General features: G+C 49.5%; 3 protein-coding genes across 3 annotated transcripts; 1 reads left to right on the top strand and 2 right to left on the bottom strand.

Moving 5' to 3' along the window:
* Window positions 1-8,291: 8,291 nt before the first annotated feature.
* On the bottom strand, window positions 8,292-9,178 carry LOC100275876 (uncharacterized). Its single transcript, NM_001149841.2, has one exon. It carries the CDS (start codon window positions 8,971-8,973, stop codon window positions 8,596-8,598), a length of 378 nt encoding a protein of 125 aa, NP_001143313.2. The 5' UTR covers window positions 8,974-9,178; the 3' UTR covers window positions 8,292-8,595.
* Window positions 9,179-17,491: 8,313 nt separating this feature from the next.
* On the bottom strand, window positions 17,492-24,869 carry LOC100272554 (Protease Do-like 8 chloroplastic). Its single transcript, NM_001365562.1, has 13 exons — window positions 24,634-24,869; window positions 24,051-24,175; window positions 23,819-23,901; window positions 23,625-23,723; window positions 23,341-23,407; window positions 22,120-22,195; window positions 21,968-22,034; window positions 21,303-21,520; window positions 19,794-19,861; window positions 19,055-19,134; window positions 18,148-18,234; window positions 17,968-18,075; window positions 17,492-17,854 (listed from the first exon to the last, which is right to left on the bottom strand). The coding sequence occupies exons 1-13, from the start codon at window positions 24,765-24,767 to the stop codon at window positions 17,726-17,728; spliced, it is 1,341 nt and encodes a 446-aa protein (NP_001352491.1). The 5' UTR covers window positions 24,768-24,869; the 3' UTR covers window positions 17,492-17,725.
* A 180-nt stretch (window positions 24,870-25,049) lies between these two features.
* On the top strand, window positions 25,050-28,968 carry LOC100285160 (ATP-dependent RNA helicase SUV3). Its single transcript, NM_001158054.2, has 2 exons — window positions 25,050-27,256; window positions 28,417-28,968. The coding sequence occupies exons 1-2, from the start codon at window positions 25,131-25,133 to the stop codon at window positions 28,472-28,474; spliced, it is 2,184 nt and encodes a 727-aa protein (NP_001151526.2). The 5' UTR covers window positions 25,050-25,130; the 3' UTR covers window positions 28,475-28,968.
* Window positions 28,969-71,102: the final 42,134 nt, after the last annotated feature.

Below are 71,102 nucleotides of genomic sequence, written 5' to 3' on the forward strand. Positions count from 1 at the left end.
ACAAGTCCATGTGTGAATGATGCACATATGTAGGGGGAGATGTGCTACAACTTGACCCTTTGAGACTAACCTTTGTGTTTAAGTGTACTTGATGTAGTCTCAAAGGTACATTGAAAGGGAAAAAGTGAACTTGGACCATGCAATGACTTCCACTGCACTCCGGTATTTGTGTACTCACCTCCAAGTTCATTCTTATGCTCTTATTGCCTTTTTGCTCTTAATTGACATTTTTGGTGAGGCAATGAGGTTAAAGGGCCAAAAATGATCCTGTTTTGGTGCTTAATGCCAAAGGGGGAGAAATTAAGGCCAAAGCAAACAGATCAGCTACCACTTGTGAATTTTTAAAACAATAGAGTTAGAACTTTTGATTTGTCCAAAATACTCTTATTACAAAATTTGGCCTCTTCTGGGGGAGAATTTTTGATTATGGCAAAAAGGAGGAGTTTTTGGCACTTGATCAATTTTTCCATTGGAATATCTCTCTTTGTGCCTAAACAAGTGTGTTTGACTTAGAAATAGGACAATGAATTTGATTTGCAAAAACAAACCAAGTGGTGGCAAAGAACGATCCAAATATGTCAAATCTTGTCAAAGACAATTTTGTTCTCAATTGCATTGATGTTGCATTTCTTTTGGTTGCTTTTGGATGTGTTGGCATAAATCACCCAAAAGGGGGAGATTGAAAGGGAAATGTGCCCTTGGGCAATTTCTATTATGTTTTGGTGATTAAGTGCCCAACACATTTAATTGAGTTCTTATGTGCTAAATGAAGAGAGAAGTGCAAATCAAAGAGAAGGTATGTTTCTAAACTTAGTACATTGTTTTGAGTACTAACACATATTGTCTTAGTGCTAGAAACAGAGAAAAGAAGAGAAGAAAAGAAATGCAAAAGACTTGGCTTGGTACAGCCAAAGTCCAGCTCGATCTGGCACACCGGACTGTCCGATGGTGTACCGAACAGTGTCCGGTGCGCCAGGCTGAACTCCCGTGAACAGGCCGCTCTCGGGAAAATTTGGCGGCGTACGGCTATAATTCACTGGACTGTCCGGTGGTGCACCAAACTGTCCGGTGAGCCAACGGCCGCCAGCGCAACGGTCGGGCGCACAATCCGCGGGCGAAGCGTGGCCCGCGCCAACGGTCGGCAGGGGGCACCGGACAGTGTCCGGTGCACCAACTGCCACGAATCTGCAACGATGGTCTGTGCCAGAATAGGAAGGAGATCCGCACCGGACCGTCTACAGTGACTGTCCGGTGGTGCACCGGAGTGTCCAGTGCACCACCCGACAGAAGGCAACTTTGGCTTTCCTTGTTGACCTCCAACGGCTCCTAGCTGCCTTGGGGCTATAAAAGGGACCCCTAGGCGCATGGAGGAGACACCCAAGCATTCACTAAGCATTCTAAGTCTCCCACACTCCGTCTCCGCGCACTTGATCGATTGTGTTAGTGATTTGAGCTCCGTTCTAGTTGTGAACTCTTTGTGCTTCATTTTGAGCTCAAGTCTTGGCTTGTGTGCGTGTGTGTGCTGCGGATTTGTGTGTGTTGCTCCCCAACCTTACTCTTGTGCTTTCATTGTGATATTTGTTGTAAGGGCGAGAGACTCCAACTTGTGGAGATTCCTCGCAAATGGGAAAAAGATATAAGGAAGAAAAGCTGTGGTATTCAAGTTGATCATTGGATCACTTGAAAGGGGTTGAGTGCAACCCTCGTCCATTGGGACGCCACAACGTGGAAGTAGGCAAGTGTTACTTGGTCGAACCATGGGATAAAAATCACGTGTCTCTTGTGTACTTTCTCTTTGACTGTCTGTGTTCACAAGAGCTCGTTTCAAGCTACTTAGCCATTCTAACATTAATAACTAAGTTTTGTGGCTATTAGTGTTGAATTTTATAGGATCACCTATTCACCCCCCTCTAGGTGCTCTCAATCAGACCTGACCTCGCGAGGCCCATCACTATGGGCCGAATCACACATGGGCCTTCCCCTGACGGTGGGGACGTGGGAGGGCCGTAGACATCATGCAGGGCCTTCGTCTGCGACACCAGAGCGAAGGGGTCGCACCGATCTCCGTCCGGGTCGCGGCCTCGGCTTGTTCTGGCGTGTTGTGGATGCAGCCTTCGCCAGAGTGATGAGGAGACGAAGGCATAGAGCGAAGGGTAGCGTGTTCGCCTTCGTCCCAACAGAGCGTGAAGATGATCTGATGGCCAAGTATCCCGAACTCTTTGCTGGCCAACCTTGAATCTCGAGGGCGAGATTCTTTTAAGGGGGATAGGTTTGTAATGCCCTGAATTTGGGGTGTATAGTGATTGGTGTCCGTATCGCGTGTAAACAAAAACCTAAGTTGACGTGGGTGTTGCATCATGCCGATGCATATTTATTTGTATGATGTTGTGTCTGATCGCGCATTCATCTCATTTCGGTTTTCGATTTGATTCCGATTAGTGGTCATGCGTGTAGTGGGTTTTCGGCCCGGCCCGGCCCCTGGCGCGCGCCCCTGTCACCCCCACCTCCTCCCATGCACCCCTCCCTCTCTCTATCTCATTTTCTTTTCCTGTGCAGCAGCTTCCTCTCCCTCTCTTCCACCTCCTTGCCCTAGGTGTGATCCGGTGGATGATTATCGCCGATCGTCGGATCCCAAGGTGAGCTTCCCCTCCCCTCTCCGCTCTCCCTCTTTCCCCTTCCCTCCCCCCTGCGTGTGCCCCTCGCCGCCTGGCGGCTCACCCCGGCGCGGCCCCTGCATGGCCCCGGAGCGCCCCCAGCGCGCGCAGCACGTTCGTGTATGCACGCAGTCCCGTTCCCACGCGCACAACCCTAGCACGCGACATTTAAGTTCAATTTGATTAGTTTTAAATTTAGTTTAATTTACGTGCTGCGTTGCGCGCTTTGTCGCACGACGATTTATTTTAAATTTAGATTTATTAGTGTGATACGTCGCATGATTCATTTTAATTTTAGATTATTTAATGTGTTGCTTCGCGCGTTTAGCCGCGCGACGTTTTGTTTTAAATTCAGTTCAAGTGGCGTATACCGTCATGTGCTTTGTCACGCGACGCTTTACTTTATTTTCATATTTAATTTATGTGTTTCGTTGCGCGCTTCGTCGCGCGACGATTCATTTCGTTTAATTTTAGTTTAGTCTAGGTGTTGCGTCGCGTGCTTTGCCGCGCGATGACTCATTTTATTTTCGGCTTAGTTCGAGTGTGGTGTCGCGCACCTCATCGCGCGGCAACTCGTCCCAATTTTCGGTTTAGTTCGCGTGTGCCGTCGTGCGTTTCGCCGCGCGACAACCCCTTTTAAATTTACCTTGAATTATTTATAATAATTAAAGACATAGCGTAACTTTATTTTATGTATAGCGTGATTGTCAAATTAATATGGTTATGTTTAGACAAGTATTTTAATCTATAACTGCTTAACATAATCGCCTTTCGACCGTAGCCTCGACCGTTGTTTTCTCTTTCTCGCTTAGTCGTAGGTGCGAGCTTTGCGCCAAGCGTCTGCTTATTTATTATATTCTACTGTATGGTGTATTGTTCTTTTTTTATTAAAATCGTGGAATGTATGTTTGAACTCGTATAGATAACGGTCAGTTGGTGGAGTTCGAAGGAGTTGCAGGTGAAGACCCTGAGCAACAAATAGTTGGTGAAAGCAAGTGTCCCTTGACCCATCTATGTCCTACTCATTTTATAATTCACTCCCCGCATTTACACAATTTATACCTAAGAATTGACTAGCTTTGTTTATCTTGTCCTTGTTTACCTATGTGGGTTGGGTTATTTTGGTTTAGCTTTATGCTAGAGCTTCACCCTAATCAATGAACATGATAAGATTATTTATGATACACTGTTTTCCCTTTTGATGATGATATTGTGACATTTAAGGGACTCGAGCGGTTTCTCGAGTGCCTCTCCGTAAGAGGAGTGGTTCGTTGGATGACCACCCGGGAAAACAGTGCAACCATGAGGGTGGTATGAAACGTCCTTAGCTGAATAATTAGAGGAACTGGGGTGTAGTTTGCTTCACCGTCGTGCCGTCAATGGGGCTCGGTGTATGCGGCTCGCTCTGCCGAGGGTGGATTGCCCCTTGGGGAGGAGTGTGGTACATTTAGGAAACCTAACGGGCGGCTACAACCTCACTGAACTTTTGGGTAGTCCTTGAAAGGGAAATGTGCCCTTGGACCATTTCTATAAATGTTTTGGTGATTAGATGCCCAACACATATTGTTTTAAGATGATGAGTGCCAAGTATTAAAGAGATGCAAATAAAGAATAAAGGTAAGATCTAGACGCTTAGTCAATTGCTTTATATGCTAAACTCTCTTGTCTAAGTGCCAGGGACTCAGCTAAGTAAAGGCCAAAATAGTCAAAGGAAGACAAACAAAGGATCAAAGAAAAGGTGCTGACTGCGCAGCACCGGACGGTCCGGCGCCGTTCACCGGACAGTCCGGTGCACGGTCTGCAAAAACTCGTCGCTCTCGGGTTTTTCTCTGGCCACGTCAGCTATAAATCATCGGACAGTCCGCGCGAGGCGCCGGACAGTCCGGTGCTCCAACCGTGCAACGGCTACCTGCCACATCGATAAGAGCCAACGGTCATATGGCGCACCGGACGGTCCGGTGACCCATAGAAAAGGAAACCAGCCAATCAGGGGATTCTCTACCGCGACATGGGCTCGTACTGTTCACAGTCCGGTGTGCACCGGACAGTCCGGTGCACCTACAAACAGAAGGCAAGAATTGCCTACCAAATGGAGCTCCAACGGCTTCTAGCTGCCTTGGGGCTATAAAAGGGACCCATAGGCGCATGGAGCACAACACCAAGCCTCCATTGAACATTCTAAGACGCCTAGACTCTGCAAACGCGCATTCGAATCATTGTGTTTGAGATTTGAGCACTTCTTGAGTCGTGAACTCCCTGCGTTGTGTTTGTGTGCTCATCTCTTGACTTGTGTGCGTGTGATTGTTGTGATTCTAGTTCTTGCGTGTGTTTCTTTCTCTCCCTTACTCTTGTGGCTTTTGTTGTGATAAACATTGTAAGGGTGAGAGGCTCCAACTTGTGGAGATTCCTCACAAACGGGAAAAGACTACTAAGGAAGAAAACTGCGGTACTCAAGGTTGATCATTTGATCACTTGAGAGGGATTGAGTGCAATCCTTGACCGAAGGAGGTCACCATAATGTGGAGTAGGCATTGGCCGAACCACGAGATAAAATCACCGTGTTTCGTGTCTCCTTTTAGTGTGATTGGTTTTTCTTCTAGAGTTCTTGCTTAATCACTTATGCTATTGTTCCAAAGTTGAATACTCATCCTAAAGGAACAATCAAGTGAAGAGTTCTCTCTTTAGCAACTTGGTTTTAATCTTACAAACATTTCATAACCAAGTTTGGGTTATTTAGTGTTGAATTTTACAGGATCACCTACTCACCCCCTCTAGGTGCTCTCAGCCCTGCTGTTGCTATATGTGGTTTTGGGTGTTGAGATAAACTTGACACATGATCATTCTTTATTATTACTATTGATTATTTATTGTTCATGATAAGATTACTGTGCTAATTTGAACAAGGAGAACCACCCAGGAAAACAGTGCTACCACAAGGGTGGAATGAGACACCCTTGGTCAATTAATTAGGAAAGCTAGGGAGAGATTACCTTACCTAAAAGGGGAAAGCGAGGAGGCGTCGCTGCGGACACTACAGGAATCCTAACGATTCCCATCGACCAGGTTAATTCCCATCGGCCAGGGAAAAAGCCGACGGGGATAACGTGACGCCGGTCGGCTAACCCTTAACTCCCGTCGGCCAGAGCTCAGGCCGACGAGGATTACCTTAACTCCCGTCGGCCAGAGCGTAGGCCGACGGGGATTACCTTAACTCCCGTCGGCCAGAGCTCAGGCCGACGTGGATTACCTTAACTCCCGTCGGCCAGAGCGTAGGCCGACGGGGATTAGCGTTTTATGAGCAGGGGTGAGCTAATCCCCATCGGTTCACCAGACCGACGGGAGTTGAAGCTTATCCCCGTCGGCTTGTACTTGGCCGACGGGGATTACTTATTTCTGTCAACCGCCGTCTGGAATAAGGTTATCTCCGACACCTGATGGCCATCAGCTTTGGACCAACGGGAGTTAGCGAGTTACCGACGGGAATTAGTTATTCCCGTCGGTTTATAGGTTATTCCTGTCGGTTTTTAGCCGACAGGAATTAACTAGATTCCTGTAGTGAGAGTATAGGGAGGTTCTCGGGTCGGACTGTCTGTTTAGCTTTCCGGACGGGGGATTCCTATGCTTCCTTCTTCCTAAATCCGTAGCGGGGTTTTTTTCGAACTAGTGGAACTTTGGAAAGGCTTCATAGTGCTACCCTGCCTCATCCCCTCAGTAGAGATGAATGGGACTTCAAGACCCCTTGGCAAATGGGTAGCATGGCTTGTGGGTAAAGATGTGCAACCTCTGCAGAGTGTAAAACTGGTATATCAGCCGTGCTCACGGCCATGAGCGGCTCAGACACTCATATGATTAATTTATGAAAGTAAATTTAATTTGTCATTTACATCGCATTGTGGTTTATTATTAATTTTGATCTACTATTACTTTGGGTTGGTATATACTTACATTTAGTAACTGCTAATAAAATTTGACCCACTTATTAAAAGCAATGCTCAGCGCCTTTAACCATTATTTATTGATCAGTCTTACACTTCACATGAGCTCCCATCTTTGGTGAGTTTATGCACATTATTCCCCACAACTTGTTGAGCTATAATCTTTTGTGAGCTCACCCTTGCGATATATAAACCTCCCACAGGTGAAGAGCAGGTAGTTCGGGAGGAGGTCTACAACGAGGAGTACGAGCTTATCTAGGTGGCGTCTCCTAGTCAGCTTTGTAGCGCCAAAGAATAATTATTAGTTCGCTTTATTGTTATCATTTATTTTTGTAAGACACTTACGCTATGTAATACTCCCTCCGTTTCTTTTTATTTGTCGCTGGATAGTGCAATTTTACAATATCCAGCGACAAATAAAAAGAAACGGAGGGAGTAATATTTGTGACATTTATCTCTATGCACTTGGTCATTATATGTGTTGTTTTTCTTCGGCGCACATATGAGACGTACCCAGCTTTATCCCTTAAATTCGGGTGTGATATATGTTCCTCAACAGAATCTATGTGATTAGTTTGATAAGTATGGAAACATAGTTATCTCGCTTGAATTAATCATAAACACCACATCACAATCCCTCTGTTGCTATAAGGAAATATATAATCTCACTTGAATTAATCCTAGAACCATCCGTATCACATGGTTGGGTCGTCTGATCTTCCTAGATGTGGTGCTCAACAAACGGAAACGAGCATGCTGTGCTGCCCCTGCTCCCGGTGGAGAAAACACACGAGAACTCGCGACGACGCGCGCGGTAGCATTGCTTTGCGACCCGCCGCACTCGTTCAGGCACTGAGCCGAGCGTTTCCAGCCCTAAGTGTACATACAGAACAGAAGTATATGTGTATATTTGGGCCGGGTCTGATGGGCCGGCCCGAAGCACGGAAAAAAGCACGGCACGACACAACACGAAATATTTTAGTGCCGGGCCGGCACGGTCCGATATATCGGACCGGGTTTGAGCCGAGGTCGCGGCCCATGGGCGGACACGAGCACAACCCGTTTAAGGCAGGCACGAAATGACCCATATAGAGGCACGAAAAGGCCCATATATTTATTAAAATCACACTTCATTCCATAATTTCATGTACTTGATAAAGAACACAAAGCTATAGATAATATTAGTTACATGTTTTTTGTAGCTTTGAAATAGAGTATGTGATGTAATTTTATTTTTGTTATGAACATTAGATAATAAACTGAACTTACGAACTTTATATAGAGCTGATTATACTCTTTTTCTTTCTAACAAAAATGATTTATAAACGAGGTAGTCATTGCATAGCCCTAGTAACTTAATACAAATATTAAGTTTGTTTTTGATCAAATTTATTTGTCTTATCTTTTATTTGTTTTATTAAATTTGTTTTGAATTTCGGGCTCTGACGTGAATTTTGGGCTTTCGGGCCAAAAATTGAATTTCGGGCCCTAATATTAATTTCGGTCTTTTATAATTTCGGGCCGCCTAAAATAAGCCCTACACGTTTAAGCAATTACGGGTCGAGCCGTGGACCGGCCCGACACGGCCCAAAATTCAAACGTGCCGAGCCGACACGAAATTTCAAAGAATGCGGGCCTTTTGGGCTTGGACCGGGCCGAGCAGCCCGAATGTACATCTATAAACAGAAGTGCGTGGATGTCGGCTTGCAAGGTGCGGCAGCGTGTCCATTCGACCGGCATTCGCCTTTCATTGGCATGCATGCATCTCTGTACAAGTATTTCTGTAGCACAAAACCGACTGCGCCCTACAACACGGTAGGCAGCAGAACTGCGCGCTCAAACGGTCAAACCTCAAAGAGAAGAGAAAAAAAAAGTGGTAACGAAAGAAGAAGAAGAAAAAAAAAATAAAGCGAAGGAGCAGATTAGAGAAATGGAGAGGCGGAGGAAACAAAGCGAGAGAATCGACACTTGACGAGAACTCGCCACGGACGCACACTCGGGATCAGCTAGCACTTGTTGTGGATGGGGTCGGAGCCTCTGCGGACGCGGCGCTTGCTCATCCTATCGGGGTCGAACACGGCCGACGGAGGAGGGGAATACGAGGCGCCGCCGGCAACCGCGGGCGCCTTCCAGCTGGCGGACGCGTCGTCGAGCCTGCTGGCCCTGGCGCTGCTTGCGGCGGCGGCGGCGGCGGCAGCGTCATCGTCGCTCGCCGCCTTCCTTGTTGGCTGCTCGGCTGCCGCCGGTGGCGACGAGGCGCCCCGCCGGTTGCTCGTCTGGTCGGCGAGAGTGGCCGCCGGGACTCTGACGGCAGAGATCTCGGGGGTGCAGCTTAGGAGAGCAGCAAGGACAAGAGCTGGCAGCGTGAGGGCGAGGGCTCTCATTCTCTCCTCCCTCTCTCGCGCTCCCTTGCGACCAACGATGGACGGATGGAGGTGGATGCCGCCGCGCGCTGCCGACGTGACGTGACGTGCCTATCGCACCACGAAGCTTATTATGATTAGCTTTGCGGCAGGGGTAGCGTGCGGGCAGCCGAAGCTTCGACGGCCATGTCTGTTGCCTGTTGGTTTGCAATGCCGGCCGGCTTGCATTGTGCGCCTTTGTTCCGGCGGTAGATATAGGGGGGGCCACCCCCTCTGTCCCTCTCTCTCGTCTAGCACGCATCTGTATCAGAGAGACAGACGGGTGAGGCTGTGAGTGAGATCTCGCGGTGGTCCAAAAGCAAAAGGAGACAAAGAGAGGGGAGGGCCGGAGGGGGCAACACCCAACAAGGCAATACGTCACTTTTTGCATACCTGAGGTGGTGAGCTTGCTATGCCTATGTTACTATGTATCAATGTATGTAGATAAATCCATGGGGTGGCCGGGCGGGCTAGCTTGCGACGTAGTGGTAGTAGGCGCGCGCGCGCGCACACACACATCACTCACTCACTGGGTGACGAAGAACGTGTACGCGAAGAAAAGAAGAGACAAGAGAGTACTAGGGTAGAGTGCGTGCAGTTGTAGTTTTGTGTGCTCGTATTACAGTGGCCTTGTCCACTGCCGAATTTTTTGTATTTTAGCCTCTAAACTGAAGTAAAATCACGTTTAAACCTAAAAAAATTTTAAATACAGTTTTGGACCCTTAGCTCGGCGCCATAGGCCGTGGCGCCGAGCTGCGCCGAGCTGTGACGTGGCCGCAACGGCTAGTTGCGTCTAGGGCTTACCTGGCTCTGACGTGGCGGCGGCGCGGCCTCGTAGCTCGGCGCCACAGATCTTGGCGCCGAGCTACGAATTCCTATAAAAACGCCCGCGCGGCTGGCCGAGAGCAGCTCATTTCGTCCCATTTCCAAACTTCGTCAAAATTTCCTGGATTCAAAGATTTGAGTTGGTTCACTTCGTAGGCCAAGGTATGATTTCCAACTGATTCGTTTTGTATATTGGGTTGTTAGTTAAATAATTTGTATACACCTATTATATTATCATTTCGAATATTAGTTTGTGTAGACTTATTATAAAGCATAATAGGTACAAGTGATAATTATAATCGTTTATTAGATGAAAGACATGTACCGAGAGGCGTTGTGGCAGAAGAGAGGTCGTCCTCGGGAGTTATATCCGGACGTATCTAGTAAGGATGCTCCTGTTCCTCCTGAACTCCCCGTGCCTAACTGTGACTGTGGCAGACTAGCTTGGGTACATCAATCACAACATCCAGACACGGCTGCTCGCTGCTACTACCTTTGTGGCACTTTGGACGTACGTAGCTTATGACTTGTCACTTAACTTTGTTCGCATTCATTTTTTTGTAGATATGTAATAGTGCATCTTTCCATTATTTTAGGGACATCAGAAGTGTTTCTTTTTCCAGTGGATCGATGGTCCTGATAAATTTGACCCTCGATATCTTCTTTTCGTTAATTGGTTGAGTGGAAAGACCAGTCATGAGCGTTTTAAGCGTTGGGTACCTCCTCCCCCGAATCCTCCACCAATGACGGATGCGGAGAAGGAGGTAGCAACAGAAAGACGGATGGACTCACCGCCTCGATGCAATTGTGGAGACCGTGCTGTCATCGACGAAGACTATGACAAGCAGTTCTGTTGTCCGAACATTGATTATGTGAGCCCATTGATACGCTAAATGTATGAACTAGTTTTTATTTACAATAAATTACTAATTTTTTCTCCTGCAGCCATACGGGTGGCGTAAGTGTCGTTTCAGAGAGTGGTTGTATGGTCCTTTGTCCCATTGGCCAGAGCCAGAGGTAAAGGAAAAGAGATACATGGGGTGGGCGGCAGAAGAGGTCAAATTTGATCCAGTACTCTGCAAATGCGGTATTGAAGCTAAGTATGGATTAGTTCCTTCGGAGCTTGGTGTTGGATATTTTTGTGGACATATGGTCGATTACGATGAGGTTGGTATTTTTTTTTTGCACCAGATGTAATGTTATAGCGGTACTTACTATTTTTTTGTAGGAGACGAGGAATGCAGTTGGGAGAGTTACGACGACAAAGGAGAGGTGATGCGCACAATAGAGTCCAAGAGAATAATGGGACAGAAGATGCGTTGTGGATCTCGGCTCGTTGATTCGTACATTAACGATCGCATACGCGACATGCGTAGGGAAGCAAAATCTGCCTTTTATGATAGCCCGAAGCGTGCAGAGTATAGGAGGTTGAAGGCGGCAGATGAGAAGAGAGCACAGGATGCAAGGGAATGGGAAGCGGCTCAAGCCGAGAAACAGATGTTGGATAATCTTGCTGATCGCCTCAAGGGAAGTAAGTGAGATAAATGATATTATAATTATGTTAGTACAATTTATTTATCCTGACTTTGCTAACTTAATTTTCTCATTATATTTGCAGAGATTGGAAGCGGCGTAAACTATTTGGCCGATGAGGCGCATGCGAGATATGTTCAGGATAAAATGGCAACGGTTGAGCTGATGGAGGAGGAGGACGACGACACATCTAGATTGAGTGAGCTTATCGCCCTCGCAGAGGCAGGATTACATGAAGAAGAGGAGGACGACATGTCAAGGTTGAGTGAGCTCATAGCACTAGCTGAGGCAGGATTACGTGCTCAAGAGGAAGAGGATGAGTTTCTGTCACAGGCCGCCGCAGAGGTAGAGGCAGCTTATTACAAGAAGTCTGATGAGGCTGAGGCTGAGGATGAGCTATTCTCCCAAGCTGCAGATGAAGCAGAAGCCAATTATTACAAAAGAACTGGTGACAAGTGTGATGCAGGACAATGCAGCAAGTGGAATGAGGTTGTTGTTGAGGATTGCGCGACGGATGACTCCGAAGATGAGTTACTCATAGATTGTGATTCAGACTGAAGAATTGTAGCCTATTATGTAGTATTTACGTATCAAAAATAATTTAGAACTCTAAAGATGCGTTACTTATTGCTTATTATGTTTTTTACAGTTCACAAATTTTTTTTGCAAGAGTTTCCCTTGTTTTATTAACAACCACAGTTCAAATAATCACATATTATAAGACATATAAGCATTTCAACATATAATACATCACAAAATAACATCGAATATAAAAACATCCACAGAACATAGTTCTTCATATAATGTCCACAAACAAAGTCCAAAATACAAGTTCCCCAACACATAGTCCAAAACACAAAACATAGTTCATATTACAACGTCTCCAGCATAAGTCCAAATCACACAGTCCATATCACAAAAGTATTCATTTCCTCCTAGTCTTACCCTTGCCCTTGGCCCCAAGAGCGTCGATGCCTGGAGTGTAAGGGTCTCGTGGACGCCTTCTACGTGGTGTCAGCTGTGATGGCTGAGTTGTAGGAGCATCCTGCAACTGAGACGGTCCAATCTCCACCTGACCTGCGGCGCCAGCGCCAGCGCCAGCGTCGTCGTCGTCGTCATCGTCGTCGTCGTCGTCCTGGGCCACGTTCTCAAACGTGTCCCGCGTCGATCGCGACGAGCTGAGTCCTGCTGTAGATGGTCCAACTGCACAAATAGGAGGCTGAACGTCCTGCTGCATACGTGGCACAGGCAGCTGCACGTCAACGCCCGCTAGAGACCGGCATCCACACCGAGCCGCTGCTCGACGAAGACGACGTGATACCCTCTGTAATCGAAATGTTAGTTAAAGACATATGTTACAACATACAAATAAACAAGTTTTCTGTTAGACATTGATACTCACTGATAGTAACGATAGCGTAGTAGTATCTGAAGTTCTCTGTGAGATACGCTCGAGTTCAACAACAGATACGAGCATAGAGTTTCCCTATCACAAGTTAAGACATTAGGATGCTGAAAACTAGACATATCCCATTGAATTGAAATCTCTAATTTTAGTAAAGAAATAGTTACCACTCTATCAAGGATTGGAGCAGCCTCAATTTGGGACCCGTGCCGAGCAGCTATGTCGAAAGCTGTGTCTTCGTCGTCTGACGATTCTTGCTCGGCGTAGTCTGCTGCTGTCCACTGTCCCTTCAGCTTGCACCTAGTCACACCAGAATACCAAATCAAATACCTCCGGAAGTTGTAGTTTGTGTGCCCCTGGTCATTCTCATAGTTCAGATCCCCCTGCTGGTTCCATTCATCAATGTAATCACGATGGTGCGTCTCGAAGTCCGTGACCTTCTTCTGTCTCTGTCTGTCGAACCTGCAAAAGTTAGAACCATATATTAGCGACTAACTGATATTTCAATTATTAGTTAGAATAACAAGTGCATGTAGTAACTCACTTATGAAGTTCTATTGAAGTCGAGAATGGCTCCACCGGAAACTCCTGGCGCAATCCGAACTGTCGAGCAACTCTGTGGGGCAAGTGGTACTCAACAGCATAAAAACAGATGAGGGGACACCTCATGAGGTAGAGGTTCTCGTCTATTGAGCACATGCTGCTCAACTGTATGCTGGCGAAATATGGATCAAGATACGGTTGCCAAGTCACCTGCAAAAGTTTTAGAAAGCCCATGTAAGCACGCTGGTGTCGTGTGATAAAAGTAGAAAGGACATGTAAAAAGAAAAAAGGAGACAACTCACCATCGAAGGAGTAAGTGCGTCGAGCTCGTTTGAGTACTCCACGTAAGCACGCTGGTGTCGTGCGAATGGCTCCTCGACCTGGTCCCAGCGGTAAGCAGCCGTGGGCTTAAGCCGATGTCCGGCTACCACGAACCACTCACGAGGAGGAAACTCTCTGGGTCGCCCGACGGGTATGTGTGCCCACATCCACAGCTGTAGTAGGTAGACACATCCACCTAAGCTGGCGGTCCTCGACGAACGACGACAAGCCTCGCAAAGTTGCCTGTACAGGAAGGCCAACACTGCTGAAGCCCAGCTGTAACCTCCGGTCGTATCCCAGTCAGTCAGGCAGGGCAGAAACATCCATGACGCGCTGTCGCCTGTCGCGTCTGGAAAAAGAACTGAACCAAAGAGATGGAGAATCCAAGCTCGACAATGGTATCTAACCGTCTGCTCATCTGCACCAGGTGGACACTGCCCAAAGCTCTGCCTAAGCCAGGTCAGTGGGACTCCGGTGTTGTGGCTACCTCGTAGCTCATCCGGAAGCAGTCTCCCAAGAAAGGCCTCCACCCTCTGCCTCCAACCGCCTGGTGATGCCTGACCGGTCACTGGACGACCCATAATGCTGAGACCAAGAATCTTCTGGCAATCTTCAAGCGTCACAGTCATCTCACCGCAGGGAAGGTGGAAAGTGTGAGTCTCTGGCCGCCACCTATTGGAAGACAAAAGAATACAAAATCATTAGTATGCAAAGTAGATTTGATAATTGTAAATATTAAACAACTAGAGAAGTCTTTACCTGTCGACCAGAGCCGTCAACGCCGCTGGGTTGAAAGTGGGCAGCCCACGGCGGACCTGATACGATAAGACGTCCAAGCCAGCCCTCTGTAGGAGAGGAGTGTACCTCTCATCGTACCTCATCTCCTCCAGAAACCGGTCGTGGGTCCGGACCCGCAGAACGGGCAACACCTAGCAATCAAAAGAATTTTCATTAGTCAAATATAGGTCGCACATATTAATTCGAAAATTTAATTTATGTACAAAATGTTACCTCTCCCTCTGCGGTGAGACGACCCCTGTGGTGCTCGTCGTAGTGAGGGTCCAGCAAGTGGAACTGCGCCATCCTGCAAATTAAGATATCAACATATTAGAATATAAGTTGTGTACAAAGTGTAACAAAAAAATCGACATATTAGAATTTTTTGAACAACCACATCCAAACATGGTGGAACCATCGTCTTCACAATTTTTAAATATATCACCCAATCATCTTCTGAGTTAATGGAGATCAACCGTCGGACAACTGTTCCATATGTAATATGGGACAACAAACCCTGAATTGATATTCTAGGGTCGTTTATGTCGCAACTAATCTCCTCACAAGCTCGAGCCAAAAGCTGGTCAAAAGATGGTCTTTCAACGAACAACATGGTCACGATCTTCATACCATCAAAAGTAACACTCCCATAAGCATCTATCTCCACCCTTCCTCCATGGTATAGTGTTACTAGGCTGTCCATCTATTGCAAAAATGGATTACTAACTCAATAATGGCTACATACTTAAGCCTACTAACTTACTAAGTAATAAATATATATTAACTAATAACTATACAGTAAATATTAAATGAACACATCAAACGAAATTACATAATCTATAAATAATGTACGAAAACTATGTATACCTGAGAACGCGTACGAGTCCAGCTAAGGGGGAAGAAGGTCAAGTCGGACTAACACCTACGTACAAAAAAACCAATTGTCAGTAAAAAATTTGGCAGCACCTCCCCTGTAAAGTGATGTTTATAGAACCTGCGAATAAACGACAACACGATGGTTGCCAACACAGAAAACATGTAATATCAATGCGCTAAACAAAATCCTAACTATATAATCACTAAGAATTTACTAAACACTAAACTAAGAAATTTACTAAACTAAGAATTTAATAAACTAAGAAATTAATCTAAGAAATTTACTAAGAATACACTAAACTATATAATCACTAAGAATTTACTAAACTAAGAAATTAACTAAGAATACACTAAACTATATAATCACTAAGAATTTAGTAAACTAAGAAATTAAAAAAAATAACTGGCGGTGGCCAACCGTAGCGCGCGGTGGCCGACGGACGGCGACTGCGGCGAGCTCCGGACGGCCGAGCTCCGGACGACCGAGCTCCGGACGGCGAGCTCCGGACGGCCGAGCTCCGGACGGACGGCGGCGAGCTCCGGACGGCGGCTGCGGCGGCGAACTCCGGGCGGCCGAGCTCGCGAGCCGGGGCGGCGGCGGCGAAATCCGTTGGCGAGCCGGTGCAGGGAGCTGGGCGGGCGGCCGGCGGCGAGCCGGGACGGCGAACGGGCGGTGCGGTCGGGAACGGCGACGGTGAAGTTTTGCGCAGAGAGAACTGAGAGAAACGCGCAGAGAGAATGGGATTTCGCGGATATTTCCTAGCTCGGCGCCAAGATCTGTGGCGCCGAGCTAGGTGCCACGACGACTGCCACGTCACCGAGCTCGGCGCGATAGGCTATGGCGCCGAGCTAAGGGTCCAAAACTGCATTTAAAATTTTTTTAGATCTAAACGTGATTTTACTTCTGTTTAAGGGCTAAATTACAAAAAATTCGGTGTCCACTGTGGGGCCGGGGGGTTACTGTTGAACGCTGTTTTGGAAGATTCCGCCAGGTGGAAAACAGAGGAGCAGCCAGTAGCTAGCGGCCAGGCTCGGCTACGCTTTGGGTCTTTTCTAGGTTCGAACGCATCGGTCGCAGATCATCCAATCCAAACTGTTTGCTTTCGCCCCCCGCGTACTTTGGAACCTTCTCCCTTAAGCTAGCTAGCGAGCGCCGTTCCCCATGCCGAGAGCTAGCAAGCAGCACGGACGAGGGGAGGGGACACGCCCTCCTGTGCGCGCCGTGCTGGACAAAGAGGACGAGGCGAGCTCATGCTCATGCTGCCTGTGTTGGGTGCTTTTATGATCTTAGTAGTAGTAGTAGTACGTTGCTCCAGTTCCCCGGCTCGTTAAGTTGTTCCAAAGCTATTCGCTTACGGCCTACTCCGTTCAATTCAAAGACCCAAAGCGGAAGCCGACGAATCCCGCGGCGAGAAAAGCCGCAGTGGGGGGTAGGCTCTGCCACTGTTGCCGCGCGCAGGGACATTCCCCTTCCTTCCTCCCCCCTTTCGCCGCTTTCTCTGGCCTGGGTAACTAAAACCCCTGCCTGCTGCTCCGGTTTTAACTTTAAAGCAGTAGTGAATCCACCCTGCCCATCCCCAATCACCACCGTCCATGGCCTGCCGTGGCATGCCATCCTGCCCGTTGCCCTCTGCCTGCGCGCGCTGGCCCAGTCCGGTGGCGCGCCACGTCCAGCCAGATCGCGGCCTGCGGGCTTCGGCCACGGCGCTGGCCCAGTCCGGTTGCAGGCTTCCAGCTGATGCAGAATTGCAGACGAGCGCTTAGAATCGGGGACACCGGAGCGACATTTAGGTAGTGTTTGGTTGAAGAACCAAGTAGAACGGAACCGTTCTGTCCCAGTTTTGTTGTTGTTTGGTTACAAAGTAACTAGAACGGAATGACTCCAATTAGGGAATATTTTCCTCAGATCCGGAACCATTCCGCTCCAAAAAATCAATGGGACGGAGCCGCTCCGTTCCAATCCCGCTCTCACAGCCACGCTCCGTTCCGTTCACTCTGCAACCAAACAAAAAACGGAATCGCTCCGTTCCAGATTACCAAACACAGAACAGAGCGGCTCCGTTCCTAGAATCAGTGATGAAACGGCTCCATTCTACTTGGCTCCTCAACCAAACACTACCTAATTGGCTTTTACCGCGTGCACAGCAATCGCACGATCTTTGTCAGCCGAGAAAAATAGAACTTGAGCCAACACCGCAGATGAACTGACGGGAATGAGATGACAACAGAATCCAACTAACAGGTCAGCTTGTTCTCCAACATCAGGCTGTCTGATCTTAAGGCAACTACAAGCACGAGAAGTGAAGCTCATGATCATGCTCATACACGTGCATGGAAGGGAATGTCCAGAGCGAAAAGGACACTTCAATATTTCCTAGTGAAATGGAATTGTTTCCAATGGGACGACAGTCGTGGACAGCTCGGTATACGTGGGTTCTATTTTCCACAAACTGCTCACATGTCTGCCTCTTCTAAAGGCAGCGTCGCCTCCAGGGTCTCGGAGCCTCGCCGGATCGTCAAGCTCACCTGGTCTCCGACACCGTAGTCATCTAGAACCCTCAGCAGGTCAGATTTGCCTTTAACCTGTTTTCCCCCAAAAACGGTGGCATGAAAGAAACACAGGCAAGGTTTCATAAGACGACTATCTTAAATATGCCCTACACAAAGAAGACTACGTCGGTAAAATAGGAACTCACAGGCTTGCCATCCACAGCGACAACGATGTCACCGAGAACGATGTTACCGGCAAAACCCCTGCTGGTCGGAGCAAGCCCTGCTTTGGCTGCGGCGCTGCCCCCAGGTACCTACGGAGGAGCCAACGTCCGGTAGGAAAGGGAGATGCTAGTGCAAGCGAACATCTGATACATGCAGTTTACCTTGAGTATAAGAGCTCCGTTGCGAACGTTAAGCTGATACGCAATTGGATCTGGAGCGAAGTCCACGTTCAAGCCAGCACGGCGAACCTTTAGGGAAGGAATGTCAGCGTAACTTAGACAGACTAGAATAAAATACAGAACGTAGAAGGATTTATCAGAGTTGACCAAAAAAACAGACATTTAACAAGAAAAGCAACCCGATTTTTCTTTATTCTTGTCGTGCTATAATTTTTGTGAAAAAAAATTCCTTCAACAGACAGCAAAATATATAGTGCAAGTGGAAGTGATTTCGATGGAAGGATAGCTAACTCTAGCTTAGGGTAAACTGAGACCAAAATAACTTCCATGTTCACGGAAAAAGGTTAATATACCACCCAAAGAACCTGATCAGATGAACCTTAACCTCCAACAACAAAGAATTTTCCATACCTTGCATAAGACAAAAAAAAGGAAGAGCGCCATATCTATACAAACAATTGCATGCTTGTTCAGGGCATCTGGCCTACTGTTAGTCTGTTATGCTAACCGTACTTACTAGGGACATCTGGAATAAAAAAAAAAGTCTGAATAAAAGCATCTTAAACCGTTCACAAATTTATGACACCATTGACTTTTTTTCGAAAATTTTGACCACTTGTCTTTTTCAAAATATTTATTAAAAAATGTAAAATTTTAAGTTAAACACAAACTACCTTAAGTGATAAAACAAATCACAAAAAACATGATAACTCATTATTTTTTTTGAATAAGATGTGTGGTCAAAGTTTTTTTTAAAAAAGTCAATGGTGTCATATATTTATGAACGGAGGGAGTAGCATTTTTTTAATAAATATCTCCCAAGGACTTGTTTAGAAAATTTTGGAGTATGAAGTTGGTATTGCAACTGAAAGACATCCATGCGACATACTTTTCCAAACTGGATTAACTGAGGAGCGATTTTAAGTACGGTTGATGATGGGATAGCGAAGCCAACACCAGCGGATGTCCCTGTAACAGCGAAGAAACAGTCCCATCTCAGACTAACTGTTTTTTTGAACGTTCTCAGACTAACTGTTGAAACTACACAAACTTAAGTCGGATATTAGATATGAGGCAATCTGATTTATGCACTACCAGGACAACACGAACAGAATAAAAATAAACTTATGGTCTGCATAGCAGCTGGGATGTGAAGAGTATAGGATCATATATCGATCCATTTTAAAGAGAATAATGACACGTATAAACTCTTGGCCTCTAAGAGACTAGGATGCAAGCCAATGCCAAACTAAAGAAATGGTTTTAAATAAAATACCACCAACTCAGCACTCCATCATATATAGCAAGTCACTGAATGTCATCATAATAACATTCAATACAGTGAACAAAGCAACCTAGAAAATGAATCACAAATATATTTACTTAAACTTTGCAATAAGCTAGTTAAGACCGTAACAACGACAGTTGTGGAATATTGTTACATGTGTACTTTTCACTGATAATGGCCAAATAGCATAGATGTTGAGGTATGTGTAGTAGCTGTTTATTTATGAATAAAAAAACAGAAACATCTGCAGCAACATCTCAGCATTAGGACTACTTTATGGATGTAGATATCGAATCATATGTTTTGCTAGCACAGTTTCGAGAAATGGAATTAATCTTACCTGTCTGTGTGAAAATTGCTGCATTAATACCAATCATATGCCCCTTTGAGTCAAGCAAAGGACCACCACTGCATTGAGGTTCATCAAAAATTCAAAATACATGGTTAGCAAATTGCTTTGCAATACCTTTTTTGGTTGAGGGAATCATAGCGCCTGATATTTAATGAAGACATGACACAGTACAAACGGTTAACGAAGCAAGATCTAATGTATATGAATCACTAGTTGCAATATACTTAAGTAACCGGTTATGAATAGGATAAAGGTCGACTTTGTATAATGAATGCGGTAGGCTAAAGATCAAACACAGAGAAATAGTTAACTGGAAACAAGTTACTAATTAAAGCTTGTTAGGATCCCAACTTGACTATAGTTAGGGCATCAGCGAAAGGGCCTCTAGCGTAATAGTTAAGGCTTCCAAGTAGCACCTCCAGGTCTCGAGTTCGATCCCCCTCGGGGGTGAATTTCGAGCTTGGTTAAAATAAATCACTTCACTGTGCCCTGCCCGCTCCCGGGTTACGTCCTGCGCGCCACCCTCCGGCTGGGCCGTTGCAGAGTGGGCGGTGACGACCCGCTAGTGATGGGGGGCTAGGGTTCAGAGATTTTATTGGCCAGGATCATGTTTCGGTCTCTTCTTAATATAATACTGGGAGGGCGGTCTTTCCCTCCCCGGCCGAGTTTTTTTATAGTCAGGGCATCTGGCTGCCCTCTTTATCAGCCAAAGCAGCTGTGCAGGAACAGTATTCACAGTCTCATTCTTCAACCAGCGGCAGTTGTGCATCGGTAAATAAGTTTCAGCGAGCAAATTGTGATCCCAAGTTCCAGAGTAACATGCTAACCACTGATATAATCATTATGCAAATTGCCATAGCAGAAATCTGTCCCCAAATCCGTGGATCATAATGTCAGATGTTAGTCACTTAAATAAAGTAAGAATTAATAGTCTGCATACTGATGTAAAATCTGGTTCACTATTTTGCACTTTTACAATAGACAAAGGTCTTCACTATTCCACAATGTTTAAAGTGGTATCGAGTACAAACTATATGTGGTACTCCCTTCATCCAAGAATGATAATCATATTTTGATTGAGAATTATTATCCTATGAGATGACATTGATTTTTAACAATTTGATAACATATTGTAATAATGACTTCTCCTTAGCCAAAATATGCTTATTGTTCGTGGTCGGAGGGAGTATACTGATAAGTTAAGTACCAAACTTGAAAATGCTTAGGATTATCTAAGTGCAAAGCTCAGTACAAACTACAAAGAAGCATAAAACTAGCACTGAAGCATTAATGCTAGGTGTTATTTGGAAAAAAGCATTAATGCTAGGTCAGAGGCGGATCCAGAATAGAGAACCACTGATGTCTAATGCTAGGACTAGTTCTAGGTGCCAATAGTATCTTCAAAAGTGAGCTCTGGAACATGAAACCTAAGCTGCAAAATTTCATTCGGATAAGATAATCAATATAATAAAAGCATTTTGAACCATATCTACAAACCTGTTACCAGGGTTAATAGCTGCATCTGTTTGAATTCCGCCTCCAATTGTCACCCCAGCCTGACTTAAAATATCTCGATTTAAACCACTGATAACACCAACTGTTAGAGTATGGTCAAAACCAAAAGGATTTCCAATTGCTAAGCATTGCTGACCAACTCTTAGGGCCGAGGATTGTCCCACATTAATTGGCTTCAAAAGATCAGTAGGAGCATCAACCTATTACATGTCCATGTATTAGGTACTAAAAGAAACTGATTGGCACAAGCTTTCCCAATGCAAATGACAGTGAAAAGTTAATAAACACAACTACTGAACTCAGGTGAATACCAAAAACAGACTTTGATTAAATTGGTTGGCAAACATGAGATAGAAATTTCTGGTGAAAATAAAGGCTATCAAGCATTCTACCCTCTTTTCACTTTCTATTTTTTTCTAGGATGGACATTCCTTGGCCCATGCCATATGCCATCCAATTAATCTAAGTAATTAGACACTAGACATATATTTCAATAGTTACTAGTTAGCGATAAAAATAATTGATTGAGACACATGTAGAAGGTCAGATGATATGCAAAATCAAATAAGAATCAAGGTGAGCTATGGTGACATCGTAGACTATCAAGTGCTGATACTTGACTCAGAATCAGTCAAAATGCATCTTACCTTAAGAACAGCAAGATCTTTAGCACGATCTGCACCAACCAATTTGCCTTCAAAATTTTTCTGTATCCTTTCAAGTCAACGCAGTAGGCTATTAGTTGGCTTGTATATACAAGAATGCTGATATGTTCACTTAATTCATCAAAATGTATTACCCTTCAGCAGCAAGAATGTTGACGCGTGCAACAACATCACCAGGCTTCGGATTTTTTGAAAGAGCACTGCCAACAACTGTAAAACACATAAAAGATGTAAGCTTGTAGTGCTCATATACAGTAGAGATTGTCAGGTAATCTAATTATTTCATGTCCAGTTTGTTAGTTTGTTAGAGTCACTTCTCCGTGTCGTGATCTAATTCTGTTGAGAGTTACAAAGAGTTCAGGAGCGTTCTGCATCATGTGAGAGTCCAAGAGCACATTGGGTCGTGCGTGTCGTGATCACAGGCGAGTCGCCGTGGTGGTGGATAGGCCGGACACTTGATTCTTGTAAGAGTCTATAAATAGGAGAAGATAAACAAGAAAAGCTGCAAAGTTCTGAAGCGACAAAACAATTGTCTGTTCTTCACGTGACCTTGAGCGGACTGTTCACGTCCGGCAATAGAGAGCAAGCAACTAGAAAGTAAATAAAAGAGCGGGCGAGTGAGTGAGAGCTTGGCTGATAATTGGTGTCAGAGCCGAGGCGAGGCAAAGGGCGAAGCGATAGCGACATCAGCGCGCGTCGTCGCGCGGGCGTGGGCACGGGTGTGACCATTGGGAACTCCCCATTGTGGTCAATCAAAGAGTAGCCAACGAATATTGAGACACGATTTCATTTCATCAAAGAGTGTGCCAAAGGTGGACGGGTCTCAATTCTGAAGATCGACACTGAAGAGCAGCCGACAGACATTCTGACAAAGCCTCTTGGACGGGTGTGATTTCTGCAATTGCACTCAAAGATCGGGATGACCAGGATCGTCAACAACTAGATTAGGAGGTAATTTTAGGTAATCTAGTTATTTCATATCTAGTTTGTTAATTTGTTAGAGAGTCACATCTCCGTGTTGTAGTGATCTCATTCTGTTGAGAGTTACTGAGAGTTCAAGAGCGCTGCATCGTGTGAGAGTCTAGGAGTTTGTTGTGCCGATCGTGCCCGTCATGATCCTGCACAAGCCACTGTGGTGGTGGATAGGCCGAACACTTGAGTCTTGTAAGAGTCTATAAATGGGAAAAGATAAACTGGAAAGCTGTGAAGTTCTGCAGTGCCAAAACAACTATGTGTTCTTGAGCCGACTATTCACGTCTGGCAACAGAGAGCGAGCGACCAGAAAGCAGATAAAAGAGAGGGCGAGTGAGCGAGAGCTTGGCTGATAGAGATGTGATAGTCTAAGATTAACATACCATGATAATTTGTAATAATATGTCCAAAATCGTCCCACACTACACCAGAACCATTTCCTTCAGGGATCTAAAATGAATGAAAAGTTTCATTAAAACAGGTCCTTCTCAGACCTTTGTATATTAATATTATGTTAAACACTATGTACAAAAGATACTGATGAGAACAGAACCACATATGAGCGGATTTTTTTTCCTGTCTGTGTGCGTGTGTGTGCGCCTGTGTGTTAAAAAATTAACAAATACTATTGAGCCTGAACTTAGATCATGTAATTCTTTTAGTTTACCTCCACAACACCAGTAACATTAAGCTGCGGCCGTAGTGTTGCATCAAAAATGTTCACAACTGAGTAAGTATTTATTTCAAATAGCTCTGCAATCCGTTTCTGCCATTCATAAGCATGACCCAAAGAAGCATAAATATATCTTGAGAACAAGCTTATCGGATAAACCAAGCAAGTAGGTCCAACTGAACACTGACCTCAGTTGGAAATAATGGCCCAGATGGAAAAATCTTAGGAGTCACATCCTCGATTTTGACAGACGTATCACCCAAAGCAAATGCTGCAGTAAGAAAATGGCACATTAAAAGGGTCCATATACCATGGACAATTAAAAAGCAACCTATTGCAAAGAGGAAATTGTCTGGCCATTGTGAAAGGTACTGAGAGTATTTCTAAGAACACCTAGATACGATGTCATTCAGTCCGAACCTGGAAAGTACCTTGAAGAATGTAAGCTAAGACAAAAGGCTGACAAAGCAATAAGCTTCCTCTTTGACACGAGCCATAAGGTTTTGCTTGACATTGCACCACGGTCACCTGTTGCCCTCATTGACCTGGAGGATTCAGAAATAAAAAATAAAGAGAAGAATCCAGCTAACAAGTAAAATCATATGATAAGAAAACTAAAATCTACGCGAACCGATAGCAACATCTATAGTAACTGCACAGAGTGACAGAAATAGAAATGGTATGGGGGTATGTAGAGTATTTTAACAAATCATGACTTTTTTTAATAAACACGCTCTTATCTTGTAGCAACCAGCCAACCACAACCACTTATCTGATGCCAAACGGAAGTACGGAACTAGTTTACCACAGGTGCCACACACCACACAGTACACTTGAAGAACAAAAAGAATGGGAATTGGAATGGAAACCGCCAAGTACAAACACGAGCAAAGTATGTAGCAACCCAGAACTGCTTGGTTCTGCCGATCAAAATCAAGTCACATAAAAAGAAAAGAGAAAAAAACATCCTGGTGGGCGGAATTGCGGAAACAAGTTGTGAGACCTTGGAGGCGCTTCCTCGCTGTCGTGGGTTGCCGAGGTGACGCCCTCGACGACAACCCTCCGACGGCTGACGCTCCTGGCCGCGGCATGCGCAGCGGGCGCGTTGGTGGACGGTCCGCAGGGTAGGCACTGCATCTGATCCGAGGTAGTCCTGGTTTCCCAGAGGGAGGACCGGAGGAGGATTCGTGTCCGTGTGTGGTGCACGAGCTGCAATCGAGTTTGGGGATAGGAGCTGGAGGGGTTGCCGTTTGACATCTGACATCTCTGTTCTCTTGCCTCCACTCCATGGCACCTCGCTTGAGCCTGTGGGCCGCTCCCGGGCCGCAATGGGCTTGTAGGCCGAGACCCCGTTCTCTGTTTACATGGGATTATTTGCTACCGTCGGATTCAAAGGATGGCATCGGACGTTCCTATGACGTTCACAGGATTTGGATCCCTCGTTCAGTCGTTCTTCCCCCAGGCCCCAGCCTCATGCCGCCGGCCTAACCAACCAACCTCATGGCCGCCGCCATTGCCGCGGCGCTTCTCCGCCGCTCCACCTCGCACCACCGTCTCATATTACCTCTCCTCTCTCACCTCCACCGCACCTTTCCGCAACCCTCGTCCCCATGGCTCCCACCCCAACACCGCTTCTTCTCCACCGGCGAATCAGCCGGCGATCCCACCCAGAAACCGACGTCTTCTCTTGACCCGAAGAAGCTATGGCGCGAGCTATCCGCCTCGGACCCCGCCGTCGGATCCTGCCGCCTGCCGAAGGCCACGTGGGATGCCATTGTAGGCCTCGTCCGCGGCTTCGCCAAAAGTCCGGCCATATCCGACCAGGCGCTCGCGCTCTACGTCCCCTCTTCTGCCTTCCCATCCTACGTCCGCCGCTTCCGCGCGTTCATCCTCCCGCGACTCTCCCGGGAGTCCGCGGCGCATCTCCTCTCGCTCCCCGCTGAGGACGCACACGAGCTCCTCCTCCCGGCCTTCGCAGAGTTCTGCTTCTCCAACTTCGCAGACAAGCTGAGGCAGCACAGGTCGGTCATGGCCGCGGCCGACCTCACGGCCCCGCACACCTGGTACCCCTTCGCGCGCGCTATGCGCCGCCGTATCGTGTACCACTGCGGGCCCACGAACAGCGGCAAGACGCACAACGCGCTCACCCGCTTTGCCGCAGCCAAGTCTGGGGTCTACTGCAGCCCGCTCCGTCTCCTCGCCATGGAGATCTTCGACAAGGTCAATGCGCTCGGTGTCTACTGCAGCCTGCGCACTGGACAAGAGGTTAAGGAAGTGCCTTTCTCCAACCATGTCGCATGTACCATTGAAATGATGTCCACTGAGGAGCTCTACGAAGTCGCCGTGGTTGATGAGATACAGATGATGGCTGACCCTGTCAGGGGCTTTGCGTGGTCGCGCGCTGTGCTTGGGCTCAAGGCGGATGAGATACACCTCTGCGGTGACCCTAGCGTGCTCAAGATTGTCCAGAAGATTTGTGCAGATACTGGGGATGATTTAGTGGTGCATCAATATGAGAGATTCAAGCCTCTTGTTGTTGAAGCAAAGACACTTCTTGGGGACCTCAAGAATATCCGCTCTGGTGACTGCGTTGTTGCTTTCTCACGCAAGGAGATATTCGAGGTGAAGCTGGCAATTGAGAAGTTTACAAAGCACAAGTGTTGTGTTATCTATGGAGCTCTGCCACCAGAGACACGACGACAACAAGCAAAGTTGTTCAACGAGCAGGATAATGAGTATGATGTGCTTATAGCAAGTGATGCAGTCGGTATGGGGCTGAACCTTAACATTAGGAGAGTTGTGTTCTATAGCTTGGCAAAATACAATGGGGAAAGGATGGTTCCAGTTCCCGCTTCGCAGGTAAAGCAGATTGCTGGTCGTGCTGGTCGGAGGGGCAGTGTCTATCCAGATGGACTCACAACAACTTTCTTGAAAGATGATTTAGATTATTTGATTCAGTGCCTGCAGCAGCCATTTGAGGAGGCACAAAAAGCTGGTATTTTTCCTTGCTTTGAGCAAGTTGAAATGTTTGCCAGCCAATTCCCTAACCTTTCTTTTAATGATCTGTTGGATAAATTCCGTGATAGTTGTCGCATCGATAAAACATACTTCATGTGCCAGCAGGACAGTATCAAGAAGGTTGCTAATATGCTTGAGAGGGTGCAGGGGCTATGCCTCAAGGATCGCTATAATTTTTGCTTTGCTCCGGTAAATATAAGGGATCCAAAAGCCATGTACCATCTTTTAAGATTTGCCACCAACTATTCTCATAGCCGTCGTGTTGGCATCGCAATGGGAATACCAAGGGGTTCTGCAAAAAATGACGCTGAGCTTCTGGACCTTGAGACAAAACATCAGGTCCTATCAATGTATCTATGGTTGTCACATCATTTTGAGGAAGATAACTTTCCTCATGTGCAGCAGGCTGAAAACATGGCAATAAATATTGCTGATTTACTTGGCAAGTCGCTTGCGAAAGCATGCTGGAAGCCTGAATCAAGACAGCAAGTTAGGGGGCGACGAGAAGGAAAGGATGAGTACAATGAGGAACAAGCATCAAATGAAAGTGCAAATGATGTTCCTACAAATGGTTATGAACGGCCAAGGGCACTTGATAAAACACTAAGGTATCCAACCCATCCTTTTTCTGCCTTAGAAAGTTAAGTAATTCAATCATTCAGTGTGGAAGAATATACTCATAAGTTTTCAGATATTCTGGATTTTGTTGTTTGCCTCTGCTTTAATTGGAGAATTATCTGTTGCGAACTTACCTGTGAAAATGTAGCTCCTACCCCCCCCCCCCCCCCCCCCCCAACACACACACACACAAAAATCCCGATATCCCTTGTAGCTGGGAAATTGTCCTTTGCCTTGCAGTATGTTCAGAGCTTGTACTTTTTGTGACCAACTTGTGAAGTTGTTCAGTACTCCCAGGAAAAACAAACACTTCTAACAATTTGAGTCCATCTCTAGGTAAATGAGTTAACTTGGGTATGTTTCTTGCCGATGCCCATGATTTTTTTGTGGTATATAATACATATCTCTGAGCAAGCATTGATATATTTTATAACCATTTTTTGCACCTGCAAACTAATTGCACCATGAACCCCCAAGAGAAGTCCATATATCCTTGTCAAATCTCACCCGAACAGATAATGTATTGATTTCATGAACCTGTAACTTGTGGTGTCTTTAGATTTGTTCTGGATGGGTCATGAACTCATGATAACTCTGTATTATTATGTGACATTAATGAGTATGTTAATTTTGAAAACAGCTCCAGTGGACAAGTTCAAACGGTAAATCTTGTGCTCATATACTGTTATCAAACTTAAAGGTGCTAGTTTGCTAGATTTGCTTAGTGGTACCTGTCTGTATAATGAAGCTGATTGATAATCCGGTGTTTTTTATACAGCTGTCATGCTTTTAGCATATTAGGCAATTTTATTAGCTAATAAAATTAGTTACAACATGCCAAATTCGCTGCTCTATACAGTTTTCAGTGTGCACCATGCAGTGGAACAGCAAATAGTTAATAAACAGGGTTATGTTTTTATTATTATCTGAAAGCTGCTTGCATTGATTAAGCTCACTTAAGTTTTCTGATCATATTTCCCCACAAGGAGAACAATCGTTACCATTTCCCGTGATCATTCTTTTGAGAGATATAGTTTCCTGGTTAGAATAAGGTGTTTCAATATTTTGTTGTGCCGGTCGTGGATGTCTTGTAGTTCCATGAGTTTTTGTTGAGATATCTCAGTTATCTATGTTTTGTTCCATTTTGTAGGAAATGGCAAGATAAGGTCAGCCAGAACTGTCCTCCGTCCTTGAACTTTGTGGCCTGAAACTCTCATGGAGTGATTAAACCCAAATGGATGCTATGAAAATACCCTCTTGCACCAAGTTGGACAACTAGATCAAACTGCAAACGCCTCGAAAGTTTGTGTTAATGCTATGGCATGTTCTGGCCATTTTCTCATATTTGACTTAAGCTAGTTTTGTCTATCTGTTTGGAGCTTGTGCTTGTCATCCTAGAAAGATATTGTTATCGCCTAACAACACCAGGGTGTTGTAGGTACCTGAGAAGTTGGATGAGTTGGGATACAGCGAGAGACATAGTTTAGTGGCACGCTGGTTCCGTGGTACCACAATGGTTGCCAGCACACGGGTGTTTTAGTTTCAGACCGCGGATGCGCAATACACTATGTACTCTTTATGTATGATTGTGTTGGAACTGTATTAGGGTTTGGGTACATTTACTCTCTTGCCCCTCTGTAATGGGTCAGGCCCAACTCATGGCTATTAATATTCAGCCCTATCCTAGGGTTAGGGTTTCCTCACTTCTACATGGTACCAGAGCCTCCGAGCCGGCTGCTTTTTTTCTCCTCCCAGCCGCCGGCTGCCTCTCTCTTCCTCCCTCCTCCCAGCCGCCGGCTGCCTCTCCCCCACCCTCGCCAGTCGGCCAGCCGCCGCCCTCTGTCGCGCCCGCCCACCATCGCCAGCAACGCCGCGCCACCGGACGGCCTTCCGCCGCCCTCTGCCGCGCCCGCCCGCCCCAGGGCGCCGCCCCAGACGCGGCGCCAGGGCCCCGGCGCCCCTGCTCCGACAGGTCTCACGCCGCCCCACTGCAGGCCGCGCCCTGCGCCGCCCCCTACAGGCCGCGCCCCAGCCTCCTTCCCTCCGACCGGCCACCGCACCTCCTTCCCTCTGCCTCCTTCCCTCCGACCCGGCGTCGAGCGGATCCGGCCCGGCGCGCCGCTCTCCTCTCCCGCGCCGGCGCACGCGACTCCAAGGCGTCGCCAGGAGCACCCGCCAGGAGGCCCGCGCCCCTGCCTCGTCCTGTGCCGAGCAGCGCCCGACGTCGCGCACCTGGCCGCGCCCTTCCTGCCGCAGTGCGTGCTTCGGCGGCTGTCCAAGCCGCACCTCCCTGCGCCGGCTGACCGTGCCCCGGCCCTAGCAGCGCCGCGGCCCTCCTGCACCGGTCCCTGCTCGCCGGATCTTCGTCGTCCACCGCCGGCCACCGTCTGGCCCCTATCCCGCTGCGCTGGTGCCTGCTCTTCCCAAGCCGTGCCGCAAGTGGGTCGGCCTCGCCGGAGCAGCCTGCTCCCCCAGCGCCCTCCTGCCCTGCCGCAGTGGGTCGGTGAAAGTCGCCTAGAGGGGGGGGGTGAATAGGGCGAATCTGAAATTTACAAACTTAATCACAACTACAAGCCGGGTTAGCGTTAGAAATATAAACGAGTCCGAGAGAGAGGGCGCAAAACAAATCGTGGGCGAATAAAGAGTAAGACACGATGATTTGTTTTACCGAGGTTTGGTTCTTGCAAACCTACTCCCCGCTGAGGTGGTCACAAAGACCGGGTCTCTTTCAACCCTTTCCCTCTCTCAAACGGTCCCTCGGACCGAGTGAGCTTCTTCTTCTCAATCAAACGGGAACAAACTTCCCCGCAAGGACCACCACACAATTGGTGTCTCTTGCCTTGGTTACAATTGAGTTGTTCGCAAGAAAGAATGAAAGAACGAAGCAATCCAAGCGCAAGAGCTCAAAAGAACACAACAAATCTCTCTCACTAATCACTAAAGCTTTGTGTGGAATTTGGAAGAGGATTTGATCACATGGGTGTGTCTAGAATTGAATGCTAGAGCTCTTGTAAGTAGTTGGAAGATGGAAAACTTGGATGACTTGAATGTGGGGTGGTTGGGGGTATTTATAACCACAACCACCAAACTAGCCGTTTGGTGGAGGCTGCTGTCGCATGGCGCACCGGACAGTCCGGTGCGCCAGCCACGTCACCTGGCTGTTGGGTTCTGACCGTTGGAGCTCTGTCTTGTGGGCCCGCCTGGCTGTCCGGTGGCGCACCGGACAAGTCCTGTAAACTGTCCGGTGTGCCACCCGCGCGTGCTCTGTCCTTTGCGCGCGCAGGCGCGCATTTAATGCGTTGCAGTCGACCATTGCGCGCGAAGTAGTCGTTGCTCCGTTGGCTCACCGGACAGTCCGGTGTGCACCGGACATGTCCGGTGAATTTTAGCGGAGCGGATTCCCGAAGCTGACGAGTTCAGAGTCGCTCTCCCTTGGGGCACCGGACACTGTCCGGTGGTACACCGGACAGTCCGGTGAATTATAGCGAAGCGCCTCTGAGAATTCCCGAAGGTGAAGAGTTCAGCTTGGAGTCCCCTGGTGCACCGGACACTGTCCGGTGGCACACCGGACAGTCCGGTGCGCCAGACCAGGGCACACTTCGGTTGTCCCTTGCTCTCTTTGTTCGAACCCATTCTTGGTCTTTTTATTGACTTATTGTGAACCTTTGGCACCTGTAGAACTTATAGACTAGAGCAAACTAGTTAGTCCAATTATTTGTGTTGGGCAATTCAACCACCAAAATCAATTAGGAAATAGGTGTAAGCCTAATTCCCTTTCAATCTCCCCCTTTTTGGTGATTGATGCCAACACAAACCAAAGCAAGTATAAAAGTGCATAATTGAACTAGTTTGCATAATTGTAAGTGCAAAGGTTACTTAGAATTGAGCCAATATAACTACTCATAAGATATGCATGGATTGTTTCTTTATTTTTAACATTTTGGACCACGCTTGCATCACATGTTTTGTTTTTGCAAATTCTTTTGTAAATTCTTTTCAAAGTTCGTTTGCAAATAGTCAAAGGTAGATGAATAAGATTTTGCGAAGCATTTTCAAGATTTGAAATTTTCTCCCCCTGTTTCAAATGCTTTTCCTTTGACTAAACAAAACTCCCCCTCAATGAAATCCTCCTCTTAGTGTTCAAGAGGGTTTTAAGATATCAATTTTGAAAATACTACTTTCTCCCCCTTTTGAACACAATAAGATATTAATTTGAAAATCATTAGTTTTTAAAATTAGGTGGTGGTGCGGTCCTTTTGCTTTGGGCTAACACTTTCTCCCCCTTTGGCATGAATCACCAAAAATGGATATGTTGAGTGAAATATAAGCCCTTGGTAAAACTACTTTCTCCCATTTGGCAAATAAAACATGAGTGAAGATTATACCAAAGACGGAGAGTTGCTCGGAGCGACGGCGAAGGATGAGTTATGGAGTGGAGTGGAAGCCTTTGTCTTCGCCGAAGACTCCAATTCCCTTTCAATATACCTATGACTTGGTTTGAAATCCACTTGAAAACACATTAATCATAGCATATATAAAAGAGACATGATCAAAGGTATATTCATGAGCTATGTATGCAAGACATCAAAAGAAATTCCTAGAATCAAGAATATTTAGCTCATGCCTAAGTTTGTTAAAAGTTTGTTCATCTAGTGGCTTGGTAAATATATCGGCTAATTGTTCCTTAGTCTTAATATATGCAATCTCGATATCTCCCTTTTGTTGGTGATCCCTTAAGAAATGATACCGAATGGCTATGTGTTTAGTGCGGCTATGCTCAACGGGATTATCCGCCATGCGGATTGCACTCTCATTATCACATAGAAGAGGAACTTTGGTTAATTTGTAACCGTAGTCCCTAAGGGTTTGCCTCATCCAAAGCAATTGCGCGCAACAATGACCTGCGGCAATATACTCGGCTTCGGCGGTAGAAAGAGCTATGGAATTTTGCTTCTTTGAAGCCCAAGACACCAAGGATCTTCCCAAGAACTGGCAAGTCTCCGATGTGCTCTTTCTATTAATCTTACACCCCGCCCAATCGGCATCCGAATAACCAATCAAATCATATGTGGATCCCCTAGGATAGCAAAGCCCAAACTTAGGAGTATAAACTAAATATCTCAAGATTCGTTTTACGGCCGTAAGGTGAGCTTCCTTAGGGTCGGCTTGGAATCTTGCACACATGCATACGGAAAGCATTATATCCGGTCGAGATGCACATAAATAGAGTAAGGAGCCTATCATCGACCGGTATACCTTTTGATCGACGGATTTACCTTCCGTGTCGAGGTCGAGATGCCCATTTGTTCCCATGGGTGTCTTGATGGGCTTGGCATCCTTCATTCCAAACTTGTTTAGAATATCTTGAATATACTTCGTTTGGCTAATGAATGTGCCCTCTTGGAGTTGCTTCACTTGAAATCCCAAGAAATACTTCAACTCCCCCATCATAGACATCTCGAATTTCTGTGTCATGATCCTACTAAATTCTTCACATGTAGACTCATTAGTAGACCCAAATATAATATCATCAACATAAATTTGGCATACAAACAAGTCATTGTCAAGAGTTTTAGTAAATAGAGTAGGATCGGCTTTTCCGACTTTGAAGCTATTAGTGATAAGGAAATCTCTTAGGCATTCTGAAAGTCGCCTAGAGGGGGGTGAATAGGGCGAAACTGAAATTCTAAAAAAATAATCACAACTACAAGCCGGGTTAGCGTTAGAAATATAATTGAGTCCGCGAGAGAGGGTGCAAAACAAATCGCAAGCGAATAAGGAGTGAGACACGAGGATTTGTTTTACCGAGGTTTGGTTCTCGCAAGCCTACTCCCCGTTGAGGTGGTCACAAAGACCGGGTCTCTTTCAACCCTTTCCCTCTCTCAAACGGTCCCTCGGACCGAGTGAGCTTTTCTTCTCAATCACTTGGAACACAAAGTTCCCACAAGGACCACCACAAGATTGGTGTCTCTTGCCTCAATTACAAGTGAGTTTGATCGCAATGAAGAATCAAAGAAAGAATAAAGCAATCCAAGCGCAAGAGCTCGAAAGAACACAAGCAAATCTCTCTCACTAATCACTAGGGCGTTGTGTGGAGTTTGGAGAGGATTTGATCACTTGGGTGTGTCTAGAATTGAATGCTGGAGCTCTTGTAAGTAGTTGAAGTGGGAAAACTTAGATGACTTGAATGTGGGGTGGTTGGGGGTATTTATAGCCCCAACCACCAAACTAGCCGTTTGGTGGGGCTATCTGTCGTATGGTGCACCGGACAGTCCGATGCACACCGGACATGTCCGGTGCGCCAGCCACGTCACCAGGCCGTTGGGATTCGACCGTTGGAGCTTCTGACTTCTGGGCCCGCCTAGCTGTCCGGTGTACACCGGACAAGTACTGTATATTGTCCGGTGCACCTTCTCGCGCGTGCCTGACTTCTGCGCGCTTCTGGCGCGCATTAAATGCGTCTGCAGGTGACCGTTGGCGCGAAGTAGCCGTTGCTCTGCTGGTTCACCGGACAGTCCGGTGTACACCGGACATGTCCGGTGAAATATAGCGAAGCAAATTCCCGAAGCAGGCGAGTCTAGAGTTGCTCCCCCTGGGGCACCGGACAGTCCGGTGAATTATAGCGGAGCGGCTCTGGATTTTCCCGAAGGTGATGAGTTTGGCTTGGAGTCCTCTGGTGCACCGGACACTGTCCGGTGGCACACCGGACAGTCCGGTGCGCCAGACCAGGGCACACTTCGGATATCCCTTTGCTCTTTTGTTGAACCCAATACTTGGTCTTTTTATTGGCTAAGTGTGAACCTTTGGCACCTGTATAACTTGTACACTAGAGTAAACTAGTTAGTTCAATTATTTGTGTTGGGCAATTTAACCACCAAAATCATTTAGGAAATAGGTGTAAGCCTAATTCCCTTTCAATCTCCCCCTTTTTGGTGATTGATGCCAACACAAACCAAAGCAAGTATAGAAATATATAATTGAACTAGTTTGCATAATGTAAGTGCAAAGGTTGCTTGGAGTTGAGCCAATATAAATACTTATAAGATATGCATGGATTGTTTCTTCATTTTTAACATTTTGGACCACGCTTGCACCATATGTTTTGTTTTTGCAAATTCTTTTGTAAATCTTTTCAAAGTTCTTTTGCAAATAGTCAAGGGCAAATGAATAAGATTTTGCGAAGCATTTTCAAGATTTGAAATTTTCTCCCCCTGTTTCAAATGCTTTTCCTTTGACTAAACAAAACTCCCCCTAAATGAAATCCTCCTCTTAGTGTTCAAGAGGGTTTTGATATATCAATTTTGAAATGCTACTTTCTCCCCCTTTTGAACACAATAAGATACCAATTTGAAATTTATCAATTGAGAATCATACCAATTTTAAAACTCTTTTTAAAATTAGGTGGTGGTGCGGTCCTTTTGCTTTGGGCTAATATTTTCTCCCCCTTTGGCATGAATCGCCAAAAACGGAGTCATTAGAGCCCTTGGAATTTGTCGGGGACCATAATTAGGGGTACCCTCAAGGCTCCTAATTCTCAGCTGGTAACTCCCATCAGCACAAAGCTGCAAAGGCCTGATGGGTGCGACTAAGTCAGGGATCGGTCCATTCGAGGGACTCGATCACGCCTCGCCCGAGCCCAGCCTCGGGCAAGGGCAGCCGACCCCGGAGGATCTCCGTCTCGCCCGAGGCCCCCCTCCAGCGACGAACAAACTTCCGGCTCGCCCGAGGCCCAGTCTTCACCAAGAAGCAACCCTGGCCAAATCGCCATGCCAACCGACCAAAACGCAGGGGCATTTAATGCAAAGGCGACCTGACACCTTTATCCTGACGCACGTCCTCCAGTCGACAGAGCCGAAGTGACCGCAGTCACTTCGCCGCTCCACTGATCGGCCTGACAAAAGGACAGCGCCGCCTGCGCCGCTCCGACTGCTGTGCCACTCGACAGAGTGAGGCTGACAGGCAGTCAGGCCCGGCCTCAGGCACCATAGGAAACTCCGCTCTGCCCGACCCAGGGCTCGGACTCAGGCTCAGCCCCGGAAGACGGCGAACTCCGCTCCGCCCGACCCAGGGCTTGGACTTGGGCTCAGCCCCAGAAGACGGCAAACTCCGCTCCGCCCGACCCAGGGCTCGGACTTGGGCTCAGCCCTGGAAGACGGCGAACTCCGCTCCGCCCGACCCAGGGCTCGGACTTGGGCTCAGCCTCAGAAGACGGCGAACTCCGCTTCGCCCGACCCAGGGCTCGGACTTGGGCTTAGCCCCAGAAGACGACGAACTCCGCTTCGCCCGACCCCAGGGCTCGGACTTAGCCCTGGCCTCAGCCGACGGTCTCCGCCTCGCCCGACCCAGGGGCTCGGACTCGACCTCGGCCATGGAAGACAGACTCGACCTCGACCTTGGAGAAGCCTCCACATCGCCCAACCTAGGGCACGGACCGACCACGTCAGCAGGAGGCGCCATCATTACCCTACCCCAAGCTGACTCAGGCTACTGGGAACAAGACCGGTGTCCCATCTGGCTCGCTCCACCAAACAAGTAATGATGGCACCCCGCATGCTCTCTGACGACGGCGGCTCTCAGCCCCCTTACGGAAGCAAGAGGACGTCAGCAAGGACTCAACAGCCCCGACAGCTGTCCTTCCGCCAGGCTCCAGCGCTCCTCCGACGGCCACGACACCACACGAACTGGGTGCCAAAACCTCTCCGGCTGCCACGATGGCATGTACTTAGGGCGCTAGCTCTCCTCCGCTAGACACGTAGCACTCTGCTACACCCCCCATTGTACACCTGGATCCTCTCCTTACGCCTATAAAAGGAAGGACCAGGGCCCTCTTACAGAGGGTGGGCCGCGCGGGGAAGATGATGGGACGGGCGCTCGCGTGAGGCCGCTCGCTCCCTCTCCCGCGTGGACGCTTGTAACCCCCTATTGCAAGCGCACCCGACCTGGGCGCGGGACAAACACGAAGGCCGCGGGATTTCCACCTCTCTCTCTCGCTCCGGCTGCCTATTCTTCCCCCCTTCGTGCTCCGTCTCGCGCCGACCCATCTGGGCTGGGGCACGCGGCGACATTTTCACTCGTCAGCCGAGGGACCCCTCGGTCTCGAAACGCCGACAGTTGGCGCGCCAGGTAGGGGCCTGCTGCGTGTTGACGAACAGCTTCCCGTCAAGCTCCAGATGGGCAGTCTCCAGCAACCTTTCTAGCCCGGGACGGTGCTCCGTTTCGGGAGTCTTGAGTTCATGTCCCTCGACGGCAGCTACGACATGGTACTCCTTCCCCCGCCGTGCGACAGCGACAATGGCGACCGACAGCCCGCCCGCCGGCGGCGGAATCAACGACGTGTTCCCCGCGTGGTGGAAGAACAACATTCGAGCTCACCCCGCCCTCTCCCCCGCCGACGGAGGAGGAGGCGGGGCAACCAAGGCCAAGCAGGAGGCGGCGCCTCGTCGGCTGTCGAGCGAGTCGACGGCGTCGGTGCCCCAACGGGGGGCGCGTCGGGCATCGACCTCGCGTTTGAGACGAAGACGAGCGTCGTCTCCCCGCAACACGCCAATTCCAAGCGAACGGACGACGCCAGCATGCTCGCGAAAGGCTTGCTGGGCGTCACCCTCGTACCTGTGACGACGGTGCAGTCAGTCCCTGACGTGACTTCGTCACCGCCCGTCGACCAAGAGGTACCCACCGGTTCCCATCTCACGCCTCTTGGATTTAGCCTCGACCCGCCGAGCGGCTTCGCTTTGGCGGGCGCTCTCGTAGAGGCGAGTCCGAACCCTCTGGGGTATCGTATGCGGTCACCCTGGGACCGGCTGACGGACGTCTCGACCTACGGGCCCTCGGGGTCCGAGTAAGATGACGAGCCCGACTTCTGTTGGGACTTCTCCGGACTTGGTAACCCCAGTGCCGTGCGGGACTTCATGACCGCATGCGACTACTGCCTTTCCGACTGTTCCGACGGTAGCCGTAGCCTCGGCGACGAGGACTGCGGCCCAAGTCGCGAATGTTTCCACGTCGATCTAGGGGGTCCCTCCGAAGGTAACCATCTTGGTATGCCGAAGAACGGTGATCTCCCTAGGCCTGTGCCTCGCGTTGACATCCTACGGGAGCTAGCTGTGGTCCCCGTTCCGGCGGGGGGTCATGACCCACAACTCGAGCAAATCCGCGGGGTGCCGGCCAGGCTCGACGAGGGAGCGGGAGCACTTGAGCCGATCCGCCGGGACGTCGAGCAGGAATGGGCGGGCCAACCTCCGGCCGGAGAAATGCGTCATCTACCCCAGGGTATCCAGCACCGCATCGCCGACGATGTCAGGGTAAGGCCGCCACCCGCTTCCAGTGGGGTCGGCCAAAACCTGGCTGCAGCGGCAATGCTTCTCCGCGCGATGCCGGAGCCATCAACCACCGAGGGGCGGCGAATCCAGGGAGAGCTCAAGAATCTCCTGGAGGGCGCCGCGGTCCGATGGGCCGAAAGCTCCGCCTCCCGAAGGCAGGGGTACCCCTCGGAACATCGCGCTGCGACTTCCCGATTCATGCGGGAAGCCTTGGTCCACACTGGGCGCACGCGCAACACAGCGCCTGCGGCCCCGGGACGCCTCACCGCGACCGTCGGGCCACCCGGGACGCAACGAGCACCATCACCGCGACCGTCGGGCCCACCTCGATGAGAGGGTGCACCGAGGCTACCACCCCAGGCGTGGGGGACGCTACGACAGCGGGGAGGATCGGAGTCCCTCGCCCGAACCACCCGGTCCGCAGGCTTTCAGCCGTGCCATACGACGGGCGCCGTTCCCGACCCGGTTCTGAACCCCGACTACTATCACAAAGTACTCGAGGGAGACGAGACCGGAACTGTGGCTTGCGGACTACCGGCTGGCCTGCCAACTGGGTGGGACGGACGATGACAACCTCATCATCCGCAACCTCCCCCTGTTCCTCTCCGACACCGCTCGTGCCTGGTTGGAGCACCTGCCTCCGGGGCAGATATCCAACTGGGACGACCTGATCCAAGCCTTCGCCGGCAATTTCTAGGGCACGTACGTGCGCCCTGGGAACTCTTGGGACCTCCGAAGCTGCCAGCAGCAGCCGGGAGAGTCTTTCCGGGACTACATCCAGCGATTCTCGAAGCAACGCACCGAGCTGCCCAACATCACCGATTCGGATGTCATCGGCGCGTTCCTTGCCGGCACCACCTGCCGCTACCTGGTGAGCAAGCTGGGTCGCAAGACCCCCACCAGGGCGAGCGAGCTGATGGACATCGCCACCAAGTTCGCCTCTGGCCAGGAAGCGGTTGAGGCTATCTTCCGGAAGGACAAGCAGCCCCAGGGCCACCCACCGGAAGATGCCCCCGAGGCATCAACTCAGCGCGGCGCCAAGAAGAAGGGCAAGAAGAAGTCGCAAGCGAAACGCGACGCTGCCGACGCGGACCTTGTCGCCGCCGCCGAGTACAAGAACCCTCGGAAACCCCCCGGAGGTGCCAACCTCTTCGACAAGATGCTCAAGGAGCCGTGCCCCTATCATCAGGGGCCCGTCAAGCACACCCTTGAGGAGTGCGCTATGCTTCGGCGCCACTTTCACAGGGCCGGGCCACCCGCGGAGGGTGGCAAGGCCCGCGACGACGACAAGAGGGAGGATCACCAGGCAGGAGAGTTCCCCGAGGTCCGCGACTGCTTCATGATCTACGGTGGGCAAGCGGCAAACGCCTCGGCTCGGCACCGCAAGCAAGAGCATCGGGAGGTCTGTTCGGTGAAGGTGGCGGCACCAGTCTACCTAGACTGGTCCGACAAGCCCATCACCTTCGACCAAGCCAACCACCCCGACCACGTGCTGAGCCCGGGGAAATACCCGCTCATTGTCGACCCCGTCATCGGCGACGTCAGACTCACCAAGGTCCTCATGGACGGAGGCAGCAGCCTCAACATCATCTACGTCGAGACCCTCGGGCTCCTGCGTGTTGATCTGTCCTCGGTCTGGGCAGGCGCTGCGCCTTTCCATGGGATCATCCCCAGGAAGCGCGTCCAGCCCCTCGGACAACTCGACCTTCCCGTCTGCTTCGGAACACCCTCCAACTTCCGAAGGGAGACCCTCACGTTCGAGGTGGTCGGGTTCCGAGGAACCTACCATGCAGTATTGGGGAGGCCATGCTACGCGAAGTTCATGGCCGTCCCCAACTACACCTACCTCAAGCTCAAGATGCCGGGCCCCAATGGGGTCATCACCGTCGGCCCCACGTACAAACACGCGTTCGAATGCGACATGGAGTGCGTGGAGTACACCGAGGCCCTCGCCGAGTCCGAGACCCTCATCGCCAACCTGGAGAGCCTCTCTAAGGAGGTGCCATACGTGAAGCGTCACGCCGGCAACTTCGAGCCAGCGGAGACGGTTAAGTCCGTCCCCCTCGACCGCAGCGGCGATGCCTCCAAGCAGATCCGGATCGGCTCCGAGCTCGATCCCAAATAGGAAGCAGTGCTCGTCGACTTTCTCCGCGCAAACGCCGACGTTTTCGCGTGGAGTCCCTCGGACATGCCCGGCATACCGAGGGATGTTGCCGAGCACTCGCTGGATATCCGAGCTGGAGCCCGACCCGTGAAGCAGCCTTTGCGCCGATTCGACGAAGAAAAGCGCAGAGCCATTGGCGAGGAGATCCACAAGCTAATGGTGGCAGGGTTTATCAAAGAGGTATTCCATCCCGAATGGCTTGCGAACCCTGTGCTTGTGAGAAAGAAAGGAGGGAAATGGTTGATGTGTGTAGACTACACTGGTCTAAACAAAGCATGTCCGAAGGTTCCCTACCCTCTGCCTCGCATCGATCAAATCGTGGATTCCACTGCTGGGTGCGAAACCCTGTCTTTCCTCGACGCCTACTCAGGGTATCACCAAATCAGGATGAAAGAGTCCGACCAGCTCACGACTTCTTTCATCACACCTTTCGGCATGTACTGTTATGTCACCATGCCGTTCGGCTTGAGGAATGCGGGTGCGACGTACCAGCGGTGCATGAACCATGTGTTCGGCGAACACATTGGCCGGACGGTCAAGGCCTACGTCGATGACATCATAGTCAAGACGAGGAAAGCCTCCGACCTCCTTTCCGACCTTGAAGTGACATTCCGATGTCTCAAGGCGAAAGGTGTGAAGCTTAATCCCGAGAAGTGTGTCTTTGGGGTTCCCCGAGGCATGCTCTTGGGGTTCATCGTCTCCGAGCGGGGCATCGAAGCCAACTCGGAGAAGATTGCGGCCATCACCCGCATGGGGCCCATCAAGGACTTGAAAGGCGTACAGAGAGTCATGGGATGTCTTGCGGCTCTGAGCCGTTTCATCTCACGCCTCGGCGAAAGAGGCCTGCCTCTGTACCGCCTCTTAAGGAAGGCCGAGTGCTTCACTTGGACCCCTGAGGCCGAGGAAGCCCTCGGGAACCTGAAGGCGCTCCTCACCAACGCGCCTGTCTTGGTGCCTCCCGCTGCCGGAGAAGCCCTCTTGATCTACGTCGCCGCGACCACTCAGGTGGTTAGCGCCGCGATCGTGGTTGAGAGACGAGAAGAAGGGCATGCATTGCCCATCCAGAGGCCAGTCTACTTCATCAGCGAGGTACTGTCCGAGACCAAGATCCGCTACCCACAAGTTCAGAAGCTGCTGTACGCGGTGATCCTGACGCGGCGGAAGTTGCGACACTACTTCGAGTCTCACCCAGTAACTGTGGTGTCATCCTTCCCCCTGGGGGAGATCATCCAGTGCCGAGAGGCCTCGGGTAGAATCGCGAAGTGGGCGGTGGAAATCATGGGCGAAACAATCTCGTTCGCCCCTCGGAAGGCCATCAAGTCCCAGGTCTTGGCGGACTTCGTGGCTGAATGGGTCGACACCCAGCTCCCAACAGTTCCGATCCAGCCGGAACACTGGACCATGTTCTTCGACGGGTCGCTAATGAAGACAAGAGCCGGCGCAGGCCTACTCTTCGTCTCGCCCCTCGGAAAGCATCTACGCTACGTGCTACGCCTCCACTTCCCGACGTCCAACAATGTGGCTGAGTACGAGGCTCTGGTCAATGGGTTGCGGATCGCCATAGAGCTAGGGGTCCGACGCCTCGACGCTCGCGGTGACTCGTAGCTCGTCATCGACCAAGTCATGAAGAACTCCCACTGCCGCGACCCGAAGATGGAGGCCTACTGCGATGAGGTTCGGCGCCTAGAAGACAAGTTCTACGGGCTCGAGCTCAACCACATCGCCCGGCGCTACAACGAGGCTGCGGACGAGCTGGCTAAAATAGCCTCGAGGCGAACAATGGTTCCCCCGGACGTCTTCTCCCAAGACCTGCATCAACCCTCCGTCAAGATCGACGACACGTCCGAGCCCGAGGCACCCTCGGCTCAGCCCGAGGCACCCTCGGCTCAGCCCGAGGTACCCTCGGCTCAGTCCGAGGCACCTTTGGCCCAACCCGAGGCACCCTCAGCTCGGCCCGAGGCACCCTCGGTTCAGCCCGAGGTACCCTCGGCCCCCGAGGGTGAGGCACTGCGCGTCGAGGAGGAGCGAAGCGGGGTCGCGCCTAATCAAAACTGGCAGACCCCGTACCTGCAGTATCTCCACCGAGGAGAGCTACCCCTCGACCGAGCCGAAGCTCGGCGGTTGGCGCGGCGCGCCAAGTCGTTCGTCTTGCTGGGAGATGGGAAGGAGCTCTACCACCGCAGCCCCTCAGGCATCCTCCAGCGATGCATTTCCATCGCCGAAGGCCAGCAGCTCCTACAAGAGATACACTCGGGGGCTTGCGGCCATCACGCCGCACCTCGGGCCCTTGTTGGAAACGCCTTCCGACAAGGTTTCTACTGGCCGACGGCGGTGGCCGACGCCACTAGAATTGTCCGCACCTGCGAAGGGTGTCAGTTCTACGCGAAGCAGACCCACCTGCCCGCTCGGGCTCTGCAGACGATACCCATCACCTGGCCTTTTGCTGTGTGGGGTCTGGACCTCGTCGGCCCCTTGCAGAAGGCACCCGGGGGCTACACGCACCTGTTGGTCGCCATCGACAAATTCTTCAAGTGGATCGAGGTCCGACCCCTAAACAGCATCAGGTCCGAACAGGCGGTGGCATTCTTCACCAACATCATCCATCATTTTGGGGTCCCGAACTCCATCATCACCGACAACAGCACCAAGTTCACCGGCAGAAAGTTCCTGGACTTCTGCGAGGATCACCACATCCGGGTGGACTAGGCAGCCGTGGCTCACCCCATGACGAATGGGCAAGTAGAGCGTGCCAACGGCATGATTCTACAAGGACTCAAGCCTCGGATCTACAACGACCTCAACAAGTTTGGCAAGCGATGGATGAAGGAACTCCCCTCGGTGGTATGGAGCCTGAGGACAATGCCGAGCCGAGCCACGGGCTTCACGCCGTTCTTTCTAGTCTATGGGGCCGAGGTCATCTTGCCCACAGACTTAGAATACGGTTCCCCGAGGACGAGGGCCTATGCCGACCAAAGCAACCAAGCTAGTCGAGAAGACTCACTGGACCAGCTGGAAGAGGCTCGGGACATGGCCTTACTACACTCGGCGCGGTACCAGCAGTCCCTGCGACGCTACCACGCCCGAGGGGTCCGGTCCCGAGACCTCCAGGTGGGCGACCTGGTGCTTCGGCTGCGACAGGACGCCCGAGGGCGGCACAAGCTCACGCCTCCCTGGGAAGGGTCGTTCGTCATCGCCAAAGTTCTGAAGCCCGGAACGTACAAGCTGGCCAACAGTCAAGGCGAGGTCTACAACAACGCTTGGAACATCCAACAGCTACGTCGCTTCTACCCTTAAGATGCTTTCAAGTTATTCATATACCTCGCTCCCACACAAAGTTTAGTCATCAAGGAAGGGTCAGCTTTGCCTCGGCAAAGCCCGACCCTCCCTCGGGGGCTAAAAGGGGGGAACCCCCTCTGCGTCGAATTTTTTCCTCGAAAAAAGATCCTTTCTGCCAGAATGTCTTTCGTGCTTTTCGACTACTTCGAAAGTGGATCCTGAAAATGACGGAATACACGTAAGCAGCCAAGGCTGACCGAGCCGAGGGACTCCTACGCCTCCGGGATACGGATACCTCACTCATCACCTTCTGCGATAAGTAACTCGCGTTCGGATAAGCGATTCCGTGGACCGAACAAGTCTTCACGCTCGAAAGCTCCTCTGCCGAAGCGATTCTTCGGGCCTTCTCGACTGCGTCGGTGGCAGAACCCTATGGACGGGCAAGGGTGCGCGTAAGCGGCAAGGCCGACCGAGCCGAGGGATTCCTACGCCTCCAGGATACGGATACCTCACTCATCACCTTCCGTGAAAAGCAACTCTCGCTCGCACAAGACAATTCTGTTACCAACGAAAAAGTCCAGATACTCGAAACAAGAGGAAAAGAAGCGCAACTTTACAACACGGCGAGGGTGTGTTTGGGCCTCGGCGGCCGCAGAAAACACACGCTACAAGATAATCCGATCCTGCAGGCTCGGATCTTGACGGTTGAAGGGAGCAGCAGCACCCTCGGCATCAACTACACCTTCGACGAGGTCCGGCCTAGCTTCGGACGACGACGCGGTCCGAAGGTCCCCACTCTGAAGGACGACATCATCATCATGCCCGGGCCATCGCCGCCAGGGTCTTCTCCAAGAATCCGGCTCGAGCAGGCGGCTCGGCTGGTCACCCCGAGGCCTCGGCCAGTTGTCCCCCGAAGACATCAGCCCGGCCCGAGGCCTCGGCAGATCAACTCCGGCGTCGGTCCCGCTAACGGACGACCCGGCCAGGCTCTGGCCGACCAAGTCTTCTTTTCGAGCCAACTCTGCCTCTGTCCATACTGACACCGCTACCCCTGGCTTCGGCTCATCGAAGAGCGGCCGAGGGGTTCCTTTAACTAAGCAAGAGAAGCCTCAGACAGTAAGGTCGACCGAGCCGAGGGACTCCTACGCCTCCGGGATACGGATACCTCACTCGTCACCTTTGTACGGGGCGACTCACGCTTGGTGAAGCGGTTCAGAGAACCAACGGGCGAGTCTTAGTGCTCGAAAATAAGGAAAAAACACGGCTCCGCGCCAAAAATACATACACGTTCAGGCCCCGACAGCCACAATGAACAAAAGACAGGCATTCAAGGTGCCATTACAAACGGAACTCCGGTTCCACCTCCGCAGGTACGAACAACCCCACTCGATTGGGGGGCCTGCGGAGCAACAGAAGACCGACGAACGGCTCGCCGTCGCCCGCTCCAGCGGCGGCGGCGACGACGACTTCTGCTCCGGAGGGCCGAACAGCAGCAGCGATGACCTCAGGGCGGATGCTGCTGCCATGAGGCCCTCGCCCATGCCCAAACTCGTGAGGCAAGGACGGGAAGAAGGCCATAGAGTTGGAGGTCGGTCCGTGGGTGGCCTCGGCTATCTCGTCGGCGGAAGAACCTCTTCCAGCTGCCATGGCGGAAGGCGGCGCCGGGAGCGGCTCCGAAGCCACTCGGGTCCAAGAGCCAGGCACGCGGCAGCTGCCAGCGCCACGAACGGCGAACGCCCTTCCCCCTGATCACTGAGGGAAGGAGCGGGCCACTGCCCACGTAGAGGCCGACCCCAACTCGGCACACTCCCCTCCCCAGCACTGATGATGAAAATCCTTGAGGCCGAGGGAGGGGCAGAGGCCGCAGCCCGGTTTGCTTTCCCCCGCCATCGAACTGGAGGTCACCTTTCTGGGTGACCGCCGGCGGAGGGGTACAACCGGGCTGCATGATGAAAATCCTTGAAGCCGAACGATTGCTGAAAGGTACCAACTCCCACGGAGTTGCATTACTCCAACGACAAGGCGGAAGGATTGTGGGTGTCCCCCATCCGGGGGCTCGGAAGGTGGAAAGACACGATGCATAAGGGAGCGCGAAGACATGGTCGCCTTCCAAGAGGGTCACCCTCCTTTTAAAGGCGACTCTCCCTACTTGCGTCCCCAGCCGTCGTGGGCTGAGTCTTCTCCAACACGCTCCAAGGTCCTCCCCCTATGGCGCGGGGGCTGAGTCCCACGCGTCATGCAAGCTGGCCCAGAGCAGAAGAAGCCAAACCGCCGCGCGCGGTGCATGCAACCGCCCAGCGGTTACGAGCATTCCTCCGCTTTCGCCTAGACCAGCGGGCGAAAGGGCGGGCAGCCATGCAGGCGGCATGCAACTGCGCCAAGTGGGCGCGCCCCTCCGACTTCCAACGCAACCAGCGCGGGGGCCCACGCCCACGCGTCACGCAACCGGCGCGCCGGTCGCTACATGCAAGCAACTACACCGCCACTCACACCACTGCCACGCCTCCTCGACTGCGGAACCAGTACCGTGACTCGAGGCAACCCTGCGTACGACCCAGCAGTGCCAGCCAGGCGCGACAGTCAATACGGCCAAAAATGGGCCGGCAGTAATGGCGGTGGCAGACGGGCAGGAGCAGTGGTCACGTCGTCAGCCAAGCTTACGTCCCATCCTGGGGCAGTGAAAGAACCCTCTCTCACGGCGTGAAGACGGCGCGCCCGTGTTCCGTTCCTCGAACGGCTCGCGCACGCGCAACGGCCACCCCGCGAACCGCCCACTCCGTCGCATTAACTCCGCGGCGGGACAGGCGGCGCCTCTGGCAGGAGAAGCAAGCGACGCTTCGCCTTCGCCATAACGACCGCGTCCAAAAAGGTACGCCGCGTCGTTCGACTTCGTATCCTTTTCCTTTTCCTCTTTCTCTCTCTTACAACAGGGACCGGGAAAGGGGGATACCCCGAAAAGGATCCTTCCCTGTGAAGGAAACAGGCTCCGAGCCTCCCTACTGATCAGGGGTTCGAAGGCTGGCCCCTCGGAGGGGTTCAACAGCCGCCTCAGAGCGCGTGGGCTCCACACCCACTACTGGTCAGAGGTTCGAAGGCCGGCCCCTCAGAAGGGTTCAACGGCTGCCTCAGGCCACTCGGGCTCCGCGCCCACTACTGATCAGGGGTTCGAAGGCTGGCCCTCGAAGGGTTCACAGCCGCCTCAGACATAGAGCGAGGGATGACCCTGGGTACGTTCGATACATAACCAAGGCTCGGGCTACGCTCCCGAGGTACCCTAGGACATTTCTGAGACCAGTGGGAACGATCTTGTAACAGAATCCCATCAGAGGGAGGCATCGAGCCCTCGGACCCCGTCGACAGGGGACCGGGTCCGGCATATCACCCGCAGGTACTTTTGGGCGCGCCTCTGGGCCTCTAGCCGACCCCTAACAAATGGGGCACGGACGTCCGCTCGGATTACCCGCCAGCAGCTCACCGGAGACACCATGTTCGGCGCCCTCCGAGGGCAACATGGCGCTTCCCCCCCCTCCTCCTTGCCGAAAGGCGACGCAGGGGCGTATGTAAAAAAGTCGAGTCTGTCCCTGACCGTCCTCTCGCCCTGTGCAGAGGCTCGGGGGCTGCTCTCGCAAACCCGGCTCCGGCCAATGTGGCGGAACTGCCCGAAATATTCCAACTTAAGTGCCTAAGTCCCGCCTTAGAGGCTAGACCACACTTAAATAGGAATAACCCGTCAATCCCTCGGATCTAGTCCGACACGGCCACTGACAGGATCAAGTACCACAATCTCACTCGAAGGTGAGCCACATAGCAAATACAATAAAGCATAAAACCATACATGTCAGAGTATTAAATTATTACATCACCATCATCATCATCGGAGTTTTGCAAAAGTAACCATCATTGTTCGAAGTGCAGCGGAATAAAACTAACGATAATTAAACAGAGAGATGGGGAAGCCTGTCCCATCACTCCTCATGCTCCTCCTCAGCCGAGGCAGGGTCCCACTCAACAGTCCAACCCGGTGGCAAGGTGGACGGCCAAGTTATCCCAGCAACCATCTCCTCCAGAGAACCTGTAAAAATTATGCCACAAGCAAGGCTGAGTATACTAATACTCAGCTAGACTTACCCGGTGTGAGGAGTCTACTCCTCTACCTCTAGACATGCAGCTGTTTGTCTGTGGGGTTTGGTTGCCAAAAGCACTAGCTGAGTTTCTAAATCAAGATTTTAACTTAATCAAAGTTAAGTGTGACTCTCTTAAGGCTAAAAGTGGACTATCTACTCATACATGGTAGCAAGCATTATTAACAATCAACATCTTATCTCAACTCATCATACTTCCACTTATTACTCAATGCAGTACAATGGATCAAGCAGTCTCATTAGCTGCGAGAAGCAGACGATTCAAATCGAGTTTTTTTATCCTTGCAAGGTAAACCTAAACACACGACATGCAGGGGCACTCCATCCCCACACACATCAACCGTCGCCATCGATTCCCCGTCAGCAGAGAGGGGCTCACCGCCTTGGCGTACAATGCCTCACTGACCCCGACTGGCCGTCGTGCAGTGACCGCACTTGTACCCACCATAACCGGAATGGGAGACCTCGTCTCAGGTCGCGTGAGGAGGGCAATCTGCTGCCAGGTTCAATCAGGTACTAGGCTTACCGATTTACCATATTTCTCGGCATGTGCTTAGTACGTTCAAACGCTTGACACAGGTATCCGCACGTTAATCCTTATTCCATTTTCCCCTCTCATAAACAACCAATCCCCATGGATTGTTGTCCACCAACTAGTACCATTTTCCCCTCTCATAAACAACCAATCCTTATTCCATTTTCCCCTCTCATAAACAACCAATCACCTGATCTCGCGCGAGTGCTAGAAAAATCACTCGTCTTCTACCGAGATCCTAATTAAGTAAAGCAACTACTCGACCTGTCATACTAGTATTCATCTCAAAAGGATTCCTGAGATCATGCAACTAGGGTTTCAAACAATTCCTACACCTAAGTGCACAATCAATCCTACAATCATTAAGTGAAGTAAAATAGCATAAATAACAGGTTATGCATAAAACCGGGGCTTGCCTTCCAAAGCAGTGGCAGGCAGGTCCTCTGGTGCAGGCTCGGGTGCTGGATCTGGGGCTACCTCCTGAGCAGCTCCTTGCTCCGGCACGAGGATGTACTCTCCGTCAGCAAGATTACAGTCTATCGAAATGCAATGAACATGTATGTCATGATTATGCAAGATTTAAGAACATTAAGCTACAGAAACTAAGTTAAGAAGTAACTTAGGGTTTTCTTAGTCACGCAGGGCTTCTAGTGGTATATATATAGATACATAGACTTATGACCCTTTAAGCTTAGGTTTTCTTTTAGGATAACATAGTGGTTTGGTATTGCCTTGATACATTTTAGTGGACAGATTACAAAGGTTTTAGGATAACCTTAATTCACATTATTCTTTTTCCTTTCATTAATTCCCATTTAGGGTTTTTAGGGTAGGTTTGAACTACAACAGGGTTTTAATAATTTCCAAAAATTCTGTAAAAATTACAGTGGGTTGCCCTTTGCTATTCTAACTTGTTTTAAGAAGTTGAGGCTTTAAGTACCAAGGCTAGGCTTTAAACAAAAATAACAAAAGTTAGGCAAAATGGGCCACTTTACACTACACCTCTTAGTTGGGGGTAGGTTCTGTCCTAAAGGTTATTTTTGCTGGCAACCCATAGTAATAATAGGTCTCTGTGCTAAAAATCACAGAAAACTAAGGGGTGGTTATTTAGTTATGATTTTCTTAAGTTTAATGTTAAAAAGGCACTTTCTACTACATTATTATTTGAAAAATGTCAAACAGCAGATTTCATATTTTTCCTAAGTTCTCTCTAATAAAACAATAGTTATCCCAAGGGTGGGGGTGTTTTTACCTTGGGGTTATTTTTGTAGAGTTTTTCTAAGTTTCACTTGTTTTATTAAAACAAAAGAGATCTTACTTATTTTACACTAAAACAGGGTATGATATATTTTTCCAGTGAACTATATTGAATAAATAACCTAACAAAAATAGAGGTACTCTCTGGTTCATTAATTAAATTACATTTTCTATTTTCCCTATCCTTAAGCATATTATAGAATAAGGGGTAAAACTAACTTAAATGGAGTGGACAGAGATGTTCAACATTTTTAAACAGGTTAGTAGGTAATTATAAACTTCCCCAATTTTTCCTAACCCTAGTCAAATAGCCTAACTATTTTCCTTACTATTATTTAGCTTTTGGCCAAAACCAACATTAAATCAGAACTTTTAAGTTTTCCACAGCACCAAGGGGTTTTATATTTTTCTTAAATAGGTTACATTAATTGGAGTCTGACAAAATTTGTTTGACCAAATTTGGATGAACTAATCATAAGTTATGAATTTTTAAAGCCTCTGTTCAATTTAAAATAGAATTTAAAAAGAGTTTCCTGGAAAAACAGTTTACACCGAGGTCCCTAGGTTTAAACTAAATCCACCTTCGCAATTCTACCCCCACGCCACTATTCCCCTGTGTCTCTGACGTTTCACAAAACCCCCTGACCTTCTCTCCCTCTCACCCGCAGTCCTTCCCCTTATGCAAACAGTAACCGCGGGAAAGAAAAGGGCGGCGCGGCTTACCGGCGGCGAGGGAGGTCCGGCGAAGGGTGGGGTTGGCTCGGGGAGACTCTGGCGGTCACGTCGAGGTACGGCTCGACGTCGGAGATGGCCGGAATCGCCCGGTCCACTCGTGCAGGCGGGTGTCCTCGTCGGCGGCGAGTATACCGGCCAAACCACGGCGAACTGGTTCAATCCGAGGGCACGATGAGCTTCACGGGGTCACGCAGCGACTGTGTGCACAAGGAATCGAAGGATGGTGGAGTGGTTTACCCGGTCCACGTACTCCGGCGGGGGCGAGAGCTCCGGCGAGCGTGGACTGGCTTCTCCGGCGAAATACTCTCCGATTCCTTGCTCGGGGAGCCTCACGGAGGTGTGCACAGTCTTCTCCGAGGGCTGGACGGGGTTGGGAATGGCTCTATTGGCCGGTCTATGGTGGCAGAGGGGTTGGGCGGCCGTGGACTTGCTGCGCACGGGCAAACGACGACGAGCTAACTCCGGTGAGGTGTGGAGGGTGCGCGGAAGGGTGTAGTCGAAGCCTGGGAGGGCTTTATAAGCTCGGGCGCGGGCCACAGCGCGGGTTTGGCTCGGGCGCGGCGCGGGGCATGCGGGGACGCGCGCGAGCGTGCTCTGGCGCGGGCAGAAGGCGTCGAACACGTGGAGGTGAGTTTCTTCCAGTGTTCAAACGTCTCCAGAGATCGCAAACGTGCGAATCTCGCCATGAATCCGGCACAGACCTCCTCCTGGCACCTAGGGCTATCTCACATGTGTGAGTTCCAAGGGATGATACGCCCTAGATCGGGAGATAGACGGGCGCCAAATCTGGCTTGTCTCACTGCCCACTCAGCGACAAAACTGATGTCAAGTGCTGTCAAACGTCTGAGTCTCGGTCTCAAATTTTTCCAGGGGGTGCCTTAAGTGGTATACCACATTTTTGGTATAGAACCCAAGTGGTTTTGGCGCCATCTTTAAGGTGAACACGGCTGGTCTTTGGATTAGGGTTAGATTTTGACTTAGAGGGAAATAGAGAGCTCTAGCTCTCTCTCCACTTGGAGATTTGAATTGGGGTTTCTCCAGGGGTCTTTTTGCAATATTTCCCTCCCTTAATTGATGGTTATAATGTTGCTTAGGGTTTGGGCAAAAGTTACACACACTTTGCACCCTTGTTCACTCTCTTTCCCCTCTTACCCAGGGTTTTGGAAGATAGGGTTTAGGAGAGGTCTAGGGTTCTTCTCCCCTTTTATCCAAGGTAGTAAGTGTGCAAGGATTAGAGTAATGCTTCTCATGTCATTGGCAACTTGATTAGCACATGAGCTCCAAAGTTCTTATGTGGTGCCCTAAGTCTTTACCCTTGTGAACACAGCTTCTAGTGCCAAAGTGGCTCTAGCCAAGGTAACACCTGGGGTGTTACAACCCTCCCCCCTTAAAGGAATCTCGTCCCGAGATTTAGGTAGAGTCCCTTGGAGGGGTGCTTGAAGGTGTGCTGGTGTTGTTTTTCCTTTACACTTAAGTTTCTCTTGTTAACTGCTCTTCGAACGTCATCCTCTTTGCAACTTCAGAAGGGAGCCCTTCTTAAGTTAATTCCACAACTTAGACTATCCTCGCTATCTAAGTTTTTTTGTATAATTGAATTCAAAGGGCAGGTGGGGGTGGGGTTTTGGGGCTACATACCGACTCCTTTGGGCAGAAAGTCGGGGAAGCGAGAGCGTAGAAATTCCTCCGTCTCCCATGTAGCTTCTTCTGCTGAATGGTGACTCCACTGAACCTTGTACATTCTGATCGACCTTGCCCGAGTTGATCTCTCCTTTTGATCTAATACCTTGACGGGGTACTCTTGGTAGGACAAGTCTGGTTCTATCTCAATGTCTGGTTCCGGTACCACTTCAGTGGGTAGACGAACGCATTTCCGCAACTGAGATACATGGAACACATTATGAACTGCTGACATGTGAGGTGGTAATTCCAATTGGTAGGCTACGGGTCCACAGCTTGCCTTGATCTTATAGGGTCCAACGTAGCGAGGAGCTAACTTGCCCTTGATCCCGAATCTCTGGACACCCTTGGTGGGTGATACCTTAAGATAGACATGATCTCCCACCTCAAACTATAGAGGCTTCCGCCTCTTATCATGATAGCTTCTTTGCCTGGCCTGAGCAGCTTCTAAGTTCTTGGTAATAACCCTGACCTTTGCCTCTGCCTCGAGTACCAAGTCTGGCCCAAAAATTTCCCTTTCTCCTGCTTGAGACCAATTAAGTGGGGTCCTACACCTTCTCCCATACAATGCCTCAAAAGGTGCCATCTTCAAACTGGACTGATAGCTGTTATTGTAAGAAAACTCTGCCAAAGACAGACACTTGTCCCAATCCTTTCCATAATGTAGTGCACATGCCCGCAACATGTCTTCCAAAATCTGATTCACCCTTTCTGTCTGGCCATCTGTTTGTGGGTGATATGCTGAGCTTCGGATTACTTGGGTCCCAAGTGATTCTTGCAGTTTCTCCCAAAAGCGTGCCACAAACAGGGCTCCTCTGTCAGATATAATGGTCTTTGGAATACCATGCAGTCTTACTATCTGATCAACATAAATTTCAGCATACTTTTCTGTCTTGTGGGTGGTGTGCACTGGCAAGAAATGAGCAGTCTTGGTCAATCTGTCCACGATAACCCAAATAGAATCATGGTGCCTGGAGGTATTGGGTAATCCCACTATGAAGTCCATGCAAATGTCCTCCCATTTCCAAGATGGTATGGGAAGGGGTTGCAAATGGCCTGCTGCCTTCAAGTGACTAGCCTTAATTCTCTGGCAGGTGTCACATTCGGATATGTACTTGGCAATTTCCCTTTTCATTCTAGTCCACCAATATAGAGATCTGAGATCATGGTACATCTTGTTGCTACCAGGGTGCATGGAGAATTTTGAAAGGTGAGCTTCATCCAATAATTGCTTTCTGAGCTCAGGGTCCTTGGGAACAACCAATCGATCTCCAAACCATAGAATTCCCTTGCTGTCCTGTCGGAAACACTTGTATTTTTCTGCCTTTTGCTTGATCATATCCTTGATAACCTGAACACCCTTATCCTCAACCTGTGCCCTGATGATCTGCTCTTGCAACGTGGGTTCTACCGAGATATAGCTTAGGTTACCCGAAGAAACAACTTCCAGGTTCAGCTTGCACAACTCATCACACAGGGTGGTCACTCCCACATCCATGCTCATACAATTACACTGGGCCTTTCTGCTCAAGGCATCTGCCACAACATTGGCCTTACCAGGGTGGTAATGCACCTCCAAATCATAGTCCTTGATTAACTCCAACCATCTCCTTTGCCTCATGTTCAGATCTGCCTGAGTGAAGATGTATTTGAGACTCTTGTGATCAGTGTAGATGTTACAGTGAGCTCCCATCAAGTAGTGTCTCCATATCTTTAGAGCATGGACTACCGCTGCCAATTCTAGATCATGTGTAGGGTAGTTCTGCTCATGGGGCCTGAGTGCCCGGGAAGCATAAGCAATCACTCTGCTCTCTTGCATCAAGACACATCCCAATCTGGTACCAGAAGCATCGCAATAAACTTCAAATGACTTGGTGTTGTCAGGTTGGGCCAGCACTGGGGCTGTTGTCAAATGCTGCCTCAAGGTATGAAAGGCATCTTCACACTTTTGGCTCCACTCAAATTTGACTCCCTTCTTCAACAGTTCAGTCATTGGTTTGGCAATTCTGGAGAAATCCGGAATAAATCGTCGATAATACCCTGCCAATCCCAGAAAACTCCGAATCTGCCTCACTGTAGTCGGGGGTTTCCAATCCATTACCTCTTGTACCTTCTCAGGATCAACTGATATCCCATCCTGAGAAATCGTGTGACCCAGGAATTTAATCTCCTTCAGCCAGAACTCACATTTAGACAACTTAGCATAAAGATGATGATCGCGCAGTCGCTGAAGCACAATGTGCAGGTGCTCAGTATGTTCGTCCTCATTCTTGGAATAGACCAGAATATCATCAATGAAAACGACCACGAACTTGTCCAATTCTGGCATAAACACTGAGTTCATCAGGTACATGAAATAAGCCGGGGTATTGGTCAGCCCAAAAGACATCACCAGAAACTCATACAGTCCATATCTGGTAGAGAAAGCCGTCTTGGGAATATCGCTAGCACGGATCTTGATCTGATGGTATCCTGAGCGAAGGTCTATCTTGGAGAATACCTTGGCTCCTACCAACTGATCAAACAGAACATCAATGCGGGGCAGTGGGTATTTGTTCTTAATAGTTACCGCATTGAGAGGGCGGTAGTCAACACACATCCTCAAACTCTCATCCTTTTCTTCACAAATAAAGCTGGACATTCCCATGGTGAAGTGCTTGGACGAATAAACCCCTTGTCCAACAATTCTTGCAATTGTTTCTTCAATTCCGCCAATTCCGCGGGAGGCATCCTATAGGGTCTCTTGGAGATAGGAGCAGTCCCGGGTTGCAATTCGATGGCGAACTCAATATCTCGGTCAGGTGGCATCCCTGGCAATTTGTCTGGGAAAACATCTGGGTAGTCGCAGACCACTGGGATCTTTTCCACCTGGGATTCTATCATAACAAAGGCACAAGATCGGGTACAACCCTGGTCGGGTAAATATAAAACAGTCTCGCCATAAACAGGGGAATGAATTTCAATGGCTCTGGCTGCAATGTCCAATACTGCCTGATGCCTGGTCAACCAGTCATCTCCCAAAATAATATCCATGCTATCCAACCCTAAGATGAGAAGGGTGGTTCTAATCACCAGACTACCAAATTTTATAGGCACTTGCCTGTTGATTTGATAAGTGGCAACTCTGCCTCCTGGCGTTGAAATTGTAATGCCCCCATCGGTATGGGGAAAGGGCAACTGGCATTTGGCGCTAAACTTAGCACTGATAAAACTATGCGATGCACCCGAATCAAATAAAATAATCGCAGGATAATTCAAAACTGTAAAGATACCAGTCATGACGGGTGCTCCCTCAGGAATGTCAGCCATGGTGGTGAAGTTCAGCCTGCCTTGCCTCACTTGCACCTTCTGCCTCTTGCCTTGGTTCTGATTAGCATTCTGCCCCTGCCTCTGCTGGTTCCTGGGGCAATTCTTGGCATAATGCCAGTGTTGCCACAAGTGAAGCATCTGTTGTCATTTGCCTGGCGGTACTGCTGCTGCTGGTTATTCCTCTGAGCTGGAAACTGGTTGCGGTTGGGTGCCTGCTGCTGCTGCTGCTGCTGAGGTCGGATTACCCATCGCCCTTGCTGCTGCTGGGGCCCCCTGCCCTGGGTGTCGGACACAATCCTGAAGCGCTGTGGCTGAGCTGAGGGTCCTGCCACAGGGGTCTTCCTCTTCTTCTCTGCCTGCCTAGCTGTAATGCAGTCCTCTTGGGAGATAGCCATGTTGACCAACTCATTGTAGCTGTTGGCCCTGACGGTGTTGAGACGATCCCGGAGCTTAGTGCTGAGCCCCCTCCTGAATCTGTCCCTCTTCTTCTCATCTGTATCTGCATGATATCCCGCGTACTGGCACAAGTCATTAAAGGCCTGGGCATACTGCAACACTGTCCTGTTGCCCTGAGTGAGTGCCAAGAACTCATTGAGCTTCCTGTCCATGATCCCGGCTGGTATATGGTGTCCTCTAAAAGCTGCCTTGAACTCCCTCCACTCCACCTCTCGGTCCTCTGGCTGCATAGCAAGAAAATGATCCCACCAAGTCCTTGCGGGTCCGCGAAGCTGCTGGGTGACGAACCTGACTTTGGTGACCTCTGAGCAAGCCCCATGGAGTAGTGGGAATTTGGATTCCACCACTCGCAGCCATACATCTGCGTCAAGTGGGTCCTCCGCCCTTGTGAACAATGGAGGCTGGGTGCTGAGGAATTCCTGATAGGTGGCCGCCGCGGGGTGACGCTGGTGGTCTCCACCACCATAATGCTGGGGTGGTGGCTGACGTTGAGCCAGCTGCCTCAGGATCTCATTCTGCTGAGCCATGAGCTCCTGCAGAGTGGGAGGTGGTGGCGGCGGTGGAGGAACGTGCTCGTTCTGGCCACGACGCTGCCTCCCGGCCATCTGAAAAATCACATACTTACTTAACACCACAGTTCCAAATTTCAAGATTTTATCACGGGGAAAAGTTAAAACAGCATGATAGACTCCGACTTCAACAAAAGGGATTTCAAGAGGCATAAATTCCTCCTTCCAAATCTAAACTGATAATAGCATCCATCAAACCAGCTCCCAAGGGAGTTTTAGCACGATTACATCAATTTGTTCCAAAATGACTCAACTCTATCTAGCCTAGTACCCCAAGGGTGCAAAAGCTAAGCTAGCTGCGAGGAGTCCGACTATCCAATTTCTAAGCCTACCCTGGACACCTAGTGAGCGAACGAAGCAACACTCGACTCGGGGGAAGGTGGTCTTCCCGAGCCAGCAGTGTCCACACTGGAGGCAGGCTCATCTCCTCCCTCAATGTCGACGTCCTCGTTGGCCTCCTGGTTCTGGATCTCCTGGTGGTGCATGTCCAGGTGCTCGTTAGCCTCAGCAAGCTGCTGCTGAGTGTTAATGAGCTGATCCTCTAGGACCTCGATGGTGTTCTCCCTGGTGCCCACCAGCTCCTCCAACTCCTGAATATCAGTGGATAGCTGCTCCACCTGCAAGTCCTTCTCCACCATTTCTTGAGATAAATCAACCACGAGCTCCTCTCTGTTATCCAGCGTGATCTTTGTTGCCTCCAGCAGTGCCATCAGATGGGACATTGCCTCACCGCGCATCACTTGCAGACGGTACAGAGCATTCATGCACCGTACTGTCAAGTGCGCAGTCTGACCTGGGTAGATGGCCCAGATGTCCTTGGCATGCTCCACCCGATCCTTCCACATTGGGTCATCCTCCTTCTCAGCGGGGAACAAGCCAATGGGGTGGGTAGCCAGCTCCAAGGGATGGAATCCACAGAAAGTAGTCAATCCATGCAGAGCGATCGCCTCGATCGTGTCCTCCGCTCGGTATCCGAAAGACTCGGAATCCAAAGAGCGCCAGCCTGGCTGCAGGGGATGAGGCTCCAAGGTCATCCTCACCCTACAGCGAGGCACTCGGTGCTTCTCGAACTGCTGCACCGCGTACTGAGGGGGTGTCGTGTATCCGGCCCCCTGAAGTACTTCCCACAAAATGCGGGGAAAGCCCTCTCGTGCAAGTCCGTCAGTGTGGGTCAGTGCATTTCCGTCATCGGAGGATCCGTGGGAAGTCATCTGTGTACGGTTAAGCGTAAGTAAAAGAAAAAGAATTATAAAAGAACAAGGAAAAATAAAACTCAGCCCTTCTTTAGTTAATGAAAAGGCACTGGAGACCTAGTTGGTTGTTATCTTGTTTTTAAGTCCTTTACTCAGTTATCCATTTGCTTAATCATGAATGCATGCATGCTCGTCCTGAACGACCTCACAATAAGATAAAAGAAGTAGGGAGGAACTCCCATCCCGTAAAAGTGGCCTGTAGGGCCTAGTTACTTAGCCACCTAGCTACCCTTCTATTAACCTAAGGCTTCACGTCCTAGGTCTATCCTGCTCGTCCTACTATCTATCCAACCTTGTTTCTATCAAGTTTTATTTAGAAAATTGATGGTATTTACATTTTATTGATTCCTCTGTGGTGGTACAAGCTCCGATACCAGCTGTGGCAGAACTGCCCGAATTATTCCAACTTAAGTGCCTAAGTCCCGCCTTAGAGGCTAGACCACACTTAAATAGGAATAACCCGTCAATCCCTCGGATCTAGTCCGACACGGCCACTGACAGGATCAAGTACCACAATCTCACTCGAAGGTGAGTCACAGAGCAAATACAATAAAGCATAAAACCATACATGTCAGAGTATTAAATTATTACATCACCATCATCATCATCGGAGTTTTGCAAAAGTAACCATCATTGTTCGAAGTGCAGCGGAATAAAACTAACGATAATTAAACAGAGAGATGGGGAAGCCTGTCCCATCACTCCTCATGCTCCTCAGCCGAGGCAGGGTCCCACTCAACAGTCCAACCCGGTGGCAAGGTGGACGACCAAGTTATCCCAGCAACCATCTCCTCCAGAGAACCTGTAAAAATTATGCCGCAAGCAAGGCTGAGTATACTAATACTCAGCTAGACTTACCCGGTGTGAGGAGTCTACTCCTCTACCTCTAGACATGCAGCTGTTTGGCTGTGGGGTTTGGTTGCCAAAAGCACTAGCTGAGTTTCTAAATCAAGATTTTAACTTAATCAAAGTTAAGTGTGACTCTCTTAAGGCTAAAAGTGGACTATCTACTCATACATGGTAGCAAGCATTATTAACAATCAACATCTTATCTCAACTCATCATACTTCCACTTATTACTCAATGCAGTACAATGGATCAAGCAGTCTCATTAGCTGCGAGAAGCAGACGATTCGAATCGAGTTTTTTTAGCCTTGCAAGGTAAACCTAAACACACGACATGCAGGGGCACTCCATCCCCACACACATCAACCGTCCCCATCGATTCCCCGTCAGCAGAGAGGGGCTCACCGCCTTGGCGTACAATGCCTCACTGACCCCGACTGGCCGTCGTGCAGTGACCGCACTTGTACCCACCATAACCGGAATGGGAGACCTCGTCTCAGGTCGCGTGAGGAGGGCAATCTGCTGCCAGGTTCAATCAGGTACTAGGCTTACCGATTTACCATATTTCTCGGCATGTGCTTAGTACGTTCAAACGCTTGACACAGGTATCCGCACGTTAATCCTTATTCCATTTTCCCCTCTCATAAACAACCAATCCCCATGGATTGTTGTCCACCAACTAGTATCATGAGAGTGTAAAAGTGGGTACAATCAATTTCCTGATCTCGCGCGAGTGCTAGAAAAATCACTCGTCTTCTACCGAGATCCTAATTAAGTAAAGCAACTACTCGACCTGTCATACTAGTATTCATCTCAAAAGGATTCCTGAGATCATGCAACTAGGGTTTCAAACAATTCCTACACCTAAGTGCACAATCAATCCTACAATCATTAAGTGAAGTAAAATAGCATAAATAATAGGTTATGCATAAAACCGGGGCTTGCCTTCCAAAGCAGTGGCAGGCAGGTCCTCTGGTGCAGGCTCGGGTGCTGGATCTGGGGCTACCTCCTGAGCAGCTCCTTGCTCCGGCACGAGGATGTACTCTCCGTCAGCAAGATTACAGTCTATCGAAATGCAATGAACATGTATGTCATGATTATGCAAGATTTAAGAACATTAAGCTACAGAAACTAAGTTAAGAAGTAACTTAGGGTTTTCTTAGTCACGCGGGGCTTCTAGTGGTATATATATAGATACATAGACTTATGACCCTTTAAGCTTAGGTTTTCTTTTAGGATAACATAGTGGTTTGGTATTGCCTTGATACATTTTAGTGGACAGATTACAAAGGTTTTAGGATAACCTTAATTCACATTATTCTTTTTCCTTTCATTAATTCCCATTTAGGGTTTTTAGGGTAGGTTTGAACTACAACAGGGTTTTAATAATTTCCAAAAATTCTGTAAAAAATACAGTGGGTTGCCCTTTGCTATTCTAACTTGTTTTAAGAAGTTGAGGCTTTAAGTACCAATGCTAGGCTTTAAACAAAAATAACAAAAGTTAGGCAAAATGGGCCACTTTACACTACACCTCTTAGTTGGGTGTAGGTTCTGTCCTAAAGGTTATTTTTGCTGGCAACCCATAGTAATAATAGGTCTCTGTGCTAAAAATCACAGAAAACTAAGGGGTGGTTATTTAGTTATGATTTTCTTAAGTTTAATGTTAAAAAGGCACTTTCTACTACATTATTATTTGAAAAATGTCAAACAGCAGATTTCATATTTTTCCTAAGTTCTCTCTAATAAAACAATAGTTATCCCAAGGGTGGGGGTGTTTTTACCTTGGGGTTATTTTTGTAGAGTTTTTCTAAGTTTCACTTGTTTTATTAAAACAAAAGAGATCTTACTTATTTTACACTAAAACAGGGTATGATATATTTTTCCAGTGAACTATATTGAATAAATAACCTAACAAAAATAGAGGTACTCTCTGGTTCATTAATTAAATTACATTTTCTATTTTCCCTATCCTTAAGCATATTATAGAATAAGGGGTAAAACTAACTTAAATGGAGTGGACAGAGATGTTCAACATTTTTAAACAGGTTAGTAGGTAATTATAAACTTCCCCAATTTTTCCTAACCCTAGTCAAATAGCCTAACTATTTTCCTTACTATTATTTAGCTTTTGGCCAAAACCAACATTAAATCAGAACTTTTAAGTTTTCCACAGCACCAAGGGGTTTTATATTTTTCTTAAATAGGTTACATTAATTGGAGTCTGACAAAATTTGTTTGACCAAATTTGGATGAACTAATCATAAGTTATGAATTTTTAAAGCCTCTGTTCAATTTAAAATAGAATTTAAAAAGAGTTTCCTGGAAAAACAGTTTACACCGAGGTCCCTGGGTTTAAACTAAATCCACCTTCGCAATTCTACCCCCACGCCACTATTCCCCTGTGTCTCTGACGTTTCACAAAACCCCCTGACCTTCTCTCCCTCTCACCCGCAGTCCTTCCCCTTATGCAAACAGTAACCGCGGGAAAGAAAAGGACGGCGCGGCTTACCGGCGGCGAGGGAGGTCCGGCGAAGGGTGGGGTTGGCTCGGGGAGACTCTGGCGGTCACGTCGAGGTACGGCTCGACGTCGGAGATGGCCGGAATCGCCCGGTCCACTCGTGCAGGCGGGTGTCCTCGTCGGCGGCGAGTATACCGGCCAAACCACGGCGAACTGGTTCAATCCGAGGGCACGGTGAGCTTCACGGGGTCACGCAGCGACTGTGTGCACAAGGAATCGAAGGATGGTGGAGTGGTTTACCCGGTCCACGTACTCCGGCGGGGGCGAGAGCTCCGGCGAGCGTGGACTGGCTTCTCCGGCGAAATACTCTCCGATTCCTTGCTCGGGGAGCCTCACGGAGGTGTGCACAGTCTTCTCCGAGGGCTGGACGGGGTTGGGAATGGCTCTATTGGCCGGTCTATGGTGGCAGAGGGGTTGGGCGGCCGTGGACTTGCTGCGCACGGGCAAACGGCGACGAGCTAACTCCGGTGAGGTGTGGAGGGTGCGCGGAAGGGTGTAGTCGAAGCCTGGGAGGGCTTTATAAGCTCAGGCGCGGGCCACGGCGCGGGTTTGGCTCGGGCGCGGCGCGGGGCATGCGGGGACGCGCGCGAGCGTGCTCTGGCGCGGGCAGAAGGCGTCGAACACGTGGAGGTGAGTTTCTTCCAGTGTTCAAACGTCTCCAGAGATCGCAAACGTGCGAATCTCGCCATGAATCCGGCGCAGACCTCCTCCTGGCACCTAGGGCTATCTCACATGTGTGAGTTCCAAGGGATGATACGCCCTAGATCGGGAGATAGACGGGTGCCAAATCTGGCTTGTCTCACTGCCCACTCAGCGACAAAACTGATGTCAAGTGCTGTCAAACGTCTGAGTCTCGGTCTCAAATTTTTCCAGGGGGGTGCCTTAAGTGGTATACCACATTTTTGGTATAGAACCCAAGTGGTTTTGGCGCCATCTTTAAGGTGAACACGGCTGGTCTTTGGATTAGGGTTAGATTTTGACTTAGAGGGAAATAGAGAGCTCTAGCTCTCTCTCCACTTGGAGATTTGAATTGGGGTTTCTCCAGGGGTCTTTTTGCAATATTTCCCTCCCTTAATTGATGGTTATAATGTTGCTTAGGGTTTGGGCAAAAGTTACACACACTTTGCACCCTTGTTCACTCTCTTTCCCCTCTTACCCAGGGTTTTGGAAGATAGGGTTTAGGAGAGGTCTAGGGTTCTTCTCCCCTTTTATCCAAGGTAGTAAGTGTGCAAGGATTAGAGTAATGCTTCTCATGTCATTGGCAACTTGATTAGCACATGAGCTCCAAAGTTCTTATGTGGTGCCCTAAGTCTTTACCCTTGTGAACACAGCTTCTAGTGCCAAAGTGGCTCTAGCCAAGGTAACACCTGGGGTGTTACAGCCAAATCGTTGACAGCGTCAACATACCAGCCCGAGAACTTGGGACCTGACCGTGCACCCGGGCTACGGCCAGCTCGCATGAGGGAACGACCAGACCAGCCGAAGCATTGCGCGAGGCATTAAGACCTCGGAGGAATCAAACCACTCCTTCGAGGCCTCGGGGGCTACACCCGGCGGGTGCGCTCGCGCGCACCCACCGGAACAAAACGCAACCGAGAAAGGCTGGTCCCCTTGCAAAAAAGTGCGACGAAAGCCTCCAAGCGAGTATTAACACTCCCTTCGAGGCTCGGGGGCTACTGTCGGGGACCATAATTAGGGGTACCCTCAAGGCTCCTAATTCTCAGCTGGTAACCCCCATCAGCACAAAGCTGCAAAGGCCTGATGGGTGCGACTAAGTCAGGGATCGGTCCATTCGAGGGACTCGATCACGCCTCGCCCGAGCCCAGCCTCGGGCAAGGGCAGCCGACCCCGGAGGATCTCCGTCTCGCCCGAGGCCCCCCTCCAGCGACGAACAAACTTCCGGCTCGCCCGAGGCCCAGTCTTCACCAAGAAGCAACCCTGGCCAAATCGCCACGCCAACCGACCAAAACGCCGGGGTATTTAATGCAAAGGCGGCCTGACACCTTTATCCTGACGCACGTCCTCCAGTCGACAGAGCCGAAGTGACCGCAGTCACTTCGCCGCTCCACTGACCGGCCTGACAGAAGGACAGCGTCGCCTGCGCCGCTCCGACTGCTGTGCCACTCGACAGAGTGAGGCTGACAGGCAGTCAGGCCCGGCCTCAGGCACCATAGGAAACTCCGCTCCGCCCGACCCAGGGCTCGGACTCGGGCTCAGCCCCGGAAGACGGCGAACTCCACTCCGCCCGACCTAGGGCTCGGACTTGGGCTCAGCCCCGGAAGACGGCGAACTCCGCTCCGCCCGACCCAGGGCTCGGACTTGGGCTCAGCCCCGGAAGACGGCGAACTCCGCTCCGCCCGACCCAGGGCTCGGACTTGGGCTCAGCCCCGGAAGACGGCGAACTCCGCTCCGCCCGACCCAGGGCTCGGACTTGGGCTCAACCCCGGAAGACGGCGAACTTCGCTCCGCCCGACCCAGGGCTCGGACTTAGGCTCAGCCCCGGAAGACGGCGAACTTCGCTCCGCCCGACCTAGGGCTCGGACTTGGGCTCAGCCCCAGAAGACGACGAACTCCGCTTCGCCCGACCCCAGGGCTCGGACTTAGCCCTGGCCTCAGCCGACGGTCTCCGCCTCGCCCGACCCAGGGGCTCGGACTCGACCTCGGCCACGGAAGACAGACTCGACCTCGACCTCGACCTCGGAGGAGCCTCCACATCGCCCAACCTAGGGCGCGGACCGACCACGTCAGCAGGAGGCGCCATCATTACCCTACCCCAAGCTGACTCAGGCTACGGGGAACAAGACCGGCGTCCCATCTGGCTCGCTCCGCCAGACAAGTAATGATGGCACCCCGCACGCTCTCTGACGACGGCGGCTCTCAGCCCCCTTACGGAAGCTAGAGGACGTTAGCAAGGACTCAACAGCCCCGACAGCTGTCCTTCCGCCAGGCTCCAGCGCTCCTCCGACGGCCACGACACCACACGAACTGGGTGTCAAAACCTCTCCGGCTGCCACGATGGCATGTACTTAGGGCGCTAGCTCTCCTCCGCTAGACACGTAGAACTCTGCTACACCCCCCATTGTACACCTGGATCCTCTCCTTACGCCTATAAAAGGAAGGACCAGGGCCCTCTTACAGAGGGTGGGCCGCGCGGGGAAGAGGACGGGACGGGCGCTCGCGTGAGGCCGCTCGCTCCCTCTCCCGCGTGGACGCTTGTAACCCCCTACTGCAAGCGCACCCGACCTGGGCGCGGGTCAAACACGAAGGCCGCGGGATTTCCACCTCTCTCTCTCTCTCTCGCTCCGGCTGCCTATTCTTCCCCCCTTCGCGCTCCGTCTCGCGCCGACCCATCTGGGCTGGGGCACGCGGCGACATTTTCACTCGTCGGCCCAGGGACCCCCCGGTCTCGAAACGCCGACAGAATTACTCTCTCTCTTTGGTCATAAATAAATGAGTGAATAATATACCAAAGTAGAAGAGTGATCTCTCCTCCAAAGATGGAGAGTTGCTCGGAGCGACGGCGAAGGATGAGTTACGGAGTGGAAGCCTTTGTCTTTGCCGAAGACTCCAATTTCCTTTCAATACACCTATGACTTGGTTTGAAATAGACTTGAAAACACATTAGTCATAGCATATGAAAGATACATGATCAAAGGTATATAAATGAGCTATGTGTGCAAATCAACAAAAGAAGTTCCTAGAATCAAGAATATTTAGCTCATGCCTAAGTTTGTTAAAAGTTTGTTCATCAAGTGGCTTGGTAAAGATATCGGCTAATTGATCTTTAGTATTAATGTAAGAAATCTCGATATCTCCCTTTTGTTGGTGATCCCTTAAAAAGTGATATCGAATGGCTATGTGTTTAGTGCGGCTATGCTCAACGGGATTATCCGCCATGCGGATTGCACTCTCATTATCACATAGAAGAGGAACTTTGGTTAATTTGTAACCGTAGTCCCTAAGGGTTTGCCTCATCCAAAGTAGTTGCGCGCAACAATGGCCTGTGGCAATGTACTCGGCCTCGGCGGTAGAAAGAGCCACCAAATTTTGCTTCTTTGAAGCCCAAGACACCAAGGATCTTCCCAAGAACTGGCAAGTCCCCGATGTGCTCTTTCAATTAATTTTACACCCTGCCCAATCGGCATCCGAATAACCAATTAAATCAAATGTGGATCCCCTAGGATACCAAAGCCCAAACTTAGGAGTATAAACTAAATATCTCAAAAATCGTTTTACGGCCGTAAGGTGAGCTTCCTTAGGGTCGGCTTGGAATCTTGCACACATGCATACGGAAAGCATAATATCCGGTCGAGATGCACATAAATATAGCAAGGAACCTATCATCGACTGGTATACCTTTTGATCGACGGATTTACCTCCCTCGTCGAGGTCGAGATGCCCATTGGTTCCCATGGGTGTCTTGATGGGTTTGGCATCCTTCATCCCAAACTTGCTTAGAATATCTTGAGTATACTTCGTTTGGCTTAGGAAGGTGCCCTCTTGGAGTTGCTTCACTTGAAATCCTAAGAAATATTTCAACTCCCCCATCATAGACATCTCGAATTTTTGTGTCATGATCCTACTAAATTCTTCACATGTGGACTCGTTAGTAGACCCAAATATAATATCATCAACATAAATTTGGCAAACGAACAAGTCATTTTCAAGAGTTTTAGTGAATAAAGTAGGATCGGCCTTTCCGACTTTGAATCCATTAGTGATAAGGAAATCCCTTAGGCATTCATACCATGTTCTTGGGGCTTGCTTGAGCCCATAAAGCGCCTTAGAGAGTTTATACACATGGTTAGGGTACTCACTATCTTCAAAGCCGGGAGGTTGCTCAACATAGACCTCTTCCTTGATTGGTCCATTGAGGAAGGCACTCTTCACGTCCATTTGATAAAGCTTGAAGCCATGGTAAGTAGCATAGGCCAATAATATACGAATTGACTCAAGCCTAGCTACGGGTGCATAGGTTTCACCGAAATCCAAACCTTCGACTTGGGAGTATCCCTTGGCCACAAGTCGAGCTTTGTTCCTTGTCACCATACCATGCTCATCTTGCTTGTTGCGGAAGACCCATTTGGTTCCTACAACATTTTGATTAGGACGTGGAACTAAATGCCATACCTCATTCCTAGTGAAGTTGTTGAGCTCCTCTTACATTGCCACCACCCAATCCGAATCTTGAAGGGCTTCCTCTACCCTATGTGGCTCAATAGAGGAAACAATCGAGTAATGTTCACAAAAATGTGCAACACGAGATCTAGTGGTTACCCCCTTATGAATGTCGCCGAGAATGGTGTCGACGGGGTGATCTCGTAGGATTGCTTGGTGGACTCTTGGGTGTGGCGGCCTTTGTTCTTCATCCTCCTTGTCTTGATCATTTGCATCTCCCCCTTGATCATTGCCGTCATCTTGAGGTGGCTCATTTGATTGATCTTCTCCTTCATCAACTTGAGCCTCATCCTCATTTTGAGTTGGTGGGGATGCTTGCGTGGAGGAGGATGGTTGATCTTGTGCATTTGGAGGCTCTTCGGATTCCTTAGGACACACATTCCCAATGAACATGTTCCTTAGCGCGATGCATGGAGCCTCTTCAATACCTATCTCATCAAGATCAACTTGCTCTACTTGAGAGCCGTTAGTCTCATCAAACACAACGTCACAAGAAACTTCAACTTGTCCGTAGGACTTGTTAAAGACTCTATACGCCCTTGTGTTTGAATCATATCCTAGTAAAAAGCCTTCTACTGTCTTAGGAGCAAATTTAGATTTTCTACCTCTTTTAACAAGAATAAAGCATTTGCTACTAAAGACTCTAAAATATGAAATATTGGGCTTTTTACCGATTAGGAGTTCATAAGATGTCTTCTTGAGGATTCGGTGTAGATATAATCGGTTGATGGCGTAGCAGGCGGTGTTGACCGCCTCGGCCCAAAACCGATCCGAAGTCTTATACTCATCAAGCATGGTTCTTGCCATGTCCAATAGAGTTCGATTCTTCCTCTCCACTACACCATTTTGTTGTGGGGTGTAGGGAGAAGAGAACTCATGCTTGATGCCCTCCTCCTCAAGGAATCCTTCAATTTGTGAGTTCTTGAACTCTGTCCCGTTGTCGCTTTTAATTTTCTTGATTCTCAAGCCGAACTCATTTTGAGCCCGTCTCAAGAATCTCTTTAAGGTCTCTTGGGTATGAGATTTTTCCTGCAAAAAGAACACCCAAGTGAAGCGAGAATACTCATCCACAATAACTAGACAGTACTTACTCCCGCCGATGCTTATGTAAGCTATCGGACCGAATAGATCCATGTGTAGGAGCTCCAGTGGCCTGTCAGTCGTCATGATGTTCTTATGTGGATGGTGAGCACCAACTTGCTTCCCTGCTTGGCATGCGCTACAAATCATGTCTTTCTCAAAGTGAACATTTGTTAATCCTAAAATGTGCTCTCCCTTTAGAAGCTTGTGAAGATTCTTCATCCCAACATGTGCTAGTCGGCGATGCCAGAGCCAGCCCATGTTAGTCTTAGCAATTAAGCAAGTGTCGAGTTCAGCTCTATCAAAATTTACTAAGTATAGCTGACCCTCTAACACTCCCTTAAATGCTATTGAATCATCACTTCTTCTAAAGACAGTGACACCTACATCAGTGAATAGACAGTTGTAGCCCATTTTGCATAATTGAGATACAGAAAGCAAATTGTAATCTAAAGAATCTACAAGAAAAACATTGGAAATAGAATGGTCAGGGGATATAGCAATTTTACCCAATCCTTTGACCAAACCTTGATTTCCATCCCTGAATGTGATAGCTCGTTGGGAATCTTGGTTTTTCTCGTAGGAGGAGAACATCTTCTTCTCCCCTGTCATGTGGTTTATGCACCCGCTGTTGATTACCCAGCTTGAGCCCCCGGATGCATAAACCTACAAAACATGTTTAGTTCTTGACTTTAGGTACCCAAATGGTTTTGGGTCCTTTGGCATTAGAAACAAGAACTTTGGGTACCCAAACACAAGTCTTTGACCCCTTGTGCTTGCCCCCAACATATTTGGCAACTACTTTGCCGGATTTGTTAGTTAAAACATAAGATGCATCAAAAGTTTTAAATGAAAAGTTATGTTCATTTGATGCACTAGGAGTTTTCTTCTTAGGCAACTTAGCATGGGTTGGTTGCCTAGAGCTAGATGTCTCACCCTTATACATGAAAGCATGGTTAGGACCAGAGTGAGACTTCCTAGAATGAATTCTCCTAATTTTGCTCTCAGGGTAGCCGGCAGGGTACAAAATGTAACCCTCGTTATCCTGAGGCATGGGAGCCTTGCCCTTAACAAAATTAGATAACTTCTTAGGAGGGGCATTAATTTTGACATTGCCTCCCTGTTGGAAGCCAATGCCATCCTTAATGCCAGGGCGTCTCCCTCTATAGAGCATGCTTCTAGCAAATTTAAATTTTTCATTTTCTAAGTCATGCTCGGCAATCTTAGCATCTAGTTTTGCTATATGATCATTTTGTTGTTTAATTAAAGCCATGTGATCATGAATAGCATTAACATCGACATCTCTACATCTAGTACAAATAGAAGTGTGCTCAACGGTAGATGTAGAGGGTTTGCAAGATTTTAATTCTACAACCTTAGCATGCAATATATCATTTTTAGTTCTAAGGTCGGAAATAGTAGCATTGCAAACATCAAAATCCTTAGCCTTAGCAAGCAATTTTTCATTCTCAATCCTAAGGCTAGCAAGAGATATATTCAATTCTTCAATCTTAGCAAGCAAATCATCATTATCATTCTTAAGATTGGGAATTGAAATATCACAAGCATTTGAATCAACCTTAGCTAATAAATTAGCATTTTCATTTCTAAGATTGTCGATTGTCTCATGGCAAGTGTCGGTGTTTTGGGTCCGACCGCACACCCGGGGTTGCCCCTCAAGGTGTTTTTAGGAGTAGGACGGTGTCGACAACTGTAGCAAAATGGTTCGTGCCAGATGCACGAGGGACAATGGACAATGTTTACAGGTTCGGGCCGCTTAGAGATGCGTAACACCCTACGTCCTGGTGAGTATGCTGGGTGAATAAAGTTACAAGAGAGCTCTCTGAGTTGAGAATGCAGAGAGTTGAAGTGGGTGGCTAAGTAATAGGGTTGATCGTTCTGAAGGGGCGCCCCCTAGGCCTTATATACTCGACCGTGGGGCAATACACGTGGATATGATAACAATGTGTAGCTAAAAGATAGTGAACTGTTTGAGTTTATCTCCCTGTAGTTCTGCCGACTTATCCTCGCACGGTTCCGTTGCATGGAGGCTCCAGCGCGGGAAAGTCGGATCTCTGTTGTGGTCGCTCGCTCGACATTGTGGGTCGTCCGGGTTTGCACCAATCCGGCCCCATGTCGATCTGCTTTGCTGGTTGTCCCTCCCCAGGCCCACGAAAGAATGACCTTACGATTTATTGGGCCCTTGGGCCTTTCGTGAGGTCTTTTACTCTTTTGGTGGACCCGGGGGATATCTATCCCCCACAAGCCCCCGATCTTTGGGTTAATTTAGAGGTAATCAGCCCAAAGATCCCAGGTCCAGCTTGTAGGCGATTTGAAGAAAACGACTTCTTACTGTCTCCTCCTGCTTTGATCACTCGTAAACCGAAGCTTTGTTTCGTGCTTGTGCCTTAGAGGTCGGCATTTCGTTTTGTGGGACCTTGAACTTCATTGGGTGCACCGGAGGTGCACCCAATGGGTGTAGCCCCTGAGCTTCGAGTAGATTTTTAGAAAATAATCTACTCGAAGGTCTTCACGAGAAATTATTTCCATTTTTACTCCTGCGTTTTGGTTGAGGGCCAGCCTTGTCTTTAATCTTGCCCCATGCCTTAGAAGTCGGCACTATCTTGGTTTAGAATGATGATCCATGGGGTGCACCGAAGGTGCACCCAATGGGTGTAGCCCCCGACCTTCGAGTGGATTTTTTGAGGATAATCCATTCGAAGGTCTTCCTTTTGTGTCTTTTTGCTGTAGATTATCCTTTCTGTTTGTAAAAATCGGCCTGATGCTATCCGCATTATGCTTTGGAGGTCAGCATTATGTCATCAATATTATGCTTCAGAGGTCAGCATGTATTTTGTCTTTAGCAGCCGAGTTCGTAATCCATCCATATCTTGCTAGGTAGTGCAATTTATTTGCTCTGCGACTGATTGGACATTTGATGGACGTTCTCTGTCTAGTCTTCACGTCGCTTCTGTCGGCCATATTTTGTACTTCACTGGCTATATTTGGCTTTCCTCTGATGCTTACTGATATCTCATTTTTGTCTTGGGGTATTCACTGCATGCCCTTCACAGATGTGACCGTTTTGAAAAATATACTGATAATTCCTGGGCGTCCCCCCCCAATGGGTGTGGGCAAGGGACGGCTTGGTACGCTGAGTGTTTTAGCCAGCTGCTTCTGAGTAGTAATGTGATGTGACGGCAGGTGTAATCATATCCTCCTCGCTGTTGACTGGAGTCCCAATGGGTGTTGTGTTGCGTGAAACGGCGTCAGCCGCCTGACGTGTCTTCAGACGGGTTGAAGTGCTTATTGAATGCTTTGCGACTGTTCAGTGACCGCGGCTGGAGGTGAGCGGTTGCCTTCTCCTTCTATAAATAATGTCGTTGTCTCTCCGGCTTTTCCACATCTCTTGCTATTCTCTGTTGCTTGCTTTTCTTCTCTCCCTCTCGCTTCCACCATGGGCAAGAACAACAAGCGCAAGCGTGAGCCAACTCCTCCATCGGAGGATTTTGGTGACTCGGAGTACTCAGAGGAGGAGTTCTCCTCTGAGTCTGAGGGGTCTCCGGCTCCCATCCCCCTGCGTGAGTCATCTGACGATTCAGACGACTCCCAGGGGCTCGCGGCGGAGGTCTGGACGAACATTCGGGCCGTCGAGCGCTCCGGGCTCGAGGGCTCGGATGAGTCGGAGTACTCCTCGGATGAGGAGGACTCGGACGGCGGCGGCGAGGACGAGGACGACGACGACGAAGGCGGCCGCGGCGGTGACGATGACGGGAGCGGCAGGGGCGGTAGCAGCGGCAGCAGGGACGGTGACGGTGGCGGCATCAGGGGCGGCAGCGGCGGTGGCGGCAGCAGCAGGGGCAGCAACAGGGGCGGCAGCGGCGGCGGCAGCAACAGGGCCCGTGGCTAGATGCCACTGGTCATTAGATGTTAGTATAGTATAGTTAGAATAATGTAGTAGTATTTAGTAGTGTAGAGTAGCATAGTGTAGTGTAGTAGTAGTAGTAATGTAATGTAATGTAGTAGTAGTAATAGGGAAGTATCAACTCATAATGAGTTGATTTGTAAGTATGTTATCTTCCCTTTAATGAATGAAATGATGTTGGTTTCTCTGTGATGATTACTCTTTGACATTCATAACTCGAAGTTCTTGAATCATTCCTCTTCCCAGCTTTTTTGTGAAGTTGATTCCTTTGAGACAGTAAGTGAATAACTCGGGCATCATACTGATGCTTTTAGAAGTAGCCGCTGAGCGACTTGTAGATGATGTCAGAGAGCTTTTAGAGATAACTGCCGAGTAACTTGAAGACGACGTCGGCGCCTTAGAGGTAACTGCCGAGCGACTGAACACGATGTCGGAGTTTTAGAGATAACTGTCGAGTGACCTTAGGGCGACGTCGGCGTTTTAGAGGTAACGCCGAGCGACTGAACGCGATATCAGCGTTTTAGAGGTAACGCCGAGTGACTGGAGGGCGACATCAGCGTTTTAGAGGTAACGCCGAGCGACTTGAAGACGATATCA

This window comes from Zea mays, chromosome 2 (assembly GCF_902167145.1).
Source record: "Zea mays cultivar B73 chromosome 2, Zm-B73-REFERENCE-NAM-5.0, whole genome shotgun sequence".
Taxonomy (NCBI): Eukaryota; Viridiplantae; Streptophyta; class Magnoliopsida; order Poales; family Poaceae; genus Zea; species Zea mays.

Coding starts and splice junctions, on each gene's coding strand:
- LOC100275876 (NM_001149841.2), bottom strand. CDS start 8,973: ATGAGAGCCCTCGCCCTCACGCTGCCAGCTCTTGTCCTTGCTGCTCTC.
- LOC100272554 (NM_001365562.1), bottom strand. CDS start 24,767: ATGCAGTGCCTACCCTGCGGACCGTCCACCAACGCGCCCGCTGCGCAT. Junction 24,176..24,633: donor AGCGAGGAAGCGCCTCCAAG/GTCTCACAACTT, acceptor TGAATCCTCCAG/GTCAATGAGGGCAACAGGTG. Junction 19,862..21,302: donor GCTATTAACCCTGGTAACAG/GTTTGTAGATAT, acceptor ACCTCAATGCAG/TGGTGGTCCTTTGCTTGACT.
- LOC100285160 (NM_001158054.2), top strand. CDS start 25,131: ATGGCCGCCGCCATTGCCGCGGCGCTTCTCCGCCGCTCCACCTCGCAC. Junction 27,257..28,416: donor GCACTTGATAAAACACTAAG/GTATCCAACCCA, acceptor TCCATTTTGTAG/GAAATGGCAAGATAAGGTCA.